The sequence below is a fragment of the Phocoena sinus genome, chromosome 16, assembly GCF_008692025.1.
Source record: "Phocoena sinus isolate mPhoSin1 chromosome 16, mPhoSin1.pri, whole genome shotgun sequence".
Lineage (NCBI taxonomy): Eukaryota > Metazoa > Chordata > Mammalia > Artiodactyla > Phocoenidae > Phocoena > Phocoena sinus.
The window spans coordinates 1,129,650-1,201,738 of NC_045778.1; the positions used below are offsets into that span (position 1 = coordinate 1,129,650).

Sequence of the window (72,089 nt, forward strand, 5' to 3'; positions counted from 1 at the left end):
CCCAAACAAATACCAGGACACTATTCACAACTCGGGAATGGACACTGTCCCTAACTAAAGCCGTGACACTAATCACTAACTCAGGCACTCACACTCAGCCTCCCTAATGCCTTGACAATACTCTTAACTGAGGTACTGACACTGCCCCTAACTAAGGCCTTCACACTACTCCTAACTCAGACCATAAAACTACTCCTAACTCAGGAACTGACTTTCTCCCTAAAAAGGCCTTGATACTACTCCTAACTCAGGCACAGACATTCTACCTAATTAAGGCTCTGACATACTCTTAACTGAGGTTCTGACACTACTCCTAACTCAGGCCATAACACTACTACCAACTCAGGTAATGACAATGTCCCTAGCTAAGGCCCTGACACTACTATTAACTAAGGCACAGAGATTGTCCCTAAGACCAGAACGCTATTCACAACTCGGGAAAGAACATTGTCCCTAACGAAACCCGTGGAAATAATCCTAACACAGGCACTCAGCCTCTGCGTAATTAAGGCCTTGAAAATACTCTTAATGAAGGCACTGACACTGTTCCTAACTAAGAACTTTACATGACTCCTAACACAGGCCATAACACTACTCCTAACTCAGGCACTGACACTGTCCCTAACTAAGACAAGGACGCTACTCACAACTCGAGAACAGACACTGTCCCTAAATAAACCAGTTACACTAATCCTAACACAGGCACTTACACTCTGCCTCACTAAGGCCTTGAAAATACTTTTAACTGAGGCACTGACACTGTCCCTAACTAAGGACTTCACACTACTCCTAACTCAGGCTATAACACTATTCCTAAATAAGGAACACACTTTCTCCCTAACCAAGGCCCTGATACTACTCCTAACTCAGACACTGACACTGTCCCTAACTAAGGCCCTGAGACTACTAACAACTGAGGCACAGACACTGTCCCTTACTAAGACCAGGATGCTACTCACAATTCGGGAACAGACACTGTCCCTAACTAAACCCGTTACACTAATCCAAACATAGGCAATCACACTCTGCCTCACTAAGGTGTTGAAAATACTCTTAACTGAAGCAATGACACTGTCCCTAACTAAGCCCTTCACACTATTCTTAACTCAGGACATAACAATACTCCTAAGTAGGGAAAACACTTTCCCCCTAACAAAGGTCCTGATACTACTCCTCACTCAGGCACAGACATTCTACCTAACTAAGGCCTTGACATAATCTTAACTGAGGCACTGCCAATGTCCCTAAGGCCCTCACATTACTCTTAACTTAGGCTATAACACTACACTTATCGCAAGCACTGATATATTCCCTAACTATGGCCCTGGCACTACTACTAACTGAGGCACAGACAGTGTCCCTAACTAAGATCGCAATGCTACTCACAACTCAGGAAAGGAGAGTGTCCCTAACTAAAGCCGTGACACTAATGCTAACTGAGGCACACACACTCTGCCGCACTAAGGCCCTGACAATACTCTGAACTGTGACACTGACACTGTTCCTAACTAAGGCCTTCACACTACTCCTAACCCAGGCCACAACACTACTCCTAACTCAGAACTGACTTTCTCCCTACAAAGGCCCTGATACTACTCCTCACTCAGGCACTGACACTGTCCCTAACTAAGGCCCTGACACTACTACTAACTGAGGCACAGACAGTGTCCCTAACTAAGACCAGGACGTTACTTACAACTCGGGCATGGACACTGTCCCTAACTAAAGCTGTGACACTAATCCTAACTCAGGCAGTCACACTCAGCCACCCTAATGCCTTGAAAATACTCTTAAAGGAGGCACTGACACTGTTCGTAACTAAGACCTTTACACTCCTCCTAAATCAGGCCATAACACTACTCCTAACTCAGGCACTGACACCGTCCCTAACTAAGACAAGGACACTACTCACAACACGAGAACAGACACTGTCCCTAACTAAACCCGTTACACAAATCCTAACACAGGCACTCACACTGTGCCTCACGAAGGTCTTGAAAATACTCTTAACTCAGGCACTGACACTGTCCCTAACTAAGGCCTTCACACTACTCTTAACTCAGGCCATAACACTACTCCTAAATAAGGAACACACTTTCTCCCTAACAAAGGCCCTGATACTACTCCTAACTCAGGCACTGACACTCTAACTAATTGAGGCCTTGACATACTCTTAGCTGAGACACTGACACTCTCCCTAACTAAGGCCTTCACACTACGCCTAATTCAGGCCATAACACTACTCCTAACTCAGGCACCGACATTGTCCCTAACTAAGGCCCTGAGACTACTAACAACTGAGGCACTGACACTATCCCTAACTATGGCCTTCACACTACTCCTAACTCAGTCCGTAACACTATTTGTAAATAAGGAAAACACTTTCTCCCTAATAAAGGTCCGGATAATACTCCTAACTCAAAGACAGAAATTCTACCTAATTAAGGCCCTGATATACTCCTAACTGAGGCACTGACAATGTTCATAAGGTACTCAAACTACTACTAACTCAGGCACTGAAAATGTCCCTAGCTATGGCCCTGAAGTTACTATTAACTATGGCACAGAGACTGTCCCTAACTAAGACCAGGACGCTATTCACTAGCTAGGCTGGTTTGGCAGTAGATGTCCATGGGATCACGGGCTGCCTCTTGAGCCGCAGCTTAGCAGGTGCTTGGGCCTTACCGCCAGCCCAGCGGCCCGCCCGACTCGGCAGGGCCCCGCCACATGCCTAGACAGGGGAACGGAGGTCTCAGGTACCCGGGGGTGGCAGAGGAGATGGCGACCCCCCAGCCCAGGACGAGCGGGACCCAGCAAACTTCTCGGCGCTTGGCGCACCACCCCAGATGCTGCAGGCCGCTCACAGGGCCGTGGCCCCAGAGGCTTCAGGGCCCAGGGCCCGCGGTTCCATGGGCATCACACCTGCCCGCCCACGCTGAGCTAGGCGCAGACCAGACGCAGACCGGCTCGGCCTTCCTGCCCGACAGAAGCTGGCCCGAAGCCACTGAGGGCCACCATTGAGTGGGCACGGCCCCTAAGAACCAGCAACGCCACCCTTGCCCCCACACCAGAGTTCCGAGCTCAGTACCCCATCCCAAGTGGCCGGCATGTGCAGGGAGGCCACCTACTCCCGCAATCCCGCTCCCGCCCCCGGCCAGGGAGAAAGGATGGAAGGGCGGTATTTTCCCTTTGGAACTGTGGAGAGACACTACGGCAGACAGGTGGCGGCGACGGGGCTGTGCTCCAGTGGGTGAGGCCAGGTGCAGTTCGCGGGACTCGCGGGCCGCACAGAAGGCACCCGGGTCTGCGGTCATGTCTGGGTCGCGTCAGGCCAACCCCGGAGCATCTGGTGTGCCACTGCCCTCCAGTGACGCCTTCTGGCCGCCTAGCCAGTCAGGCAGGTGGCGAGCGCCCCATGAGACGCTTGCTGTGGTGGGAGGGGCCAGAAGAGGTGGGGCCTGCACCGGTACCCGGCAGGGGTGGATGTAGCCGACCCCGCCGCGGGCGACAAAAAAAAAATGCAGAACAGGAGGCAAAAAGCCTATAGCAGCTAGTATCCCCAGAGGATCTCCCATTCAAGTACTAACCAGGGCCGAACTTGCTTAGCTTTCGCAATCAAGATGAGATCAGGCCCGTCCTGGCTGGTTTGCAGTAGATGTCAGTGGGCTCGTGGGCTGCCTCTTGAGTCGCAGCTAAGCAGGCACTTGGGGCTTACCGCCAGCCCAGCGGCCTGGCCGACTCGGCAGCGCTCCGCCGCCCACCTAGACAGGGGAACAGAGGTCTAGTGTACCGGGGGGTGGCGGAGCAGTTGGTGACCACCCAGCCCAGGGCGGGCGGGACCAAGCAAATTTTTCGGCGCTTGGAGCCCCACCCCAGATGCCGCAGACCGCTCACAGGGACGTGCCCCAGAGGCTTCAGGGCCCGGGGCCCGCGGTCCATTGGGCATCCCACCTGCCCGCTCAGGCAGGGCTAGGCGCAGCCCTGACGGAGAACAGCCCGGCCCACCTGCCCGACAGAAGCTGGCCCGAAGCCACTGGGAGCCACCATTGCGTTGGCATGGCCCTAAGAACCAGCAACGCCACCCTTGCCCCAGGCCACAGTTACAAGCTCAGTATCCCGCCCCAACTGAACGGCAGTCCCTGGGAAGCAGCCTGCGCCCTCGAACCCGCTCCCGCCCCCGGCAAGTTTGAAATGGGAGAAGGGCGGTATTTTCCATATGGAGCAGTGCAGTGACACCCCTGCAGACAGGTGGCGGCGACAGGGCTGTGCTCCAGTGGGTGAGGCCAGGTGCACTTCGCGGTGCACGCGGGCTGCACGGATGGCACCTGGGTCCGCGGCCATGTCTGGGTCGCGTAAGGCCAACCCCGGAGCATCTGGTTTGCCGCTGCCTTCCAGGGACGACTTCTCGCCACCTGGCCGGTCAGGCAGGCAGGAAGCGGCCCATCAGACGCTTGCTGTGGTGGGAGGGGCCTGAGGCGATGGGGCCTGCAGCGGTACCTGGCGGGGACGGAGATAGCTGCCACTGCCGCTGGCGACAAAAGGAGAATGCAAAGCGGGAGGCAAAAAGCCTATATATAGCACCCGGTATTCCCTGTGGGTCTCCCATCCAAGTACTAACCAGGGCCGACAGTGCTTAGCTTCCGCTTTCAAGACGTGATCAGGCCCTTCTAGGCTGGTTTGGCAGTAAATGAGAGCGTGCTCGCGGGCTGCCCCTTGAGGTGCAGCTAAGCAGGCGCTTGCGGCTTACAGCAAGCCCAGCAGCTCGCCCAAAACGGAAGGGCCCCGCCGCCCGCCTAGACAGGGGAACAGAGGTCTAGTGTACCTGGGGATGGCGGAGCTGTTGGCGACCACCCAGCCCAGGGCGGGCGGGACCCAGCAAACTTTTTGGGGCATGGCGCCCCACCCCAGATGCCGCAGACCGCTCACAGGGACGTGGCCCGGGAGGCTTCAGGGCCCGGGGCCCGCGGTCCATTGGGCATCCCACCTGCCTGCCCAGGCAGGGCTAGGCGCAGCCCTGACCGAGACCAGCCCGGCCCTCCTGCCTGACAGAAGCTGGCCCGAAGCCACTGGGAGCCACCATTGCGTTCGCATGGCCCCTAAGAACCAGCAGCGCCACCCTTGCCCCATGCCACAGTTCAGAGCTCAGTACCCCGCCCCAAGTGAACGGCAGGCCCGGGGAAGCGGCCTGCGCCCTCGAACCCGCTCCCGCCCCTGGCAAGTTTGAAACGGGGGAAGGGAGGTATTTTCCATATGGAGCTGTGGAGTGACACCCTTGCAGACAGGTGGCGGCGACGGGGCTGTGCTCCAGTGGTTGAGGCCAGGTGCACTTCGCGGGGCTCGCGGGCTGCACGGACGGCACCCGGGTCCGCGGCCATGTCTGGGTCGTGTCAGGCCACCCCCGGAGAGTCTGGTGTGCCGCTGCCTTGCAGGGACGACTTCTCGCCGCCTGGCCGGTAAGGCAGGCGAGGAGCGCCCCATCAGACGCTTGCTGTTGTGGGAGGGGCCTGAGGAGGTGGGGCCTGCAGCGGTACCCGGCGGGGGCGGAGATAGCAGCCACCGCCAAGGGCGATAAAAGGAGAATGTAGAGAGCGAGGCAAAAAGACTATAGCACCCTGTGTTCCCCGGGGTCTCCCATCTAAGTACTAACCAGGGCCGACCCTGCTTAGCTTACATGATCCGAACAAAATCCGGCCCTTTTAGGCTGGTTTGGCAGTAGACATCAGCCGGCTCGCAGGATGCCTCTTGAGGCGCAGCTAAGCAGGCTTTGGGGCCTACAGCCAGCCCAGCGGTCCGCCCGACTCGGCAGGACCCCGCCGCCCACCTAGACAAGGGAACGGAGGTCTAGTGTACCGGGGGGTGGCGGTGCTGCCTGCGACCACCCAGCCCAGGGCGGGCGGGACCCAGCAAACATTTCGGCGCTTGGCGCCCCACCCCAGATGCCGCAAGCCGCTCACAGGGACGTGGCCCCGGAGGCTTCACGGCCCGGGGCTCGCGGTCCTTGGGCATCCCACCTGCCCCCACATGCTGGGCTAGGAGCAGCCCAGACGCAGACCATCCCGGCTGTCCTGTCCGACAGAAGCTGGTCTGAAGCCACAGGGAGCCACCAATCTGTTGCCATGGCCCCTAAGAACCAGCAACGCCGCCCTTTCCCCACGCCACACTTCCGAGCTCAGTACCCCGTCCCAAGTGGCTGGCAGGCCCGGGGATGCGGCCTACTCCCTCAATCACGCTCCGCCCCCGGCCAGGGTGAAATGGCTGAAGGGTGGCATTTTCCGTATGGAGCTGTGGAGAGACACCCCGGCAGACCGGTGGCGGCGACGGGGCTGTGCACCAGTGGGTGAGGCCTGGTGCAGTTTGTGGGGCTCGCGGGCCGCCTGGACGGCACCCGGGTCCGTGGCCATGTCTGGGTCGCGTCAGGCCACCCCCGAAGAGTCTGGTGTGCCGCTGCCTTCCAGGGACGACTTCTCGCCACCTGGCCGGTCAGGCAGGCTTGGAGTGCCCCATCAGTCGCTTGCTGTGGTGGGAGGGGCCTGAGGAGGTGGGGCCTGCAGTGGTACCCGGCGGGGGCGGAGATAGCAGCCACAGCCGTGGGCGATGAAAGGAGAATGCAGAGAGCTAAGCAAAAAGCCTGTAGCACCCTGTATTCCCAGGGAGTCTCCCATTCAAGTATTAACCAGGGCCCACGCTGCTTAGCTTTCGTGATTGAGACGAGATCAGGCCCTTCTAGGCTGGTTTGGCAGTGGATGTCAGTGGGCTCGCGGGCTGCCTCTTGAGGTGCAGCTAAGCAGGCGCTTGGGCCTTACAGCCAGCCCAGCCGCCCGCCCGACTCCGCAGGGCCCCGCCGCCCGCCTAGACAGGTGAAAGGAGGTCTAGTGTACCGGAGGGTGGCAGAGCTGTTAGCGACCACCCAGCCCAGGGCGGGCGGGACCCAGCAAACTTTTCGGCGCTTGACGCCCCACCCCAGATGCCGCAGGCCGCTCACAGGGAGGTGGCGCGGGGGCTTCAGGGCCCGGGGCCCGCGGTCCCTTGGGCATCCCACCCGCCCCCCCACGCTGGGCTAGGAGCAGCCCGGACACAGACCAGCCGGGCCGTCCTGCCCGACAGAAGCTGGCCCGAAGCCACTGGGAGCCACCATTGCATTGGTCTGGCCCCTAAGAACCAGCAACGCCACACTTGCCCCACGTCACAGTTCCAAGCTCAGTAGCCCACACCAAGTGAACGGCAGTCCCAGGGAAGCGGCCTGAGCCCTCGGACCCGCTCCCGCTCCCGGCAAGTTTGAAACGGGGGAAGGGCGGTATTTTCCATATGCAGCTGTGGAGAGACACCCCTGCAGACAGGTGGCGGCGACGGGGCTGTGCTCCAGTGGTTGAAGCCAGGTGCATTTCGCGGGGCTCGCGGGCTGCACGGACGGCACCCGGGTCCGGGGCCATTTCTGGGACGCGTCAGGCCACACCCAGAGCGTCTGGTGTGCCACTTCCTTCCAGGGACGCCTTCTGGCCGCCTGGCCGTTCAAGAAGGCGGGGAGTGCCCCATCAGACGCTTGCTGTGGTGGGAGGGGCCTAAGGAGGTGGTGCCTGCAGTGGTACCCGGCAGGGCCGGAGATAGCTGCCACTGCAGCTGGCGACAAAAGGAGAATGCAGAGTGGGAGGCAAACAGCCTAGAGCATGCTGTATTCCCAGGGGCTCTCCCATCCAAGTACTAACCAAGACCCACCCTGCTTAGCTTCCGTGATCGAGATGAGATCAGGCCTTTTTAGGCTGGTTTGGCAGTGGATGTCAGTGGGCTCGCGGGCTGCCTCTTGAGGTGCAGCTAAGCAGGCGCTTGGGGCTTACAGCCAGCCCAGCGGCTCGCCCGAAACGGAAGGGCCCCGCCGCCCGTCTAGACAGGGGAACGGAGGTCTAGTGTACCTGGGGATGGCGGAGCTGTTGGCGACCACCCAGCCCAGGGCGGGTGGGACCCGGCAAACTTTTCGGCGCATGGCGCCCCACCCCAGATGCCGCAGACCGCTCACAGGGACGTGGCCCCAGAGGCTTCAGGACCCGGGGCCCGCGGTCCATTGGGCATCCCACCTGCCTGCCCAGGCAGGGCTAGGCGCAACCCTGACCGAGACCAGCCTGGCCCACCTGCCCGACAGAAGCTGGCCCGAAACCATTGGGAGCCACCATTGTGTTGGCATGGCCCCTAAGAACCAGCAACGCCACCCTTGCCCCACGCCACAGTTCAGAGCTCAGTACCCCACCCCAAGTGAACGGCAGGCCCGGGGAAGCGGCCTGCGCCCTCGAACCTGCTCCCGCCCCCGGCACGTTTGAAACGGGGCAAGGGCGGTATTTTCCATATGGAGCTGTGGAGTGACACCCCTGCAGACAGGCGGCGGCGACGGGGCTGTGCTCCAGTGGGTGAGGCCAGGTGCACTTCGCGGGGTTCGGGGGCTGCACTGACGGCACCCGGGTCCGCGGCCATGTCTGGGTCGCGTCAGGCCACCCCCGGAGAGTCTGGTGTGCCGCTGCCGTCCAGGGACGACTTCTCGCCGCCTGGCCGGTCAGGCAGGCGGGGAGCGCCCCATCAGACGCTTGCTGTGGTGGGAGGGGCTTGAGGAGGTGGGGCCTGCAGTGGTACCCGGCGGGGTCGGAGATAGCCGCCACCACCGCGGGCGACAAAAGGAGAATGCAGAGCAGGAGGCAAAAAGCCTAGAGCACCCGGTATCCCCAGGGGGTCTCCCATCCAAGTACTAAGCAGGGCCCACCCTGTTTAGCTTCCGCCATCTAGACGAAATCAGGCCCTTCTAGGCTGGTTTGGCAGTTGACGTCAGCACGCTCGCGGGCTGCCTCTTGAGGTGCAGCTAAGCAGGCGCTTGGGCCTTACAGCCAGCCCAGCCGCCCGCCCGACTCGGCAGGCCCCCGCCGCCCGCCTAGACAGGGGAACGGAGGTCTAGTGTACCGGGGGGTGGCAGAGCTGTTAGCGATCACCCAGCCCAGGGCGGGCGGGACCCAGCAAACATTTCGGCGCTTGGAGCCCCACCCCAGATTCTGCAGGCCGCTCACAGGGAGGTGGCGCGGGGGCTTCAGGGCCCGGGGCCCGCGGTCCCTTGGGCATCCCACCCGCCCCCCCCCACGCTGGGCTAGGTGCAGCCCGGACGCAGACCAGCCCGGCCGTCCTGCCCGACGGAAGCTGGCCCGAAGCCACTGGGAGCCACCATTGCGTTGGCCTGGCCCCTAAGAACCAGCAACGCCACACTTGCCCCACGCCACAGTTCCGAGCTCAGTAGCCCACACCAAGTGAACGGCAGTCCCAGGGAAGCGGCCTGAGCCCTCTGACCCCCTCCCGCTACCGGCAAGTTTGAAACAGGGGAAGGGAGGTATTTTCCATATGGAGCTGTGGAGAGACACCCCTGCAGACAGGTGGCGGCGACGGGGCTGTGCTCCAGTGGTTGAGGCCAGGTGCATTTCGCGGGGCTCGCCGGCTGCACGGACGGCACCTGGGTCCGGGGCCATTTCTGGGTCGCGTCAGGCCACTCCCAGAGCGTCTGGTGTGCCACTTCCTTCCAGGGACGCCTTCTGGCCGCCTGGCCGTTCAAGAAGGCGGGGAGTGCCCCATCAGACGCTTGCTGTGGTGGGAAGGGCTGAGGAGGTGGGGCCTGCAGCGGTACCCGGCGGGGGCGGAGATAGCAGCCACCGCCAAGGGCGATAAAAGGAGAATGCAGAGAGCAAGGCAAAAAGCCTAGAGCACCCTGTATTCCCAGGGGGTCTCCCATCCAAGTACTAACCAAGGCCCACGCTGCTTAGCTTCCGTGATCGAGACGAGATCAGGCCCCTCTAGGCTGGTTTGGCAGTAGATGTCAGAGGGCTCGCGGGCTGCCTCTTGAGGCGCAGTTAAGCAGGCGCTTGGGGCCTACAGCCAGCCCAGCGGACCGCCCGACTCGACAGGGCTCCGCCGCCCGCCTAGACAAGGGAACGGAACTCTAGTGTATCGGGGGGTGGCAGAGCTGTTGGCGACCACACAGCCCAGGGCGGGCGGGACCCAGCAAACATTTCGGCGCTTGTCGCCCCACCCCAGATGCCGCAGGGCGCTCACAGGGACGTGGCCCCGGAGGCTTCACGGCGCGGGGCCGGCGGTCCTTGGGCATCCCACCTGCCCCCACACGCTGGGCTAGGAGCAGCCCAGACGCAGATCAACCCGGCCGTCCTGTCAGACAGAAGCTGGTCCGAAGCCACAGGGAGCCACCAATCTGTTGCCATGGCCCCTAAGAACCAGCCACGCCGCCCTTGTCCCCACGCCACACTTCCGAGCTCAGTACCCCGAAGTGGCCAGCAGGCCCGGGGATGCGGCCTACACCCTCAATCACGCTCCACCCCCAGCCAGGGTGAAACCACTGTAGGGTGGCATTTTCCGTATGGAGCTGTGGAGAGACACCCCGGCAGACAGGTGGCGGCGACGAGGCTGTGCTCCAGTGGGTGAGGCCTGGTGCAGTTTGCGAGGCTCGCGGGCCGCCCGGACGGCACCAGAGTCCGTGGCCATGTCTGGGTCGCGTCAGGCCACCCCCGGAGAGTCTGGTGTGCCGCTGCCTTCCAGGGACGACTTCTCACCACCTGGTCGGTCAGGCAGGCGTGGAGCGCCCCATCAGACGCTTGCTGTGCTGGGTGGGGCCTGAGGAGGTGGGGCCTGCAGCGGTACCCGGTGGGGCCGTAGATAGCAGCCACCGCCGTGGGCGATAAAAGGAGAATGCAGAGAGCGAGGCAAAAAGCCTATAGCACCCTGTATTCCTAGGGGGTCTCCCGTCCAAGTAACTAACCAGTGCCCACCCTGCTTAGCATCCATGATCAAGACGAGATCAGGCCCTTCTAGGCTGGTTTGATAGTAGATGTCAGTGGGTCTGTGCGTTCCCAGTGATGGGCAACACACTGTAGGTTCCTTGAGGAGACCTACAATTCCAGAGTCCTCGAACAGCCTCAGGACAGCATTGCTGGTGAGTCTCAATTGCCCAGGAAGACTTTCTCGTGGCCCTTGTGTGAGCTGCCATGAGAAAGCACTGTGCTTTGAATACTTCGAAGACCTCGTACCTGAAGGCACTCGGCCCGAGGAGAAAGTCAGCATCTTACCGTGCTGTTTCGCTACCGGCACACCCAGCATGAACACATGCCTGGAAGTAAGGCCCTGATTTGCCGTGCAGAAGCGGAGGCGTGCTGCAGTTTCCATGAGGCCGTGGCCTCCGCTCTGCGTATCTTTAACTACGGCACACTTTGCCGGATCCATAGGAGGCTCGCGTGGGCACCCTGTTCCCGGCAGGATTTGTGAGTACCCACAGGACCCCGTGGGTCTGCTAATCAACATCCATGCCAGGAGCCCTTTGGAACCACTCTGTGGATGCCGAGTGTAAGGAAACGCACTGCACTCTCTCTTGGCGCAGCTTGATTTCCCCAGCACTCTCACACGTTCAGGAACACCGTTCAAGCACATCCCACCTGGCGTGGAAGTCTTGCGCATTGCCCTAGTCCGAGCTGCACTCAGAGAAACCCCCGGCTTCGCATTCCATCCCGAACGCCCTGCCTGAAGTCACCGTGCCTCCAAGAGAAAGTCGGCTTGCGTTCTCACTGGAACTGGAGTCCTGCTCTTCCTGTGGCACTGCAGGCTTTTGAATAGCCACAGGCCCAGAGGCGTAGCTATGGCGTTCCTAGGTTGAGGCAGTTTCCTTGATGCAGAACACCCTACTCGTGAAGTTTCTTCAGAGAAGGAAACACAGCGTAACCTGTGTCTCATTGGACTTGTTAGAACCCACAGGGGGGTATGCTGAGGGTGCCCCTGGAAATGGGGCCTGTTGGAAGTAGGCTTGCTTTCCCATTTTGAAGGCCGCATTCACGCTGCCTTGCAGCTACCTGACATTCCCTGCTCCTGACAGGCCTGGAAACCCTGTAAGAATGATGTGGGGGAAATTATGAGTTTGCTCTGTCTAAACCAGGTGCTGCCATGGCCGCGGGGGTGGTCTGGCTCACAAGCTCTAGAGCTAAAAGGAAACTCAACATAGGAACTTGCCTCCATTTTAGGTCCCGAGTAGCCGGGCAGAAAGGGAGGCATGCAGCTGTTTCCATGAGTTCTCAGTCGCTTATATGCTTTATTTTAAAGGAAGTAGACTGTTGAGGACTCCTAAGCCTCTCAGGTATGCATCATTTTCCCTCCAAGTTCACTGAGTACCTCCAGACCCCTGTGGGCCGGCTAGGCAACTTCGAGTCCCATTGGTTATTCCCTCGGAGGCACTCTGTGCGTTCCCAGTGATGGGCAACACACTGTAGGTTCCTTGAGGATAATTACAATTCCAGAGTCCTCGACCGGCCTCAGGACAGCATTGCTGGTGAGTCTCAATTGCCCAGGAAGACTTCCTCATGGCCCTTGTGTGAGCTGCCTTGAGAAAGCACTGTGTTTGAATACTTCAAGGACTTCGTAACTGAAGGCACTCTGCCCGAGGAGAAAGTCAGCGTGTTACCGTCCTGTGTCGCTACCGGCACACCCAGCATGAACACATGCCTGGAAGTAAGGCCCTGATTTGCCGTGCAGAAGCGGAGGCGTGCTGCAGTTTCCATGAGGCCGTCGCCTTCGCTCTGCGTATCTTTAACTGTGGCACAGTTTGCCTGACACCTAGGAGCCTCGCGTGGGCACCCTGTTCCCGGCAGGATCTGTGAGTACCCACAGGACCCCGTGGGTCTGCTAATCAACATCCATGCCAGGAGCCCTTTGGAACCACTCTGTGGATGCCGAGTGTAAGGAAACGCACTGCACTCTCTCTTGGCGCAGCTTGATTTCCCCAGCACTCTCACACGTTCAGGAACACCGTTCAAGCACATCCCACCTGGCGTGGAAGTCTTGCGCATTGCCCTAGTCCGAGCTGCACTCAGAGAAACCCCCGGCTTCGCATTCCATCCCGAACGCCCTGCCTGAAGTCACCGTGCCTCCAAGAGAAAGTCGGCTTGCGTTCTCACTGCAACTGAAGTCCTGCTCTCCTGTGGCACTGCAGGCTTTTGAATAGCCACAGGGCCAGAGGCGTAGCTATGGCGTTCCTAGGTTGAGGCCGTTTCCTTGATGCAGGACAACCCACTTGAGAAGTTGATTCAGGGAAGGAAACACAGGGTAACCTGTGTCTCTTTGGACTTGTTAGAAACTCCAGGGGTGTATGCTGAGTGGGCCCATGGAAACGGGGCCTGTGGAAAGTAGGCTTGCTTTCCCATTTTGAAGGCGGAATTCACGCTGCCTTGCAGCTACCTGACATTCTCTGCTCCTGACAGGCCTGGAAACCCTGTAAGAATGATGCGGGGGAAATTATGAGTTTGCTCTTTCTAAACCAGGTGCTGCCATGGCCGCGGTGGTGGTCTGCCAGACAAGCTCTAGAGCTAAAAGGAAACTCAACATAGGAACTTGCCTCCATTTTAATGCCCGAGTAGCCGGGCAGAAAGGGAGGCATGCAGCTGTTTCCATGAATTCTTAGTCGCTTATATGCTTTATTTTAAGGAAGTAGACTGTTGAGGACTCCTAGGCCTCTTGGGTATGCATCATTTTCCCTCCAAGTTCACTGAGAACCTCCAGAACCCTGTGGGCTGGCTGAGCAACTTCAAGGCCCATTGGGTGATCCCGTGGAGGCTCTCTGTGTGTTCCCAGTGATTGGCAACACAGTGTAGGTTCATTGAGGATACCTACAATTCCAGAGTTCTCGAACCGCCTCAGGAGAGCATTGCTGGTGAGTCTCAATTGCGCAGGAAGACTTTCTCGTGGCCCTTGTGTGAGCTGCTATGAGAAAGCACTGTGCTTTGAATACTTCGAAGACCTCGTACCTGAAGGCACTCTGTTCGAGGAGAAAGTCAGAATTATACCATACTACCACCCAGCCTAGGGCTGGTGGGACCAAGCAAACTTATCGGCGCTTGGCGCCACACCGCAGATGCCACGGGTCGCTCACGGGGACGTGGCCCCGGAGCCTTCAGTGCCCGGGGCCCGGTCCCTTGGGCATCCCAACTGCCCGTTCACACTGTGCTAGGCGCAGCCCGGTCGCAGACCGGGCCGGCCCTCCTGCCCGAAAGCAGCTGGCCCGAATCCATTTGGAGCAACTGTTCGGTTGGCAAAGCCCCGTTGACCCAGCAACGCCACCCTTGCCCCCACACCACCGTCCGAGCTCAGGAACCACACCCAGGTGGCCGGCAGTCCCACGGAAGCAGCCTGGGCCCTCTCTCCCGCTCCGGCACCCGGCCGTAGCGAAACACTGGGGGGGGGGGTTTCCGGATGGAGCTGTGGAGAGACACCCCGGCAGACAGGTGGCAGAACCGGGGCTGGGCCACAGTGGGGGCCGCCAGGTGCAGGTTGAGGGGCTCGCGGGCAGCACGGACGGCAGCCTTGTCCGCCGCCATGTCTGTATCGCGTCAGGTGACCCCGGAGCGTCTGGCGTGCCTCTGCCTTCCAGGGACGCCCTCAGGCCGCCTGTCTGGTCAGGCAGGCGGGGAGCGCCCAATCAGACGCATGCTGTGGAGGCAGGGGCCTGCGGAGGTGGGGCCTGCAGCCGTACCCGGCGGTGGCAGAGACGGACGGGGCCGCCGCCGCGGGCGACAAAATGAGAAGGCAGAGCAGGAGGCAAAAGGCCTACAGCACCCGGTGTTCCCAGGAGCTCTCCGGTCCAGGAGGTCTCCCATACAAGTACTAACCAGGCCCGACCCTGATTATCTTCCGAGATCCAGACGAGATCGGGCCCATCTAGGGTGGTATGGCCGTAGACTCTGGGCGGTCGCGGGCTGCCTCTTGAGGCGCAGCTTAGCAGGCGCTTGGGCCTTACCGCCAGCCCAGCGGCCCGCCCGCCCCGGCAGGGCCCCGCCGCCCGGCTAGGCAGGGAACGGTGGTCTCGGGTACCGGGTGGTGGCGGAGGAGTTGGCGACCACCCAGCCCAGGGCGAGTGGGACACAGCAAACTTTTCGGCGCTTGGCGCCTCGCCCCAGATCCCACAGGCCGCTCACAGGGACTTGGCCCCGAGGTTTCAGGGCCAGGGGCCCGCGGTTCCTTGGGCATCCCACATGCCCGCCCGCGCGGCGCTAGGCGCAGCCCGGACGCAGACCGGCCCGGCCCTCCTGCCCGACAGCAGCTGGCTCGAAGCCACTGGGAGCCACCATTGAGTTGGCACGGCCCCTTACACCCAGCAACCAAACCCTTGCCCCGACGCCACCGTCCGAGCTCAGGACCCCGACCCAGGTGGCCGGCAGGCCCGGGGATGCGGCCTGGACCCGCGATCCCGCTCCCGCCCCCGGCCGCGGCCAAACCACGGAGGGGGGGCTTTCTCCAGATGGAGCCTTGGAGAGACACCCCGGCAGACAGGTGGCGGAGCCGGGGCTGGGCTCCCGTAGCTGTGGCCAGGTGCAGGTCGCGGAGATCGCGGGCCGCACGGATGTCACCCGGATCCGAGGCCGCGTCTGGATGGCGTCAGGCCGCCCCCGGAGCGTCTGCTGTGCCTCTGCCTTCGAGGGACGACGTCTGACCGCCTGGCCGGTCAGGCAGGCGAGGAGCGTCCCATCAATCGCTTGCTGGGGAGGCAGGGGCTTGCGGAGGTGGGGCCTGCAGCGGTATCCCTCGGGGGAGCGGTACCCCTCGGTACCCCTCGGGGGAGGTGACGGCCCCTGCCACCGCCACGGGGGAGAAACGGAGAAGGCCTCTGCCTTTCAGGGACGCCGTCTGGCCGCCTGGCCCAGCTGTCTTTGTGGGAGGCAAAAAGCCCACAGCACCCGGTATTCCCAGGAGCTCCCCCATCCGAGGAGGTCTCCCATCCAAGTACTAACCAGGCCGGACCCTGCTTAGCTTCGGAGACCCAGACGAGATCGGATCCTTCTAGGCTGGTTTGGCAGTAGGTGTCAGTGGGTCGCAGGCTGCCTCTTGAGGCGCAGCTTAGCAGGCCCTTGGGCCTTACCGCCTGCCCAGGGGCACGCCCGGCCCAGCAGGGCCCCGCCACCCGCCTAGGCAGAGGAACGGAGGTCTCGGGTACCGGGAGGTGGCGGAGGTGTTGGCGACCACACAGCCTAGGGCGGGCGGGATCCAGGAAACTTTTCGGCGCTTGGCGTCCCACCGCAGATGCCACGGGTCGCTCACGGGGACGTGGCCCCGGAGGCTTCAGGGCTCGGGGCCCGCGGTCCCTTAGGCATCTCAGCTGACCGCCCACGCTGCGCTAGGCGCAACCCGGCCGCGGACCGGGCCGGCCCTCCTGCCCGACAGCAGCTGGCCCGAACCAAGTGGGAGCCACCATTGGGTTGGCAAAGCCCCATAGACCCAGCAACGCCACCCTTGCCCCCAAACCACCGTCCGAGCTCAGGAATCCCCCCCAGGTGGCCGGCAGTCCCGCGGAAGCGGCCTGGGCCCTCTATCTCTCTCCGGCACCCAGCCGTGGCGAAAAGCTGGAGAGGGGCTTATCCCGAATGGAGCTGTGGAGAGACACCCCGACAGACAGGTGGCGGAGCCGGGGCTGGGCTCCAGTGGGGGCCGGCAGGTGCAGGTCGAGGAGCTCGCGAGCCGCACGGACGGCACCCGTGTCCGTCCCCATGTCTGTATCAAGTCAGGGGACCCCCGGAGCGTCTGGCGTGCCGCTGCCTTCCAGGGACGCCGTCTTGCCGCCTGGCCGGTCAGCCAGGCGGGTAGCGCCCCATCTGACGCTTGCTGTGGAGGCAGAGGCCCGTGGAGGTGGGGCCTGCAGCGGTACCCGGCGGGGGCAGAGACGGACGCGGCCGCCGCCGCTGGCGACCAAACGAGAAGGAGGAGCGGGAGGCAAAAAGCCTACAGCACCCGGTGTTCCCGGGAGCTGTCCGGTCCAGGAGGTCTCCCATCCAAATACTAACCAGGCCCGACCCTGCTTAGCTTCCGAGGTCGAGAAGACATCGGGCCCGTCTAGGGTGGTTTGGCCGTAGACACTGGGGGTTTGCGGGCTGCCTCTTGAGGCGCAGCTTAGCAGGCGCTTGGGCCTTACTGCCAGCCCAGCGGCCCGCCTGCCCCGGCAGGGCCCCGCCGCCCAGCTAGGCAGGGTAACGCAGGTCTCGGGTACCGGGGTGTGGTGGAGGAGTTGGGGACCACACAGCCCAGGGCGGGCGGGACACAGCAAACTTTTCGGCGCTTGGCGCCTTGCCCCAGATCCCACAGGCCGCTCACAGGGACGTGGCCCCGGAGGCTTCAGGGCCCGGGGCCCGCGGTCCCTTGGACATCCCACATGCCCGCCCGCGCGGCGCTAGGCGCAGCCCGGATGCAGACCAGCCCGGCCCTCCTGCCCGACAGCACCTGGCTCGAAGCCACTGGGAGCCACCATTGAGTTGGCACGGCCCCTTAGACCCAGCAACCACACCCTTGCCCCGACGCCACCGTCCGAGCTCAGGACCCCGACCCAGGTGGCCGGCAGGCCCGGGGATGCGGCCTGGACCCGCGATCCTGCTCCTGCCCCCGGCCAAACCACGGAGGGGGGGCTTTCTCCAGATGCAGCCTTGGAGAGACACCCCGGCAGACAGGTGGCAGCGCCGGGGCTGGGCTCCCGTGGCTGTGGCCAGGTGCATGTCGCGGGGCTCGCGGGCCGCACGGACGTCACCCGGGTCCGCAGACGTGTCTGGATGGCGTCAGGCCGCCCCCGGAGCGTCTGCTGTGCCGCTGCCTTCCAGGGACGACGTCTGGACGCCTGGCCGGTCAGGCAGGAGGGGAGCGCCCCATCAGACGCTTGCTGTGGTGGGAGGGACCTGAGGAGGTGGGGCCCGCAGCGGTACCCCTCGGGGGCGGAGACAGCCCCCGCCACCACCACAGGTGAGAAAAGGAGAAGGCGTAGCGGGAGGCAAAATGCCCACGGCACCCGGTATTCCCAGGAGCTCCCCCATACAAGAATGTCTCCCATCCAAGTACTAACCAGGCCCAACCTTGCTTAGCTTCGGAGACCAAGACGAGATCGGACCCTTCTAGGCTGGTTTGGCAGTAGGGGTCGGTGGGTCGCAGGCTGCCTCTTGAGGCGCAGCTTAGCAGGCCCTTGGGCCTTACCGCCGGCCCAGTGGCACGCCCGGCCCGGCAGGGTCCCGCCACCCGCTTGGCAGAGGAACGGAGGTCTTGGGTACCGGGTGGTGGCGGAGGTGTTGGCGACCACCCAGCCTAGGGCGGGCGGGACCCAGCAAACTTTTCGGCGCTTGGCATCCCACCGCAGATGCCACGGGTCGCTCACGGGGACGTGGCCCCGGAGGCCGCAGGGCCCGGGGCCCGCGGTCCCTTGGGCATCTCAGCTGCCCGCCCATGCTGCGCTAGGCGCAGCCCGGCCGCAGACCTGGCCGGCCCTCCTGCCCGACAGCAGCTGGCCCGAACCAAGTGGGAGCCACCATTGGGTTGGCAAAGCCCCGTAGACCCAGCAACGCCACCCTTGCCCCCAAACCACCGTCCGAGCTCAGGAATCCCCCCCAGGTGGCCGGCAGTCCCGCGGAAGTGGCCTGGGCCCTCTATTCCTCTCCGGCACCCGGACATGGCGAAACGCTTGTGGGTGGGCTTTTTCCGGATGGAGCTGGGGTGGAGAGACACCCCAGCAGACAGGTGGCGGTGCCAGGGCTGGGCTCCAGTGGGGGCCGCCATGTGCAAGTCGGGGCGCTCGCGGGCCGCATGGATGGCACCCGGGTCCGCCGCCATGTCTGTATCGCGTCAGGGAACCCCCGGAGCGTCTGGCGTGCCGCTGCCTTCCAGGGACGCCGTCTGGCCGCCTGGTCGGTCAGGCAGGCGGGGAGCTCCCCATCACACGCTTGCTGTGGAGGCAGGGGCCCGCGGATGTGGGGCCTGCAGCGGTACCCGGCGGGGGCAGAGACGGACGCGGCCGCCGCCGCTGGTGACCAAACGAGAAGGAGGAGCGGGAGGCAAAAAGCCTACAGCACCCGGTGTTCCCAGGAGCTCTCAGGTCCAGGAGGTCTCCCATCCAAGTACAGATCCAACCCGACCCTGCTTAGCTTCACGAGATGGAGAAGAGATCGGGCCCGTCAAGGGTGGCTTGGCTGTAGACGCTGGAGGGGTCGCGGGCTGCCTCTTGAGGCGCAGCTTAGCATGCGTTTGGGCCTTACGGCCAGCCCAGCGGCCCGCCCGCCCCGGCAGGGCCCCGCCGCCCAGCTAGGCAGGGTAACGCAGGTCTCGGGTACCGGGAGGTGGCGGAGGAGTTGGCGACCACCCAGCCCAGGGCGGGCGGGACACAGCAAAGTTTTCGGCGCTTGGCGACCCGCCCCAGATCCCACAGGCCGCTCACAGGGACGTGGCCCCGGAGGCTTCGGGGCCCGGGGCCCGCGGTCCCTGGGGCATCGCCCCTGCCCGCCCACGCGGCGCTAGGCGCAGCCCGGCCGCAGCCCGGGCCGGCCCCGCTGCCCGACAGCAGCCGGCCCGAAGCCACTGGGAGCCACCATTGAGTTGGCACGGTCCCTTAGACCCAGCAACCACACCCTTGCCCCGACGCCACCGTCCGAGCTCAGGACCCCGACCCAGGTGGCCGGCAGGCCCGGGGATGCGGCCTGGACCCGCGATCCCGCTCCCGCCCCCGGCCGCGGCCAAACCACGGAGGGGGGGCTTTCTCCTGATGGAGCCTTGGAGAGACACCCCGGCAGACAGGTGGCGGCGCCAGGTCTGGGCTCCCGTAGCTGTGGCCAGGTGCAGGTCGCGGGGCTCGCGGGCCGCAGGGACGTCACCCGGGTCCGCGGCCGTGTCTGGATGGCGTCAGGCCGCCCCCGGAGCGTCTTCTGTGCCGCTGCCTTCCAGGGACGACGTCTGGACGCCTGGCCGGTCAGGCAGGAGGGGAGCGCCCCATCAGACGCTTGCTGTGGAGGGAGGGACCTGAGGAGCTCGGGCCCGCAACGGTACCCCTCGGGGGCGGAGACAGCCCCCGCCACCACCACAGGTGAGAAAAGGAGAAGGCATAGCGGGAGGCAAAATGCCCACGGCACCCGGTATTCCCAGGAGCTCCCCCATACAAGAATGTCTCCCATCCAAGTACTAACCAGGCCCGACCTTGCTTAGCTTCAGAGACCAAGACGAGATCGGACCCTTCTAGGCTGGTTTGGCAGTAGGGGTCGGTGGGTCGCAGGCTGCCTCTTGAGGCGCAGCTTAGCAGGCCCTTCGGCCTTAACGCCGGGCCAGGGGCACGCCCAGCCCGGCAGGGCCCCGCCACCAGCCTAGGCAGAGGAACGGAGGTCTCGGGTCCCGTGTGGTGGCGAAGGAGTTGGCGACCACCCAGCCTGGGCCGGGCGGGACCCAGCAAACTTTTCGGCGCTTGGCGTCCCACCGCAGATGCCACGGGTCGCTCACGGGGACGTGGCCCCGGAGGCTTCAGGGCTCGGGGCCCGCGGTCCCTTAGGCATCTCAGCTGACCGCCCACGCTGTGCTAGGCGCAGCCCGGCCGCGGACCGGGCCGGCTCTCCTGCCCGACAGCAGCTGGCCCGAACCAAGTGGGAGCCACCATTGGGTTGGCAAAGCCCCGTAGACCCAGCAACGCCACCCTTGCCCCCACACCACCGTCTGAGCTCAGGAATCCCCCCCAGGTGGCCGGCAGTCCCGCGGAAGCGGCCTGGGCCCTCTATCCCTCTCCGGCACCCGGCCGTGGCGAAACGCTGGAGGAGGGGCTTTTTCCGGATGCAGCTGTGGAGAGACACCCCGGCAGACAGGTGGCGGAGCCGGGGCTGGGCTCCAGTGGGGGCCGGCCGGTGCAGGTCGGGGCGCTCGCGGGCCGCACGGACGGCACCCGGGTCCGCCGCCATGTCTGTATCGCGTCAGGGGACCCCCGGAGCGTCTGGCGTGCTGCTGCCTTCCAGGGACGCCGTCTGGCCGCCTGGCCGGTCAGCCAGGCGGGGAGCGCCCCATCAGACGCTTGCTGTGGAGGCACGGGCCCGCGGATGTGGGGCCTGCAGCGGTACCCGGCGGGGGCAGAGATGGACGCGGCCGCCGCCGCGGGCGACAAAAGGAGAAGGAGGAGCGGGAGGCAAAAAGCCTACAACACCCGGTGTTCCCAGGAGCTCTCCGGTCCAGGAGGTCTCCCATCCAAGTACTAACCTGCCCCGAACCTGCTTAGCTTCCGAGATCGAGACGAGACCGGGCCCGTCTAGGGTGGTTTGGCCGTAGACGCTGGGTGGGTCGCGGGCTGCCTCTTGAGGCGCAGCTTAGCAGGCGCTTGGGCCTTACCGCCAGCCCGGCGGCCCACCCGCCCCGGCAGGGCCCCGCCGCCCGGCTAAGCAGGGGAATGGAGGTCTCGGGTACCGGGGGGTGGCGGAGGAGTTGGCGACCACCCAGCCCAGGGCGGGCGGGACACAGCAAACTTTTTGGCGCTTGGCGCCTCGCCCCAGATCCCACAGGCTGCTCACAGGGACGTGGCCCCGGAGGCTTCAGGGCCCGGGACCCGCGGTCCCTTGGGCATCCCACATGCCCGCCCGTGCGGCGCTAGGCGCAGCCCAGACGCAGACCGGCCCGGCCCTCCTGCCCGACAGCACCTGGCTCGAAGCCACTGGGAGCCACCATTGAGTTGGTACAGCCCCTTAGACCCAGCAACCAGACCCTTGCCCCGACGCCACCGTCCGAGCTCAGGACCCCGACCCAGGTGGCCGGCAGGCCCGGATATGCGGCCTGGACCCGCGATCCCGCTCCCGCCCCCGGCTGCGGCCAAACGACGGAGGGGGGGCTTTTTCCAGATGGAGCCTTGGAGAGACACCCCGGCAGACAGGTGGCGGCGCCGGGGCTGGGCTCCCGTGGCTGTGGCCAGGTGCAGGTCGAGGGGCTCGCGGGCCGCATGTACGGCACCCGGGTCCGCAGCCATGTCTGGGTCACGTTAGGCCACCCCCAGAGCATCTGGTGTGCCACTGCCTTCCAGGGCCGCCTTCTGGCCGCCTGGCCGGCCAGGCCAGCTGGGAGCGCCCACTCCAGCACACTGTGGTGTGAGGGGACTGAGGAGGTGGCGTCTGCAGCGGTGCCCTGTCGTGGCGGAGCCTGCAGCCACCGACGCAAGCAACTAATATGAAGGTGGAGCAGGAGGTAAAAATCCTACAGCACCCGGGTGCATCACCCTGGTCTTCCAGGAGGGACCTCCATGACTGGGCTGTGGCAAGAGCAAGGAAAGGAAGCAGATAGGAATGTTAGAACATTGTAGGGGCAGGTTCCTGTTGTCTGCTTCAGAAGTCAGCATAGGATCTGCCCACTAGGCTTGGATTACCCCACACCAGAGTCTCCCACCCGGGCTGCAGACGTCCCCAAAGCCTCACTGCTAACCCCACGCCTCTGCTGACTCTGATACCAGCTTGTGTGTGCACCCCTAGTGCCTCCGTAGAGACGCATCCAGGAGTCTGGGAGCTTGCTCAGAAAACAGGCTGCAATTAGTGAGCAAGGGAGAAACCACAAACTTGACTTGCAGTGCCACCTTCTGGAATACAAAATAAATGTTTCTAATAGCCCACTTAGTCCATTGTAAGAACCAAAGTAAACATAAATCCTTACCTAAGAAGGGCGTCTGCTACTTCAAATGGGAATGCACAGTTGCATATATTTAAGCACTACGAAAACCCAGGGAAATATGTTATCGCAAAGAGAAAATTCCCCAGCAACTGAACACAAAGGCATGGAATATTATGATCTAAATGATAAAGAATTCAAAATACCTATTAAGAAGAAATTCAACAAGCTACAAGAAAACTCAAAAAGGCAATTCAGTAAACCCGACAATAAACATAAATGTAAGGAAAAAAAGGATTTCCTTACCAAAGATTTTGCAATTATAAAAATATTGTGGGGCTTCCCTGGTGGCGCAGTGGTTGAGAGTCCGCCTGCCGATGCAGGGGACGTGGGTTTCGCGCCCCGGTCCGGGAAGATCCCACATGCCGCGGAGCGGCCGGGCCCGTGAGCCATGGCCGCTGAGCCTGCGCGTCCGGAGCCTGTGCTCCGCAACGGGAGAGGCCACAACAGTGAGAGGCCGCAAAAAAAAAAAAAAAAAAAAAAAAAAAAAAAAAAAAAAATATATTGTGGACTGAAAGACTCAATGCATGAATGAGATGAAGAATGCAATGGACAGCATGTGCGGCAAGGCAGACCAGATGGAAGAATGGGTGACCTGGAGGATACAACCGTAGGAAGAATACAGTTAGAAGAGGAATAGAACTAAGATTTCCTAAGAGTGAAGAAAGCCTGAAAGAGCCATTGGTTTCCTTCAGAAAGGCAAATATCCAACTAACTGGGATTCCAGAAGAAGAGAGGAAGAAGGCGGCAGATAGTTTCTTCAAAGAAATAGTATCTGAGGGAATTCCCTGGCAGTCCAGTGGTTAGGACTCGGTGCTTTCACTGCCGTGGTCCCGGGTTTCATCCTTAGTCAAGGAACTAAGATTCCACAAGCCACATGGCATGGCCAAAAAAAGTAGCTGACAACATTACAAACCTACAAATAGATACTCTTTTTCAGATTCTTTTCCATTATAAGCTATTCTATGTTGAGCATATTTTCGTGTGCCTATTGGCCATATGTATGTCTCCTTTGGAGAATTGTCTATTTATGTCTTCTGCCCATGTTTCAGTTGGGTTGTTTTCTGTTATTGAATTGTAGGAGCTATTTGTATATTTTGGAAATTAATCCCTTGTCGGTTGTATCATTTGCAAACGTTTGCTCCCAGTCCTTATATTGTCTTTTCTTTTTGTTAATGGTCTCCTTTGCTGTGAAAAACCTTTTAAGTTTGATTGCCCATTTGTTTATTTTTGCTTTTATTTCTAGTGCCTTGGTAGACTGGCCTAAGAAAACATTGCTACAATTTATGTCAGAATGTCTTGCCTATGTTCCCTTCTAAGAGTTTTATGGTATCATGACTTATACTTAAGTCTTTAAGCCATTTTGAGTTTATCTATGTGTATGGTGTGAGGGAGTGTTCTAACTTCATTGATTTGCATGTGGCTGTCCAGCTTTCCCAACTCCACTTGCTGAAGAGATTGTCTTTTCTCCATTTTACATTCTTGTCTCCTTTGTCAAAGATTAATTGACTGTAGGAGTGTGGGTTTATTCCTGGGCTCTCTATTCTGTTCCACTGATCTATATGTCTGTTTTTGTGCCAATGCCATGCCATTTTGATTAATGTAGCTTTGTAATATAGTCTGAAGCCTGGGCAGTTTATGCCTCCAGCTTCGTTCCTTTTCCTTAGGATTGCTTTGGCAACTCTGGGTTAAAATGGACTATTTTATCTATTAGATGTTTTATATAATTCACAAAATAACCACAAAGCAAAAAACTAGAGTAGATCCACAAAAGGCAAAGAAAGGAGAAACAGGGCGTACCACCAGGGAAATTAAGCAATTTATGAAGTAGGCTTCGAAAGACAGGGAAAGAAACTATGCAAATACAAAACTACAAGAAAGCAACTCATAAATTGGCATTAGTAAATCCCTACATATCAATAATTACTCTAAATGTAACTGGATTGATTTCACCATTAAAAGTCCCAGAGTGGCTGAATGAATTTAAAATAATGACACCCAACTGTAAGAAAGACCCATTTCAGATTTAAGGACAAACATAGAACCAAAGTGAAAGGACAGAAAATTATATTCCATGCACCTGGAAACCAATACAAAGTGGGAAAAACTACACTTATATCTGACAAAATAGACTTTAAGCCAAAAATACTAACAAGCGACAAAGAAGGTGATTATAAAATGATAAAGTGGGCTTCCCTGGTGGCCCAGTGGTTAAGAACCCACCTGCCAATGCACGGGACGTGGCTTCGAGCCCTGGTCTGGGAGGATTCCCACATGCGGTGGGTCAACTAAGCCCGTGTGCCACAACTACTGAGCCTTCGCTCTAGAGCCCACGAGGCACAACTACTGAGCCAATGTGCCACAACTACCGAAGCCCGCACATCTAGAGCCTGTGATGCGCAACAAGAGAAGCCACCTTAGTGAGAGGGCTGCGCACCGCAACGAAGAGTAGCCCCTGCTCACTGCAACTGAAAAGAAAGCCTGAGCACAGCAACTAAGACCTAATGAAGCCAAAAATAAATAAATTTATTTTTAAAAATAAAATGATAAAGTACTCAATCCATCAAAAAGATATAATAATAAACACATACACACCCAACGCTGGAACACCTAAATACATTAAGTAAATACTATCAGATATGAAGGGAGACACAGAAAGATTAATAGTAGGGTATTTCAGCATCCCACTTTCAACAATTGATAGATCATCCAGACCAAAAATCAGCAAGAAATGATGAACTTAAACCATACATTAGACCAAATGGATCTACCAGGGACCTATAGGACATTCCATCCAACAGCAGCAGAATATACATTCTTCTTAAGTGCACACTGCACATTTCTAAGGATTGATTATACGATAGGACATAAAACAACTCTTAGCAAGTTTAGGAAGATTGAAATCATACCAGGTATCCTTTCGAACCACAATAATTCAAACTAGAATCAACAACAAGGAGGAAAGCTGGAAAATCCACAAATAAAGGAAACTAAACAAAACATTCATGAAAAAATCAATGGGTCAAAGAAGAAATCAAAGAAAGTCTCAAAACAAATGAAAATAGGAACACAACTTACCAACACCCCTAGCAGTCCACAGAGGGAGGTTTATAGAGAAATATTCATAGATTAACATTAGAAAAGCCTAAAATACACAACCTGGGGCTTCCCTGGTGGCACAGTGGTTAAGAATCTGCCTGCCAATGCAGGGAACACTGGTTCGATCCCTGGTCTGGGAAGATTCCCACATGCTGCGGAGAAACTAAGCCCGTGTGTCACAACTACTGAGCCTGCGCTCCACTCTAGAGCCCGCAAGCCACAGCTACTGAGCCTATGTGCCACAACTACTGAAGTCCACATGCCTAGAGCCTGTGCTCTGCAACAAGAGAAGCCACCGCAATGAGAAGCCCGCACATCGCAACGAACAGTAGCCCCCACTCACCGCCACTACAGAAAGCCTGAACGCAGCAATGAATACCCAATGCAGCCAAAAATAAACAAATAAAATAAATAAACTTATTAAAAATAAATAAATAAAAGAAAATACACAACCTAACTTTACACCTCAAGGAACTAGAAAAAGTAGAACAAAGTAAACCCAAATTTAGCAGAAGAAAGGAAATAAAGCCCAGAGTGGAAATAATGAAAATAGAGAGCAGAAAACAATAGGAGGGATCTTTTATAAAAAATAAACAAAATTGAGAAAGCTTTAGCTACATTAACTAAGAAGAAAGAGAAAAGACAAAGTTAGAAATGAAAGAGGAGACATTAAACTGTTAATACAGAAATACATAAGATCATGAGAAACTACTATGCAAAACTTTATGCCAACAAAAAATGACCTACAAGAAATGGGTAATTACCTAGAATCATACAACCTACCAAGACTGACTGAACCAGGAAAAAAAAATAGCAAGTCTGACAGACAAATAATGAGGAAGGTGATTGAATCAGTAATCTAAAACCTCTCAACACAGAAAACCTCAGGACCAGATGGCTTCACTGGTGAATTCTATCAAATGTCTAAGGAAAAATTAACACCAATCCTTCTTAAAGTCTTCCAAAATTTGAAGAGGAGGGAACGTGTCCAAACTTTTTCTATGATGCAAACATTGCTCTGATACCAAAGCCAGATAAGGACAGCACGAGAAAAGAAAACTATAGGGACTTCCCTTGTGGCACAGTGGTTAAGACTCCACACTCCCAATGTAGGGGGCCCAGGTTCGAGATCCCTGGTCAGGGAACTAGATCCCACATGCATGCCGCAAGTGAAGAGTTCACATGCCACAAAGAAGTAGCCAGCAAGCCACAGCTGAGACCTGGCACAACCAAATTAATTAATTAATTTAAAAGAAAACAACTATAGACCAATATCCCTGATAAACGTAGATACAAAAACTCTCAACAAAATATTCGCAAACCAAATCCAAGAACACATGAAAAGGATCATACACCATAACCAAGTGGGGTTTATCCCTGGGATGCAAGGAGCGTTTGATGTATGCAAATCAAAATGTGATACCCCACATTAATAAAATTAAAGACATGAGCTTACCTGGTGGTGCAGTGGTTGAGAGTCCGCCTGCTGATCCAGGGGACATGGGTTCGTGCCCCGGTCTGGGAAGATCCCACTTGCCGTGGAGCGGCTAGGCCCGTGAGCCATGGCCGCTGAGACTGCGCGTCGGGAGTCTGTGCTCCGCAACGGGAGAAGCCACAAGAGTGAGAGGCCCGCGTACTGTGAAAAAAAAAAGTGAAAGATAAAGATTATATGATCATTTCAATAGACGCAGTAAAAGCTTTTAATAAAATACAACATCACTTCATGATAAAAACCCTCAACAGACTGGGGATAGAAAGAACACATCTCAACATATTATGGACATATACAACAAACACAGAGCTAACATCATACTCGATGGAGAAACATTGAAAGCTTTTCCTCTAAGATCAGGAACAAGATAAGTGTGCTGACTCTCTACTCTTATTCAACATAATTCTGGAAGTCCTAACTACAGAAATCAGCCAAGACAAAGAAAGAAAAGACATATAAATTGGAAAAGAACAAGTAAATTTTTGCTATTTGGCTGATGCCATGATCTTATATATTAAAAATTCCAACTCAACTAAAAATCTGTTGGATGTAATCAATGAATTCCGTAAATTTGCAGGATATGAAATCAATGCACAGAAATCACTTGCTTTTCTATAAACTAACAATGAAACATCTGAAAAAGAATTAAAGAAAACTCACAGAAAGATTCACAATAGCATCAAACACAACAGAATACCTAGGAATAAATTTAACCATGAAAGTGAAAGATCTGTACAACCAAAACTACAAGACTTTAGGGAAAGAAATCAAAGAAGACACAAATAAATGGAAAGACATCCTGTGTTCATTATTTGAAAGAGTTAATTTTGTGGAAACGTCAAATCAAACCTTATCAAAATTCCAGTGGCAATTTGTTTTGGAGGGGTTTGAGAGTTTAGTTTACCTTTGGGTTCACACAGTGTAACAGGGTTGGAGACAGGGTGCACAGGCCTCCCAGGCCACTGCCCAGCAGAAGAGGGACGTGTCGCTGGCTGCCGCACCTGCCACGTGCTCCCGGTATGGGTGATCCAGGGGCATTTTTATAGAAATAGAAAAAACAATCTTAAAATTTGGATCAAATGACAAAAAAAAATCCCACATGGCCAAAGTAATAGAGAAAGTAAAACAAAATCGTAAGCATGATGCTTTCTGATTTCAAACGATACTACAAAGCTATAGTAATTAATTCAGTAATAATACTGGCATAAAAACAGATCTATAGACTAATGGAACAGAATGGAAAGCCCAGAATTAAAAACCTGCATATACATACAGCTAAAATCTAATAATGAAGGCAGAAACTTCCAGTGGGGACAGGACAGTCTCTTCAACAATGGTTTTGGGAAAACTGGAGAACCACATGCAGAAAAATGAAATTGGAATACTATCTTACACAACTCAGAAAATTAACTCAAAATGGATCAAACAATTAAACCTAAGATCTGAAACCATAAAACTCCTAGAAGAAAACGTAGGGAAGACTGTCCTCAGTATTGGCCTTGTCAATGATATTTTGGATGTGACATCAAAAGCACAAACAACAACAACCTAATCAACAGATGGGACTACATCAAACTTAAAAGCTTCTGCACAGTAAAAGAAACGATCAACAAAGTGAAAAGGCAACCTACAGGATGGGAGAAAAATTTTGCAAACTATATATCAGAATAGGGGTTAATATATAAAAATATAAAGAACTCATAAAACAATCTCATTAAAAAATGAGCAGAGGAACTAAACAGACAGTTTTTCAAAGAAGACATACAAATTACCAACAGGGACATGAAAGGTGCTCAACATCACTAATCATCAGGGAAATGCAAATCGAAACCATGATGTCGTCTCACCTCACATCTATTAGAATGTTGATCATCAAGAAGACAAAAATAACAAACGTTAATGAGAATATGGAGAAAAGGGAAACTTTGTGAACCGTCTGTGGGATTGTCAACTGGTGCAGCACTGTGGAGAACAGTATGGAAGTTCCTCAAACATGAAAAGTAGAACCACCACGTGATGCAGCAGTCCCGCTCCTGGGTATAAACCCACAGGAAATGGAAACTGGTTACTGAAGAGACACTTGCACTCCCATGTTGATGGCAGCATTACTCACAACAGTCATGATATGGAAATAAATTAAATGACTATCAACAAATAAATTAACAAAGAAATTGTGGTATATTTATACAATAGAATACTATCCAACCATGAGAGAAAAGGAGGACTGTAAGAAGAAGAGCTTGTGAAGTGATTGGGGGCGCGCCAGTGGCAGCCTTGCCAGCTCTGAGGGCTGGGATGGACAAGGCTGCACAAGGGGAGGGAGCATGCGGGATGGGAGAGGGGAGACTAGGGTAGGTGGTGCGGGTGGAGGAGGGATCATCTCCTGCTGAGTTCTCCTCTGCAGGGTGGACTTGAGCCCAGGCATTGAAAGAAAAATCTCAGACACTTCATTTTGAGATTGGATTTCAATAACAGGAGTTCTTTTATGCTCCTGATGACACTCAGGGGGAAAATGTTGATTATTCTCTTCTGTGAAAATTAAAATTTTTTATTTTTATTTATGTTGATGTTTTACTTATATTTATGTTTGCATTGAAAGTTTCCATTGGTAACTTGTGTCTTTTCCTGGGCAATCACGTGAATGTCTTCAACTAACTCGGGCATATGTCCGCCTCTCAGGGATGGACCACGCATTTATTTGTTCATCCAAGAAACACTTGCCAAGGGCTGGGTCAAGCCTGGGAGTGTAAAGATTCACAAGCTATATGATCCATGCAGTGGAATGTATTACTCCTTAAACAGGAAGGAAATTCTGACACAGGCTACAATAAGGAAGAACCTTGAAAACATTATGCTACATGAAATAGGCCAGAGACAACAGGACAAATAATGTATGATCCCACTTAGAACAGGCCAGTTCCTAGATAGAGAATGCAGAAGAGAGGTTATGGGCGCTGGGAGAAGGGAGATCGTGTGTTACCGTGTAATGGGTACAGGATGTCAATTTGGATTGATGAATAAGTCTTAGAAATGGACAGTGGAGACGGTTGTACCATATTATCAGTGTACTTAACACCGCTGAACTATGCACTTAAAAAGGTCAAAATGGTAACTTTTGGTATGTGTATTTTAACCACAATGTAAAAAGAATGTTCACAAACTATAGACCCTGCCTGCTAGAGAGTCGTTCTCCAGAGCAGGACAGGGTCATTGTATGCAGTGGGAAAGCCGCTACAGGGAGGAGAGCCTCGGGTGTGTGGAGGCACCTGACCCAGCAGGGGCGATGGGAGGGTTGAGCCAGCTCCGCATGAGTCAGCCAGGCTGAGTGTATGCTGGGCGCCAAGCCTGAAGGCAAGCAGGGAAGAGGTTCTCATCGGGGAGAACGTAAGTGCCTGGTGTTTGAAGAACGTTAAGAGACTTTTGGCCTGGAGACAGTGATGTGACAGACCCGGCTGGCCAGGCAGGATGGGAGCGCCTCCTCCGATGCTTATTGTGGTGGGAGGGGCCTGAGGAGGTGGGGCCTGCAGCGGGGCCCGGCGGGGGCGGAGCCGGCGGCCACCGCCCGCGGGCGAGTAAAGGAGAAGGCGGAGCGGGAGGCAAAAAGCCTACAGCACCCGGTATTCCCAGGCGGTCTCCCATCCAAGTACTAACCAGGCCCGACCCTGCTTAGCTTCCGAGATCAGACGAGATCGGGCGCGTTCAGGGTGGTATGGCCGTAGACGGGGGCGGGGACCGCGGGCTGCCTCTTGAGGCCCAGTTGCGCTGGCGCTGGCGCCTTAGGGCCAGCCAGCCCGGCGGTCGGCCCGCCCCGGCGGGACCCCGCCGCCCGCCCAGGCAGGGGGAACGGACGTCTCGGGTATCGGGCGGTGGCGGAGGGTTTGGCCACCACCTCCCAGCCGAGGGCGGGCGTGACCCAGCAAACCCTTCGGCGCTTGGCGCCCCGCCCAAGATCCCGCACGTCGCTCACAGGGACGTGGCCCCGGAGGCTTCGGGGCCCGGGGCCCGCGGTCCCTGGGGCATCGCCCCTGCCCGCCCACGCGGCGCTAGGCGCAGCCCGGCCGCAGCCCGGGCCGGCCCCGCTGCCCGACAGCAGCCGGCCCGAAGCCACTGGGAGCCACCATTGCGTCGCCACGGCCCCTCAGCCCCGGCAAGGCCACCCTTGCCCGCACACCACCCGCCGAGCTCAGGAGCCCGCCCCTGGTGGCCGGCAGGCCCGGGGAAGCGGCCCCGGCCCTCGATCCCGCTCCCGCACCCGGCCGCGGCGACACGACGGAGGCGGGGCTTCTGCCGGAGGGAGCTGTGGCGGGACACACCGGCCCACAGGTGGCGGCAGCGGGGCTGGGCGCCAGTGGGGGCGGCCAGGTGCAGGTCGAGGGGCTCGCCGGCCGAAAGGACGGCAACCGGGCCCGCGGCGGATTCTGGGTCCGGGCCAGCCACCCCGGGAGCGTCCGGGGTGCGGCTGCCTTCCGGGGCCGCCTTCTGGCCGCCCGGCCGGCCGGGCCGGCGGGGAGCGGCCCCTCCGGCGCACACGCGCCGTGGTGGGAGGGGCCTGAGGAGGTGGGGCCTGCAGCGAGGCCCGGCGGGGGCGGAGCCGGCGGCCACCGCCCGCGGGCGAGTAAAGGAGAAGGCGGAGCGGGAGGCAAAAAGCCTACAGCACCCGGTATTCCCAGGCGGTCTCCCATCCAGTCACGTAGCTGGCCCAAACAAGGTATCGTTTAGAGGGCTGAGGCCCTCTTTTTTCCGACTTTTCGTCGCTTTTGCATCCTAGGACTTGAGGGATTTTCCAGGTGGTTCCGTGCTTGACACACTTCACCATACATACTGATTGCTTCTCAGATCGTAGTGGTTCTTTGCCGTTGGGTGTGGATAAATATTTGTTGCTCCTTTCGTGATGTCTGTAAAGTGATGGATGAATGAAGTGTCGGAAGCCTTTGAAACTAGCAGCTCTTGTTTGAATGAGATTCACCCACACTCCCGTGATCTGTCACCCACCCAGCACACCATCCATCTTGAGATTCCGTTTCTCATGACCAGAGGTCCACTCTTGTGTCTTTAGTAACTTGAGATTTTTCTTTGTTCATTTTGTGGTTCTGAAATGCTCTCCGGCAGTAGGAAATGTTTGAACTGTCCGTGTTGCAAGTGGTTTCTTTGCAGTCACAGTGAAGTAAACTTTTGACAGGAGGTTGTAATCGATTCATATGTGTAATTGCTTCAAATGTTACTGTTCATTTGACACAGTGTTTTAGATGCCAGTATTGAAGCTCTGACCACATTCTGGGAACAGGTGTTCATTGAAGTGTGATGTAAGAGTAAATAATTGCAAAAAGTGTCATACATCATTAAAGAATCCTGGAAGCCCAGAGCAAGGGATTAGTAACTACCTGGTGTGTCAGGAAGTTTGCAAGGATTTAACATTGATGAAAGAGTTTGAAAAGTGAATAAATAGGCTGGAGGAAGAAAAGGGCTTCTTTCCAAAGTGGCATTGAGTCTTGGAAACATTTACATCCAGGCAGAAGCATTTAGGGGCTGTGGTCGCTAGCCTCCACACAAGGCCTTTGTCCTGGCCTTGTGAGCCCCTCTTGTGTCTTCTGGCTTTTGACTTACGTGCAGTGCTTGCTCCAGGCCTCTGCTCTGGTCTGGGCCTTGCCTCTTCCCTCCAAGTTTGACTTATTTCTCTGAAGTTGACCTGTGTTTTCACTGATCACATATTATAGTCCCCTTATCAGTACTATTTTTAGTAAAACAAGTGTCATGGAATCATTTACTCACGTGACTTTGTTTTGTCACTTAAAAGTAGTTCCGATTAAATGATAACAGAGTACTCAAAGATCATTATTATGAGACACATCCCAATTTCAGAGATACTAAATTATAAAAACAGATTTGTCTTAGAATCCATGAAATGCATCACATCTCAGTGGCTGCACCTCCATATTTGCCCAGCATCTGGGTTGCTTATTTCTTTTCTTTCTTTCTTAAATTTAGGTATAGTTGGTTTACAATATTATATGTTTCAAGTGTACAATAATGATTCAAAATTTTAATAGATTATACTCCATTTGAAGTTATTATACACCTCAGTGTTCATTGCAGCTCTATTTACAATAGCCTGGACATGGAAGCAACCTAAATGACCATCAACATAGGAATGGATAAAGAAGATGTGCTATATGTATACAACGGGATATTACTCAGAAATAAAAAAAAGAATGAAATAATGCCATGTGCAGCAACATGCATGGACCTAGAGATTGCCATACTGAGTGAAGTAAGTCAGACAGAGAAAGACAACTGTCATATGATATCACTTATATGTGGTATCTAAAAAAAAGGGAGGTACAAATGAACTTCTTTACAAAACAGAAGCAGAGGCACGCATGTAGAAGACTAACTTACGGTTACCAGGGGATCAGGGTTGGGGGAGGGATAAATTGGGAAATTGGGACTGACATATACACACACTGCTATATATAGAATAGATGACTAATAAGAACCTGCTGTATAGCACAGGGAACTCCACTCAGTACTCTCTAATGACCTATATGGGAAAAGAATCTGGAAAAAAAAAAAGGTGGATATATGTATATGTACAACTGATTCACTTTGCTGTAGACCTGAAATTAACACAAATTGTAAATCAACTATACTCCAATAAATTTTTTTAAAAGTTAGTATAAAACACTGGCTATATTACCTGTGTTGTATAACGGATCCTTGTAGCTTATCTATTTTATACATACATAGTGGTTTGTACCTATGAATCTTCTACCCTTATCTTGCCCCTCCCCCTACCCTCTCCCCACTGGTTAACACTAGTTTGTTCTCTGGATCTGTGGGTTGCTCATTCCTGCTCTGACTAAGCTTGACCTCCCTGATTTCTCTCCCAGCCTCTCTCTAAGCCTGGAAGCCACCAGCACAGGGTCACCTGTTTCCTCTTCTGCCTTTCTGTCCTATTCTCAAACATGACAAGGTCAGGGAACCTCAGGAAACTATGTTTCTCCTATGTTTCTCCTACAATGGACTTGAACCTCAGAGATCATAACTGCAGGCACCCTGGCCCCCACCCCTGGCTGTTCCCACACAGCAGGACCCACGGCTGCTTCAACACTTGCAGGTGTAGCTCTTACGGATGCTACATGGGTGGTTCAGGACCAGAGTAGGACCAGTGGCTTCCTCCCTCTTCTTGTCCTGGCCTCTTAGGTGCTGTCCTCAGTGACACAGGGAAGGGCCAGCGTGAGCATCTCAGCCCAGAAAGTCTTTGTGGTCTGTGTTTCTTTCATTAAAAGCCTCTGTGCTTTTTAAAGACAGAATGTTTAACTTGGAAAACAAAAGCTCTCACCTAATTTTCTTTCTGAGAGCCAGCACAACTGAACCTCTGAGCATTCTTCCTGCAGTCTGTGTGGAGAGACAGAGGCTGTCCACCAGATTTCGTTGGGCCATGTCTCTGGTTCAGAACTTTGGAACTTGTGAAAAGTTATGGCTACAGTAGAACTAAAAGGCCTTACCTTGTTTGAGTAAGATTTTAACTTAGATTGACTCTTTCAGTTGTTAGACTTATATTTTGTCATGTCTACCTTACAGATATTTTTCCTGAAGCTGATAATATGGCATGACTGTGCAGTGGGGGGAAGGGTATAAGGTCCTAAACCTTAAAGACATTTCAGCCACTTAATTATGAAATGCATTTCTACCCAGAATTCTCTCAGAGTTGTGCTGATGCCTAAAAGATGTGATCCACTCTTGTGTCCTTAAAACTGAGAATCAAAAGGGTACTGAGGTGTTTGATTAAATAATGTCTCCAGAGTGTTAGCATGAGGTTCATGAACCTATGTGCTTTCAAAAACCTCCCGTCAGTGCACAGCAGGCATCTGGTCAAATATAAGCCCCTCCTGGGGCCCAGCACCCTCTTGGCAACGGGGGTAAACAAAGTCTCTGCTTCTGAGGATGTCAGCAGGTCAGTAAGTAGACAATGTCGCAAGACTGGGGCGACAGAGTTGGAATTGAGGAATGTGGGAGAAGGACGTGGCACCCTCTCTGAAGACCTGGTGCTTAAGTTAAAACCTGAATAAAGATCCTTATCAAAAATTTGACCCAACTGGCAACAAGTAACACCACCCTGTATCCTCAGCAAAGCTGGATGAAGAGGGGGGTCTCTTCCCTAGCTGGGGAGTTGTCCAGACCACTGGTGAATAAGAGGAATGAAACATCACTGGAGGAATTCAGCAAAGTATAAATGGGTCCTTCTGACAAAGTTGAGAGAACTTCCCAGTGGAAATAGAAACTGCTGGTCAGGGCAGAGCCATCTCTGCGCAGGACTTAACACAGTCAATATCATCTCTCCCAGCAGCTTGAAAGTGGGCGCACAAGGCTGTTTACAGGAAAGGAGAGATCTATTTTGCCTAAACATTAACCCCTTTAATAAGACTCTCAAGAAAGTCATTGTTTCAGAGGAATTAGAAAGGAGAACCCAAGAGAGAACATGAACTCTTACCTCCTAGGGTGTCTCCTTTAGGATGGGTTCCATTTTAGGAAAAAGCTGATGCAAAAACTGGCTCACAGGACAAGAGGGTCTGCTCCTCATGGGCCAGCTCCCCATCCTTCTGGAACAGCCTACGATGACTTAATCGCACGGGATCCTTCTTCATCCCCAGCATAGACGTCTTTCTCTTAAGAAACAAAGAGGTGGTAAGTTTTACTGTTATTTTTCAACGTGGAACGTGAATTTAAAAATATGACAACCAAGAGAGAAGGATAGACAGAAAAAGGCACTTGAAACTCCCTATTTTCAACTTTAGCACAGTGATTACTAACCAGTGGACACTAGGAAACTGTTCATCTCCGAGTGACTTTACATATCTGTGTTTCAACTTTCCCAAAGAATATAGGTTTTGTGATTAAATATGAATTTGTTTAATTATATAACTGAGCTCTTTCCTCGTCAGTTCTTTGCAGTGGATGTACGCCAAAGGCTAAACCACCACCATGAGGGAGTCAGTCAACATACGTAAACACCTGTGTGTGCGCACACATCGAAGGAGGTCCTTAAACTCAAGCCAGCGGCAAGGACGAAGCTTGCTCACATATTCGCACTCAATGCTCTTCTAGAAAACAGATGCAGAACTCTAGGGCCTTCTTTGGCCGTGCTGCGTGGCTTGTAGGATCTTATTTCCCCGACCAGGGATCCGAACCCTCCCTCGGCAGTGAAAGCGCGGTGTCCTAACCACTGGACCGCGAGGGAATTCCCGTAGTCGCTTTTCATTTAAAGAATAATTTTTATTAGCACAAATTCAACCTTATAACAAACGTTAAGACTAGATTGAGATTGTGTCAGACTGACCTCTGTAGGTAAATCAAAAGCTACCAATAAAAACATGAGAACAAGATGTGTTCCCCGCAGGAAGATGGTGCGTGTACCCAGGGTTTACAGTGCACGGTGGGAAGAAAAGAAATTAATATAAACCACCCGGATACACTGCTTTCATAAATCACCTCTGCCAACACCTCAGGAAGGTGGAATTTTTACCCGGTAATATGACCCAGATTTTTCATTCTCACACTATCCAAGCCTTTCTCAGTGGTCCGTCTTTACAGGGTTGCTACCGTTTCCCTCCGGCCAGCACTGTGCGTACTAAGGACCCCAGCAAATGGACTGTCCTTCACTCCCGGGGGAGCAGCAGCCTGATTTCCACCTGGTCACCAGGATCAGTCACCACGGCTTAGTCTCTGCTTGTTTTAGTGACACAGAGAATTCCAAACGGCCAGGGCAGTCTCAGCTTCCAATTTTTTTTTTTTTTTTTTATGCGGTACGCAGGCCTCTCACTGTTGTAGCCTCTCCCGTTGCAGAGCACAGGTTCCGGGCGCGCAGCCTCAGCGGCCATGGCTCATGGGCACAGCCGCTCCGCGGCATGTGAGATCTTCCCAGACCGGGGCACGAACCCGTGTCCCCTGCATCGGCAAGCGGACTCTCAACCACTGTGCCACCACGTACGCCCTCAGCTTCCAATTTTATTTTCACCTGATAAAAAAAATTTGTATCGAAATACACAAAAATTCTAAGTGTAGAGCATGTCAAATTGGCACGATGCCATGCCCTGTACCCACCACCCAGATGGACAAACAGAACGCCCCCTCCTGAGTACCTGCCCACGGGAAACCACGAATCTGTCTTCTGAAACCTTAGATTCGTTTTGTCTTGTCTTGAACGTTGTGTAAATGGAATCACACAGCACGGGCCCCTTTGCGACTGCTTTCTTTAGCTCAACATTATATTGGTGAGGTTCATTCATGTTTTGTAGTGGTAAGTGTTGACCTTAGGAAAAAATAACAGCCAGTTATTTTGCCAACAAAATGAGTGTATTCAGGAATAGAAGAGGAATTGCAATTTGGGACATGCAACCCGTGGCAAACCATAGGCAAGTCCGAGGAGACAAAGAGAATGTCAGCGTTTATTAGGTTTAAGGAGGAAATTGGGCTGGGTCAGAAGGAAATCTTTCTTCCTCTGTCTGTAAACTGCGGTGAGTGATACGTGGGTGAGAGCGCCCCCTTCAGGGCTTCCAACTCCGTTTTAGAATGGGTTTCCTTTATTTTCACAAGTCAGTTCACTTTCATTTCTATAGGACTACATCTCAGTTAATGTATCCATCCCACTGTTGATGGACATAGGGGTGTTTCCAGCGTTGTGCTGTTTCACACGCTACTGCCCAGACATCCTGCAGGTCTCGGGGCACATGCACAAACATCTCTTTTGTGCGTGTCTGAGGCTCCGATACTGCATCTGAGGGAATCTGAATGTTCTACCTTCATTCATCCTTCCAAATCATTTGTCCAAAGTGGTTGTACCAGTTCACACCCCTGCCAGAAGCATATGAGAATTTTAATTTTTCCACATGCTTGCCAACACTCGCTTGCTTTTGGAAGTATGATGCCTTTAACTTGCATTTTTCAATAACAATTGAGAATGAACACCTTTTCAGACACTTGGCCATTTGAATATCTTTTGTGAAGTGATGTATTTTGCCCATTTTTCTATTACTTTGTCTTTTCTCATTGAGTCTTCCTTTGTTAAATATGCAATTTTTATAATTCTTTCTTGTCTCAATTCTTTTAATGCTGTGTTTTTATGTTCAGATATTCCTAATTTTAATTTAGTCCAACTTATAAACCTTTCCCTTAGTGGTTAGTGCCTTTTGTATCCTTTAAGAGATGATTTCCTGTCCCAAAGTCATGAAGATAGTTTCCTATATTATATTCTAAAAACCCTTACTGTTTTACTTTTCACATTTAATTCTGTAATTCACCAGGAATGAGGCTTCCATATGATTTAAGTAGGGATCATGTTCCATTTGTCCGTGGATTACTACATAATCGAACCAGTGCTGCTTAATACAAAAAAAAAAATTGTCCTTTCTTGATGTTCTGCAGTGCCTCCAATCATAGATCAAATGTCTAAGAGACCATGGGTCTGGCTCTGGAATCTCTAGTCTTTTCCAACAGTTTGTCTACCCTTGCTTATACTGATACCACAGTGTCATACTTGCTGTGTCTTTATAATAAATCTCTATTTTGTTCGTGCTAGTTCTCCAACTATGTTTTCATAGCTGTTGTTGTTTTTTACATTTCCATAAGTTTTAGAATTGGCTTTTAAATTTACACACACACACAAACTATTGGGATTTTAATTGAGATTGCTTTGAATCTATAAATCAATTTGGTCTGTACCATATTGACTCTTTCAAATCTTGGACACAGTTCATTACCTCTCATCCCATTTATTAAGTTTTCTTTAATTCCTCTTGATACTGTTTTAAATTTTTTTGGTTGGAGGTCTTTTACATTTTTCTTAAATTTATTTTTAGGCATTTGAAGGTTTTTTTTTTTAAAGGTTTTTTATTTTATTTTTTATACTGCACCAAGAAGTCTGCAACAACCAACCACACCTCTCCTGCTTGAGTGTAAAAGAAGCCTGAATTCTAACTCAGGTAAGATGGTTCTTTGGGGTATTAGTCAACCAACTTCTCGATTTGCTGACTTTCCAAATTAAGTCACTATTACTTGCTCCAGCACGCTGTCTCCTGATTTATCATCCTGTCGTGCAGCAAGCAGTACGAGCTTGGATTGGTAACATTTCTGTTTTGTATATAGACAGAATAATCCAGCATGTGTTTTTTGCAGTCTGGCTTCTTTCATTCAGTGTTGTGTTTGTAGGAGCCTTTAAGACCCAGTGCACAATTCTTCACGTTCTCTTTGCCATGATGCAGTGCTTGTGGGAGCATGTGTTGAGATGGAGACTCTGTCCCCCCAGGTCTCTGACTGACTAAATTGAGCAGATCCCCCAGGTAGGACATGTAACATGATGAAGAAACATGTTTTCACTGTATTAAGCCAATGAGATTCTAGGATTGTTAGTTACCACAGTAGAGCCTAAGCTGTCCTGAGAGAACCTGGTACCAGAAGTTTGGTGCTGCTGTAACAAAATCTAAATTATGTGTCTTTATCTTAGGGGTCAGATAGTGAGCAATGAGAACACTGCTATTAGAGCCTAGAAAAGTAGTCATCCATGCTATTTAGTGATAAAATATTTTATAATATTGCCAAGTATTACTGTGAGGAGGGACTATGTACCTGAAGAAATGGTAGTTCTAGAGGAAGAGGCTGAAATACAGAACATTTGTAATATATGTTGATTTTGGTTTTAAATAGCTCATAAATGATGACTTACTTACAAGTGCAAGAAAAGGGAATAGAGGGCCCCTGAATCCAGGCTCTTGCAGGGTTAGAAGAAACAATCACTTTTAATCCCATTCTCTTCCTAACTGCGCCTCCACCCCACCAAAACAGAGCAGGCTTTTGAGCAAGAGAAGATATTAAAACCTGCCTTTCTGCAGGGCCAAATCAAGGGTATGGCCATCATACCTACTGTTCAACCTCGGAATGCATTAAGATATTTCAGATTAGGGTCCAACTAAGAACCTAAACCCTAGAAAATCATTTCATTAGAAGACAACGGGTCTTCCCCGGTGGTGCAGTGTGTTAAGAATCTGCCTGCCAATGCAAGGGACTCAAGTTTGAGCCCTGGCCCAGGAAGATCCCACATGCTGCGGAGCAACTAAGGCTGTGTGCCACAACTACTGAGCCTGAGGTCTAGAGCCCACAAGACACAACTACTGAGCCCACATGCCGCAACTACTGAAGCCTGCACGCCTAGAGCCTGTGCTCCACAACAAGCAAAGCCACGACAATAAGAAGCCCACGCACAGCAACAAAGAGCCAATACAACCAAAAATAAAAAAAGAAAGAAAGAAAAGAAAACAATGTGCCACTAACACGACATTGTAAGTCAACTATAGTCCAATAAAAATTAATTTAAGGAAGAAAGACAGAAAACAACGACCCAGTGAAGGGAGACTAAAGTTATGGCACCTGAAAGAAAGCTCATAGGCCGAAGTTACCTATAATTAAGTTGAGAAAGAGGGGAGGAGGGAGACACATGGATGAGAAAGCAAGACAATTTTGCAAATCTGAGAGGTATGTGCAGAAAAACTGTGGGTGTGTGTATCAGCTACCTGTTGTGGTGGAATGCGTTACCACAAAGCTTAGTGGTTCTTTGTTATTTCACAGAATCTGGCCACTGCTTAGCTGGGTTTTCCTCCTTAGGGTCTCCATCAAGGCTGCAATCAACATGTCAGCTGGCTGGCTGACTGGGGAAGTCTCCACTCCCAGGCTCACTCAGTGCTTGTTGATAGGACTTACTTCCTTATGAGCTGTGGGACTGAGGACCTCAGTTACTCACTGGCAGTTGGCTTGAGGCTGCCTTGTCACATGGACCTCTCCAAATGACAGCTTCATTAATTAATGTGTCCGAGCTAAGAAGGCAATGGACTCTGCTAGCAACACAAATGTCTGCAAACTAATCTTGGAGGTAATATCCCATCACCTTTGCCATATACCATTGGTCAGAAATCAATCACTTGGCCCAGCCCACACTCAATGGGAGGGAATCATGCAAAGTCATTACACAAAGTTGTTATGGGCTGAATTCTTTCCCCCTAGAATTCATACGTTACAGCTCTAACCACAAACACCCCCAGAAGATGACTTTAGTTGGAGATAAAGCCTTTAAAGAGACAATTATATTAAAATTAGGCTGTTAGGATGGGCGCTAATCCAATCTGACTGGTGTCCTTATAAGAAGAGAAAATTGGACACACAAAGAGATACGAGATGCACACGTGCACAGATGGAAGCCCATCAACAAGGTAAGGAGAGGAGCCTCAGAAGAAACCAACCCTGCTGACACCTCGATCTCAGACTTCCACCTGCCAGCACTGTGAGAAAACAAACTCCAGTTGTTTAAGCCAGTCTATGGCATTTTGCAGTGGCAGCCCAAGCAAACAAATGCAAGTGTGGATTCCAGGAGATGGGGAGCCCTGGGGCCATTGTAGAAGGCTGGCTATCAGAGTGTGATTGTAGCCACAAATCACTGGCTGAACTCAAACTGATAAAAGCTAAGTTTTTGAGAGAGCTGCACACCCAAAGGGATGAATAAAGATACTCAAAATGAATCCTTAGGCCTCCATATCTCTCTATGGATGGGCAGAGAGATCCCATGTGTCTGAAAGGTGAGCAACATCAATGATTAACCCTCTGGATCACTGTGTAGTACTGACACTTCCACATAGAATGGGGAAATTTCAGAACACCCCAAGCAAGGGGAACACTTAAAAATCTTGTGGAGAGAAAAAGCATACTAACTATAAAGGCATAAAAATAAGATGGAAATTAGACTTCTCACCAGCAACACTAGGTACCAGAAAACAGGATCAAAAATGTCAAAATTCCGGTTGGAAGTAATTTAGACTTAGAATTCTAGAATTTTCTAAATATATAACCAAACTATCGTTAAAGTGAGAGAGTTAAAAAAAAAAAAGACATTTCCAAGCTTGCAAGGACACAGAAAGTATAATACCCACAACCCTCCCCCCCACCATCAAATTATTTCTAGATGACATACTCTAGGAAGAAAAATGGACTCAAGGGACCTCCCTGGCGGTTCATTGGTTAAGACTCTGGACTTCCAATGCAGGGGGCGAGGGTTAGATCCCTGGTTGGGGAAGTAAGATCCCACATGCTGCACAGCATGGCCGAAAAATTAAAAAAAAAAGTGGACCCAAGAGAAAAAGATGGGATAAAAGAAGCAGTGGTGAATCACAAGAAAAAAAAACCCATAATATATAAACAGAAAACCAAACTTATCACTATTACCATATAAGTAAAACTTATTTATAATGCTAAAAGGAGTGTGGGGAAGGGGTTGGATATCATAAAAATCTGAAACCAAAATCCCAGCTGATACACACAGAGGTTGAATCAAAGCCATGGCGATGTGGGAGATGGTAGACAAAAGTCACCGCATGGTGCTATTTCTTCTCTCAAGGACAGAAGGCAGCTCCAGAAGCCCTGTATTGTACATCTTCTGGAAGTTTATGTTCAGTCGGAGAGGGTGTGACTGTCTCTTGACCCATAAGTCCAGCAAAAGAATCACTGCATCTTCTTGGGCCTTGTTGGGTTAGTTGCCCAAGAGGAGATGGTTTGAGTCCCATTCTGGTCCTTGGAGTCTAGGATGGAGTCAACTCCACCAGAAGCACATTGTATCAGTTAAAATTTGAACTTGGATCTGAGTCAAGGGGAGGCACTCCCCAGTATCAGCAGAGGCTTCCTTCCTCTTATCTTTCCTCATGACCTTTATCTTCTGGACAAGGCAGGGGCTTCGCCTCTATCATCCTGTTTGTGCTCTGGAGAGGGAGAAAGAGATAAAGGTATAGTGGGTGGCCTCATTGTAGGAATATCCAAATAGATCAAGGAACTGAATCAGGAGGCAGGGTCAAGTAGATATTTTGCATAAGATACAGGTGGAATAAATGATCCAATCAATGATGTTGGAATGACTAATTTTCCATTTTTAAAAATATTTGAACACTTTATTATATACATTATGTCACAATTAATTTATAAAAATCAAGAACTTGGGTGCAGCCCATTGTCTTCAGCTGCCAAAGAATGAGCAGGATGCAGTACCCATTTTCTTTTCATCCAAGGTCACCACTGAAACAAGGTTGCTATAGTTCTCCAGCATCACATCCCTTTACAGGTTCCTTTGAGCAGAGTCCAGCTGCTGCCACTTCTCCTGAGTGAAGTCCACAGTCACATCTTTGAATGACACAAACCCCTGAGACTTGATCATTTTCTGTTGCTTTCAGAAGCAGCAGATATCGCTATAAACACTCAGTCGTTGATCAAACATGACACCCTAACTCCCAACACGGCAGCCAGTGACTGAAACCTTTTCTGAGAACCAGACTCCTCAACTTCCTGCCTCTTCTCCCTGGCCCTCAGCTGAAAATTACAACCCACCCCTTCCAGTGCTGGGGCTGATGGACTCTCAGTGCTCCTAATTTTTCATTTTGGAAGATTAAAGTTAGAACCAAATATACTGGTATGATAACAGGAAAATGTTTTTGAATTCTTCGTTTAATGAATGCCTACTTAAATAAGAAGGAAAAAAATCAGAACCCATAAAGGAAAGGGTTGATAAATTTGACAACAGCAAGGTTTAAAAACTTTCCTATAGCAAAACACTCTTAACAAACTATAATCTAGTAATAGATAGGTGAAAATATTTTCAGCATATGTAACAAAGAGTGATATTTAGAATATATAAGACTTTCCTAGAAATCAACAAGAAAAAGACAAGTAACCTAGTTTTAAAAAAGGGTAGAGGATAAGAACAAGAAATTTACAAAAGAAGAAATACATATAGCTAATAAACATGAAAAGCTATCTGACCTGACTTAAGTTAAAAAACAAAATTCAAATGAGTACATTTGTAGATCTAATTGGGTCTATCAAACAATTCATGAATTGGGCAGCATATCATCTCGAAGCAGAGAGATACTCCAAGGGGTTATAGAAACTGGAAGGCTGTTATACAAAGGAGGGTGGGACAAGGAAGTCACCAGCAAGAGAAAACTGAATGATCATTGGAGGAAAGTGAGAGTTCAGGTTTCTCATTGGCTGAGTTGTGGCATTTTCATTAGCTGAGCTAGTTGCTGGGCAGGAAGAAAATCTTCCTTCCTCTTGAATGCACGAAAGCTCCCTCTACAGGCCTTCTCGACTCCAATTTTAGTTGAGGTTTCCTTTGATTACTTTTCATACTTAATATAATCAGGGAAATACAAATTAAAAAATGGTATATCAGGGACTTCCTGGTGGTCCAGTGGTTAAGAATCCGCCTGCCAATGCAGGGGACATGGGTTCGATTCCTGGTCTGGGAAGATCCCACATGCCAGCGACCAACTGAGCCTGTGCGCCACAACTACTGAGCCTGTGAGCCACAACTACTGAAGCCCCCATGCTCTGGGGCCCACGTGCGGTAGCTACTGAGCCAGCGTGCTGCAACTACTGAAGCCTGCTGGCTTAGGGCCCTGATCCTCAACAAGGGAGAAGCCACCACAACGAGAAGACCAGGCACCACAACGAAGAGTAGCCCCTGCTCGCTGCAACTAGAGAAAGCCCATGTGCAGCAATGAAGACCCAGCGCAGCCAAAAAAAAAAAAAAAAAAGTATACCACTTTGAATCCTTTAAAACTAGAGAATTCTCACCACTGCTGCATTCAGTTAGGCAAAGACAGACTGAGCCAGCTCAGATCGTGGGGCAGGAGAGCAAGCTATCACTCTTGATGGGGGGCAGGGGAAGGAAGGGTCTGCTCCCACAAGCAGGGGAGAAGTTAGGGCTTTTGTTGGAGATGGGCTACCACAACTCGATTTCAAGGGTGGCTTTTGAAGGATGTGACGATTCAGCTGAACTCTGAAGGTCAAGTAACCCTTACTTAGGGGAAGAGGAAAGCTTATGTGAAGCTCCTTTGGTAGGACAGGAAGTCTTGAGGCATGTGGTTGGGGAGGCATAGAGGGGCCAGCCCTTCTGAGCATCTTGGCTGCCTTAAGGATGTTGGATTTTATATTAGAGCTGTGGAGATCCATAGACGAACTGTAAGTAGGAGGTGGGGTGGGAGAGATGGGTCTCACCAGACTGACATTTTAAAAGATGAGCGTTTCTGGCTGCCTGTGCAGTGTGGAGTGGAGGGTAAGTGTTGGCATCCATCCACAAGGACCAGCAACTTAGGAGGCATGGGAATGACTGAGGCGAGAGCTGATGGAGACTTGACGTTGGTGGTAGCCGTGGGCACAAAAACAAGTACTTATGCAGTAGGAAATCATACAATCCCCATGCAAGCCTGTGGTGCTGGCATAATTATTAATATTACCCTTTATACTCTTAAAAAGTGTTCTCATTTGGAGGCTAGACTGTGTTCCTGCCCTGTATGTGGCAGGAATGACAAGCCAGGTGTGGTGAGAGGGTAGCTGTGGGGTCAGGGAGATGATGTGCCGGGATGACTGTTTCTGGCTTGCAGACCAGGATGGAAGGTGGTCCCATTGCTGAGCCACTGTGAACCCTGGGTGAGGGACAGCTGGGGAGATGTCACAGGATCAGCTAGAACATATACAGATCTGGAGCTCAGACTAGCAATCTGGCTGGGGAGAGAAATTTGTGAATGAGTTATTGATGAATAGTTGGCAACTGAAACTGTTTCTGAACCCAAGTTCATATGCCCAATGCACTGTGAGGCCAAGCAAACTGAATCATCAGAGTCTGCAGTAGAGAAAGATTTACTGAAGGGCTAAGCAAGGAGAATGTGCAGCTTGTGCTCCAAATACCTGAACTTTCTGATGGCTTTGGGGCAAGAATTTCTATAGGCAAAATTTGGGGGGAGGGCTGGCAGGTGTGTGACCCTCCTCTGATTGTTTGGTGGGGAGATAACCAGGTGGGGCTCCAGGAATCTCCATCATCAGCCTTGTGGTTCCAACCAGTCTGAAGTCCCTGTGCTTGTACTCAGCCTGAAGTCACCATCCCCCACTGGGTGGGGGTCCCAGTTCCTGTAGAACAGCTCAGAGATCTGTGTCAGATTGCTATGTATCCTTTGTTTCTGCATTCCTTCACTCTTCTAATTAGTAACTGTTTGAATCTGCCCTTTGGAACTCAGGGAAGGTCTAGGAGGCTGAAACTTTTTTTCTCACAAAAAAGAAACAGGGACACAAAGGATTTTGTACCGGGATGGGCCCTACAGGTTCCTGATCGGTTTCAATCACTCCTTTTCTTTGATTCTCTTCAATCTTGAGGGGACAGGTGTTGAACAAGAAAAGGAATAATGTTTTGGACAGAGAGGTTAATCATATACTTGGCAGATTAACTCAGTTTTAGGCAGACTCGGTTTCAGCACTATTGAAAGCATGGGTTAAATCCACTTCATCTGCTTTCAGCAATGAAGGTCAATTTAAGACCTGCAGGTCCTTCAAGCAGCATGGAGCCTAAACAATAAGATGTTTGCCTGAGTTGTTTTCCAGGAACTTGGAGTCAGCTGCATCTAGTTTGAGCTAAGCTGGTTAAGACTGGATGGGACCATTGACCCTTCACTTGGGCCTGTGTGAGTGTCTGCTGAGCGACCTTTTCAAAGTGCAGAGGCCTGGAGCTGAGTGACACTCGCCCAGAATCAGGGTGACCACACCTTTCCCCACACTCCGCACACCTCACACCTTCCTGCTTCTTTATTCTTTTTTTTTTTTTTTTTTGTACTATGCAGGCCTCTCACTGCTGTGGCCTCTCCCATTGCAGAGCACAGGCTCCGGACGCGCAGGCTCAGCGGCCATGGCTCACGGGCCCAGCCGCTCCGCGGCATGTGGGATCTTCCCGGACCGGGGCACGAACCCGTGTCTCCTGCATCGGCAGGCGGACTCTCAACCACTGTGCCACCAGGGAAGCCCGCTGCTTCTTTATTCTTTATCCCATAAAGACTCCTGCCCTGTGGGGAGGAAGATTTGAGACTTGCTCTCCAGTCTCCTCGCTTGGCTGCCTCGTGAATAAACCCTCTCTTTGCCGCAAACCTGGGCATCTCAGCGTTTTGATGTGCTGTGCTTCAAGCAAAGCGAACCACGTTCTATAAAGGAAAGCAAGCAAGCAAACAAAAGATTTTTAAAAAGGACCTGGTTCTGTTACACTCTGAGTAAGACATTGTCTAGGAGGAGCAAATGCTGCAAAGAGAAAAGACAAAAGAAGAGATGAGGGCAAAGCAGGCTGGAAATGCAAAGGTGGAAGCAAACTGAATGTCATTCTAAGGAGGATCCCCTTATTTCTGTCAACCATTAAAATGGAAATCCATTGAAGGTTTCCAGTTGAGGAGCAATGGGATACTGTTCTGAGAGTCTACAGAGGAATTTAAGAGTTTTAGAAGATAACTATTCAGAGACTCATGACACGAGTGTGGGAATTCCAGGTAAAATTAAACAATGTTTTAAATCAAATATAATCTTCTTGACATATATTCTAATTCAAAAAGCCACTTTGTTCTTCTTTTGTGAAACTCTTAATTACTAGCATTTGACACGTAGGGGCTGTCTCCGTATCTACTTCTTTCTCTTTGAGAATTAATCTAGTATAAGCCTCAATTACTCCCCAGAGCTATTATTAAAAGAATCTTTAAGTGGAAACATTTGAAAAGCCAAGAAGTTTAACCATTTCATGCTGATCAGAGTTTTTAAGATCAGAACTTTTACATTTTGGTGTCTTATTGTATAAAGATAAAATTTAATTATTATGAGAACACACAATATAAATTAATGATCAAACTTCTATATGAGTCCATTGACCTCAAAAGCTCTCATTTACAGTGTTGCGTAGATGTACCGAAGTTTTAATTATGATTCTATGACTTATCAGATTTAGAGGAATTAGTTAAATCTCCCTTATCCTTGAGTTTTTAATCAATAAAATAAAAATACCTACCTCATGGGGTTCCTGTGAAGTTTAAATGAGACAACATCTATATACTCTTAGCAGTTTGTAGTTACTTGAATGAATTTTACTAGTTAATATTACAATACAAAGTTTCTGTTTGGGATAATGAAAAAATTTGGAAATAGTGTTGATAGTTGCACACCATTATGAATGTACTTAATGCCTTAAAATGACTAAAATGGTAAATTTTATGTTTATATATATGTTTATGTTTTTATATATATGTGTGTGTGTATATATATATATATATATATATACACACATACACACACATTTACCAAAATAAAAACAAAAAAGAAAAGACAACAATTATATATTTGCGGTTTATAATATATTTAGCAATATGTTTCTGAAGTTCCATTTCAGAGCTGCAGTGGAAGCTTTACTCCTACATTATGTGACAGCTGTAATGTTTAGTAACCCAAGCCACGCTGAGCATGTGTTCATTTTCAGCCAGCGGTGCTGTGAAGTCTGTAGCCCGGGACCTGTGAGAATGGTGTCCTCTAATGGCGAGCATGTGGCATTGCAACCACGTCTGCATTATCAAAGCGGGCATTTGGCAGCAGGATCTTCTTTTTAAAATCCCAAGTTCCCAATTTTTTATGCTTGATCATTAGAATTTTTAAAAAGATGAATTTAAGAAATTATAGTGAACTGACTAGTAAAAGAGAGTGCACATAACTCCATTTCTATTATTTAAGTGAGCCATTGTTTGCTCATCAGGAAGTAGGGAAGCCCAGGAGGGGAGAAATCCGAGGGGGATCTTCACGTTCTCTGGCACCGTGGACCCGAGAGGTGAAAGAGGATATGACTTACGTCAGTCACTTGTAAAAGTCTGGTTGTGAAGGAAGCTAAACTTACTGTGAGGATTCAGGCTATAATTTAAAAAAAAAAAAAGACGATTTTTAAGAGCAGTTTCAGGTTCTCAGCAAAACTGAGCAGAAAGTAACAGGCTCACCTCACTAACCAGTAAATGCAGAGAATGGCAAGTGTAAGAGCTGTGCCCAACCCCTACCAGCCAGCCCCTCCTCCAGGTTACTCAACGCACAGCCACAAGTTGCCATGCAGCAGCCTGCTCTTCATGGACAAGGTCAGGAGCTTTTGACTGCTTCCATGTTGGCATCTGCCCCTCCTCAAGAGCAGAAGCAAATGTTGGGTGAACGGCTCTTTCACCTAATTCAACCCAGGCACCCTACTCTTGCTGGTAAAATCACTGGCATGTTGTTGGAGATTGAAAATTCAGAATTTCTTCATATGCTTGAGTCTCCAGAGTCTCTCCGTTCTAAAGTTGATGAAGTTGTAGCTGTACTACAAGCCCACCAAGCAAAAGAGGCTGCCCAGAAAGCAGTTGACAGTGCCACTGGGGTTCCAACTGTTTAAAATGATCAGGGACCATGAAAAGAAACTCGTGCTTCACCGAAGAAAAATACCTAAACCTTGAAAAACTTAAATATTATGGAAAAAAATTGCAAAATATAAAATAAATTTTAAAAGGAAAGGAAACTTTGAACCTTAGGTACCAAGAAAACGCCAGGTCTAGCAAATGTAACACTAGTCCTAGATTACTTACTGATTTAAAAACAACAACAACAACAGCAAAGAACAGAAAAATATAGTAAAATATAAAAACAAATTAATGTTTTATGCCCCCCGTCCCCACACATGCACGGCCTCCCTCACTATCAATATCCCCCACCAGGTGGGACATCTGTTACCGTGGATGAACCGACATTGACACAGCATCACCACCCAGAGTCCAGAGTTTACATTACATTCATTCTTGGTGTTGGGCATTCTATGGGTTTGCTGAGTGGATGACATATATCCACCGTGATCGTATCACACACACTATATCATTGCCCTAACATCCTGTGCTCTGCCTTTTCACCCCCTCCTCCCCTTAACCCCTGGCAATGACTGCTCTTTTTACTGTCTCCATAGTTTTGACTTTTCCAGAATGAGATATAGTTGGAATCATAGAGTGTGTAGCCTTTTCAGATTGACTTTTTTAATCTGATCACATACATTTAGGTTCCTTGATGTCTTCTTATGGCTCAATGGTTCATTTCTTTTTAGCGTTGAATAATAGCCCATTGTCTGGATTGACCACTTTATCCATTCACCTACTGAAAGACATCTTGGCTGCTTCCAAATGTTGGCAATTATGAATAAAGCTGCTGTAAACATCCACGTGCAGGTTTTTGTGTGGAAGTACATTTTCTAGGCTATAATCTTTTATCTTTAGTCCTCCATATCTGAGAACAGAGGCTGTAAAATTGGACCCAAGCAGTGCAGCTATCAGTCTAGTTCCTGCTATGCCTCCTTACCAAGGCAACCATCCCAGATGCTAGCAAAGTCAATACAAATGTTGAAAGAACCATGGCGGAAGTATTTAATCATATTACCCAGAGCTTATTGTACTTGGGATGATTAGACCACGAGTATGCAGTCACTACAGATTAAAAGCAATTACAAACTTCCTCCTGATTTCATGAGACCTTCAAACATGCCATGGTTGCTTTTGACCATAAAAAGTGTAGACTGCAATTATGGAGGAGCAATGTGTAAATGGCTCACACAGCACTTTATAAAGATTATGACAGCTGGGCCGTGTGGTGCCCAATATGTACTTAATTCAGATCCTGGAGACAAGTGAGCCCTGAAGGCTTGACATTAGTAGGTGAATAGAACTGAAGCCCACAGATTGCCAGAGAAGAAAATCCAACATGTGTTTCAATGAAATATATAAATTCTTTACAAAAACACCCTACAATGGTTATTATTTTGTTACTTTTAGAGAATTATGAAGTGTTTAAAATTTTTTTATTTTTCTTCCAGGTTTTGGGATTCTTTTTTTATTGAGGTAATATTGGTTTATAACATCATATGTTTCACATGTACAACATTGTATTTCAACTTCTGTACTGTATACCCTACCCTACAGCATGCTCACCACCTAAAGTTTAGTTTCCATCTGGCACCATACAGTTGACCCCCTTTACCCATTTTTCCCTCAACCCCACCCATTCTCCTCTCGTAACCACCAATCTGTTCTCTAGATCTATGTGTTTGTTTTTGTTTTGTTTTGTCTGTTCATTTATTATTATTTTTTTAAAAAACATTCCACATATGAGTGAAATTGTGCAGTATTTGTCTTTCTCCATCTGACTTATTTCACTTAGCATAATACTCTCAAGGTCCATCCATGCTGTTGCAAATGGCAGTATTTCATTTTTTATGGTTGAGTAATATTCCATTCTATCTATCTATATCACATCTTCTTTATCCATTCATCCATTGATGGACACAGGTTGCTTCCACATCTTGCTATTGTGAACAACACTATGATGAACATAGGGGTGTGTATATCCTTTCAAATTAGTGTTTTCGTATTTTGGGGTAAATACCCAGAACTGGAATAGCTAGGTCATAGGCAGTTCTATTCTTAATTTTTTGAGGAATCGCCATAGTGTTTTCCACAGTGACTGCATCAATTTACACCCACTAACAGCACATGAGGGTTCCCTTTTCTTCACATCCTCACCAACACTTATTTGTTGTCTTTTTGATGATGGTCATTCTAACGGATGTGAGGTGGTATCTCATTGTGGTTCAGTTTGCATTTCCCTGATGATCAGTGATGTTGAGCATCTTTTCATGTATCTGTTGGCCATCTGAATGTCTTCTTTGGAAAACTGTCTGTTCAGATCCTCTGCCCTTATAAATATCAGGTTGTTTGGGTTTTTTGTTGTTGTTGAGTTGTATGAGCTGTTTATATATTTTAGGTATTAGCCCCTTGTCAGATATAAAATTGGCAAATATCTTCCCCCATTTGGTTGGTTGTCTTTTCATTTTCTTGATGGTTTCCTTTGCCATGCGGAAGCTTTTTAGTTTGATGTAGTCCCATTTGTTTATTTTGGCCTTTGTTTCCCTTGCCTGAGGAGACATATCTAGAAAGATATTGCTAAGCCAGTGTCAAAGAATGTACTGCTTATGTTTTCTTGTAGAAGTTTTGTGGTTTCAGGTCTTACATCCAAGTCTTTAACCCATTTTGAATTAATTTTGTGGTTTTCTATGATGTTTTCCTCAGTTTCTTTTCTGTTTTTTAAGAAGAAATCTATTTTTTAATAAATTTATTTATTTTTGGCTGCATTGGGTCTTCGTTGCTGTGTGGGCTTTCTGTAGTTGCGGCGAGCGGGGGCTACACTTCATTGCGGTGCGCGGGCTTCTCACGCAGTGGCTTTGCTTATTGCCACCCCTCAGCTTTTGATTTCTCTCAGCTTTTGTTTGTCTGGGAGATCCGTTATTTCTCCTTCATATCTGAAGGATAACTTTGCTGGATAGAGTATTCTTGGCTGACAGTTTTTATTTTTTAATATTTGAGTATGTCATTCCACTCTCTTGTAGAGTTTCTGCTCAGAAATCTGCTGACAGCCTAATAGTGGTTCGTTTCTAGGTTACTTTCTTTTTTCCTGGCTGCCTTTAAGATTCTTTTTTAAATTGTGAATTTAAAAAAATATTTATTTATTTATGGCTGCGGTGGGTCTTTGTTGCTGTGTGTGGGCTTTCTCCAGTTGCAGTGAGCGGGGGCTACTCTTTGTTGCAGTGTGCGGGCTTCTCATTGTGGTGGTTTCTCTTGTCATGGAGCACAAGTGGCTTCTCTTGTCCCCTGCATTGGCAGGCAGATTCTTAACCACTTCACCACCAGGGAAGTCCCCAAGTCCCCTAAATTGTGACTTTTGACAGTTTTAATATAACATGTCTTGGAAAAGCATTGAGGTAACTAGGAGTTCTCTTAGCTTCGTGGACTTGTGTATCCAGTTCCTTCCCCAGTTTGGGAAGTTCTCAGCTATTAATTCTTTAAATAATCTCTCTGCTTCTCCCTCTCTCCTCATTCTGGGATACCCATTATCCTTATGTTGCCTTTTCTGATGGAGTCAAATAGTTCTTGTAGAATTTCTTCATTAAAAAAAAATATATATCTTCAGGACTTCCCTTGTGGTGCAGTGCTTAAGAATCCGCCTGCCAATGTAGGGGACACGGGTTCGATCCCTGGTCTGGGAAGATCCCACGGGCTGCGGAGCAACTAAGCCCGTGCACCACAACTACTGAGCCTGTGCTCTAGAGCCCATGAGCCACAACTACTGAAGTCCACGCGCCTAGAGCCTGTGCTCCGCAACAAGAGAAGCCACCGCAATGAGAAGCCTGTGTACTGCAATGAAGAGTAGCCCCTGCTTGCCACAACTATAGAAAGCCCACGTGCAGCAATGAAGACAGAATACAGCCAAAAATAAATAAATAAGTTAAAAAAAAAGAGAAATCTTCATTCTCTCTCCTCTTCTACCTGAATCATTTCTAGATTTCTATCTTCGAGCTCATGAATTCTCTCTTCCACGTGGTCTGCTCTATTTCCAGTACTTTCTTATGCATTCCTCATCTCCTTTATTGAGTTCTTTAGCTCCAGAATTTATATTTGGTTCTTTTTAGAGTTTCAATCTCTTCGGTAAAGTATTCCTTCTGTTCATTAATTTTACTCCTGAGCTCAATGAACTGCCTGTCTCAGTTTTCTTGTAGCTTGTTTAGTTTCTTCATGACAGCTATTTTGCATTCTCTATCAGTGAGATCACAAACTCCTGTGACTCTGTTTGGTTTCGGGATAATTGTCATTTTCTTTTTGTGATATCGTGTTACCATGGTTTTTCATGGTGCTGGATGAGTTGTTCCTTCGCGAGTGCATTTGAAGTAGCCAACACCTTTCCTATTTAAGTAAATCTTTTTTAATGTTCATTCTCACAATTTAACAGGTTCTTAATTCGAGGTCTTTTTTGGTTTCCCAGTAGGTGGCGCTGGAGCACAAGATTTTGGTTTCACTCCCTGCTCTGCCTCTGGTAATATTTGAGAATTGGCACTTTCCAGCCTCCCTGGGCTCTGCCAGAGGGGTTGCAGGTGCCCTTGTTGCTGCTGATGCCTCCAGGGTCTCTGGTGCCCTGCTGCTGCGGGTGTCACTGCTGTCACTGGTGTCGCTGCTGGGGGCACTGCGGTGGCGGGTGCCTCTGCCACGTGTGGGGTCGCTGGGGGCAGGCACAACCACCACCGCATGGGGAGTGAAAGGGGGAACTGGGGTTGCAGGTGACTTCTCCTTGGGTGGGGGACTGGGTTGGCGGGTGCTGCTGAAGCTGGAGGGACTGGGGTTGTGGGCTCTGCCACCACCACTGCCCAGTTCCCTGTGGCCATGGGTGCCGCTGTGGCTGGCGGCAGGCGTGGTGGGCACTACCTCCGTTGTTCCCGCGGTTCTGCCCTCTCTGTGTGTCCCGTCCACCCGCCTTCAGGTGCACAGATGTGTGGAGCTCTCCAGAGTCCCAGTGTGCCGGGCAGAGGCGCGTTTGCTGAGTTGTGGATGTTTTACTAGTTGTAGGGTGAAGGAGAGAGACAAAGGGAGCTTCTCATGCAGCCGTGATGCTGACCCCTCTGTCACAGTGATCCATTATTAAAGGTTAAAAAATTTTAAACTACTCAAGGGCTTTATGAAATCTTTTATTTTCTAATTATCCACATGTTATTCTTATATGCTACCATGCCCTGTCTCCACCTCTACCCCAGCTCAAAAATCACAGAAGACCCTGCCTTTCACCTGCCACCTACACCCTCCCCTCCCCTCCCCTCCCCTCCCCAGTATCTAAGGAAGACTCTGCCTAGGCACAGAGAATAGAGATTTTTTTTCTTTTTTTAAACAGGAGTCCTATTTTATTTCATTTATTTTTAAAATTAATTTATTTTTGGCTGCGTTGGGTCTTCCTTGCTGTGCGTGGGCTTTACGGCGAGCGAGGGCTACTCTTCGCTGTGATGTGTGGACTCATTGTGGTGGCTTCTCTTGTTGTGGAGCATGGGCTCTTAGGTGTGTGGGCTTCAGTAGTTGTGGCATGAGGGCTCAGTAGTTGTGGCTCGCGGGCTCTAGAGCACAGGCTCAGCAGTTGTGGCATACGGGGTTAGTTGCTCTGCGGCATGTGGTATCTTCCTGAACCAGGGCTCAAACCCTTGTCTCCCGCATTGGCAGGCACATTCTTAACCACTGCACCACCAGGGAAGTCCAGATCTTTGTTTCTTGATTAGAGTCTTTTGTTTCTTGTTCTTTTGTCCTCTGTTGTTTTATTTTGGTTTTTTTCCCCTAGTGATTCTGAAATCAGTTTTTGCAACATTTGTGGATGTAAGAAAATCAGATATCTGTAAAAATCAGACCTTCAAAAGAAAAATAATTAGGGGAAGAGTATAACAGAAGAGTGTTGTTAAAGTTTTCACTGAACAGCTCCTTTAAGTTATCAAGCTCTCCGAAAAAATTATAACTGAATTTGCAAAACTTGGATTTGTGTATAACTTTTCAGGAGCACCCATAGCCCACGTCTAGCAGTGCCCCTGACTACTCATGTAAGTTTCACTCAGTGTCCAGTAAGGAGAGTCCAGGCTTTTTTAAATAGAGAAAGTTGAATAAGATAAACCATCATTCCCTTCAGTCATAATTAACCCTATGAGTTATTAGTCCATGTGTTAATAAAAACAATAAAACAATAAATCAAAGCTTTTCAATAACAACAATCATTATGAAAATAGGTTTAAGTGAAGGTGTTTTTGTTTACAATTTGTATTCATACCTGACCTGGGTTACGTGGCTTGGTGGTGCTCACTCATCGTGAACTGGTCTTAGCCCATCCATCTGCCATCAACAGTAGGTTTCCAGGCTGGTAAACTTCAAGCACTTAAGAATTTAAATTTGATCTGATCCCCAGATAAGATTTAATTGGCTTGAAGTGTGTTAAAGGAAAATATTAAAAGATAGTCAAGAAAAAGGACATTTATATCCAGCTCAGCTGTACAAGTCACATCATCAAGTTAATAATTAATTTGAGGCTAATTGACAACTGTGTAGCTAAACAAAGCTGATTTTTTAAATATTTATTTTTTATTAAGATGTAATTGACATATAACACTGTATTAGTTTCAGATGTACAGCATAAGGATTTGATATTTGTATACATTGAGAAATGACCACCACAGTAAGTGTAGTTAATATCCTTCACCATACATAGTTACAAAATTTTTTGCTCCTGATGAGAACTTTAAAGAGCTATTCTCTCAGCAACTTTCAAATATGCAAAACAGTATAATTAACTGTAGTCATCATGCTGTACATCACACCCCCAGGACCTATTTACTTTATAGCTAGCAGTTAGGAATTCCCTGGCAGTTAGGACGGGTGCTTTCACTGCCCAAGGACCGGGGTTTGATCCCTGGAAGGGGAATTAAGATCCTGCAAGTCTGGTTGCGGCCAAAAAAAAAAAAAATGTATTTAGTATCTTTGGACAACATTCCTACATTTTATTCACCCCCACCATCTCCACTTCTAGCAGCCACCAATCTGTTCTGTGCATCTACGAGCTCACTTTTTTGTTTTAGTTTTTAAAATATTCCACACATAAGTGAGATCATAAAATAAGACTTTTTAATTTATTTTCTTTTATTTTTTAAAATTGAAGTATAGTTAATTTACAATGTGTTAATTTTGAGTGTACAGCAAAGTTATTCAGTTTTGTGTGTGTGTGTGTGTGTGTGTGTGTGTATTCTTTTTCAGGTTCTTTTCCATTATAGTTTATTACAAGGTATTGAGTATAGTTCCCTGTGCTATACAGTAGGTTCTTGTTGTTTACCAAAGATGATTTTTAAAGTTAACATTACCTATTACCAAGGTAATATTCTTTTTTCCTCCAAGGATTGGTGACAAATGCAATGAAAACATTAGAATAATAGGATTTTAGAGCTGAAGGAAACAATTTTTCTACATGAAAGTTCAAAGGTTTCTCCCATATATTGTCTGTGTTTCACAAATCAGTTTAGGCTAGACCATAAATCTACTCAGTGCCAGACCGTATCTCAGAATTTGCAGTTTCGTGTTTTTTCCATCGCTCCACACCCATTTCAGATTGCCCAGGATGGATGTTTCCTTCCAGAAACTGTTTGCTCAGCTCTGGTGTCAGCTGGGAGGACGCCCTCTCCTCAGCCGTGCTGGATCTCTTCCCACAAGCTGATTTCAGCAACTGAGTAGATATTGTTACCACCAGCTTCAGTAACCAGGCCAAGGTTTCTGGACCTACATGTGGATACAAGAGACCATTTTATTACTGATCTGTTTTATGACTAGGAGAGTGGCCTGTTTTTTGTCTTACTTGCTTAGTGCAGCCTTATAAAAATTATTCTGCACCTCAGTTTCTCAAGATATGAATAGAAGCAGAAGGAGTAATAGAAGTTGTAATAAATTAAAGCAAGGGAATGTGGCAAGAGCAGACATTTGGAATTTAGGAAAATAGAGAGTAATCAAAAAGCCTGTTTTGAAAAAGCTTACAGTGGTTTTGTTAGAAGTTGCAATGTAGGTTAATTTTTTCCCTGCTTTTCTTTATTTTTCAAAATTTCTGCATTATTTCATGTATTTTATATGAAAACTATAAAACATGTTTTTAAAAACACTGTCCCTTAGGAACATTTACTCTGAGGCTGCTTCTCACCTAAGGAAATTAACTTGTGCTCTGCAGAGAGTTCCAATTATTAGATCCTGTGTCTTTTTTTCTATTTCTTATTCATTAGCAGAAGAATTAAACTGAAAAGAAAATTTCTATTACGTGTTTTTTCTCTCCTCTTGGAAGAAAGGTGCTTTGTGATTCATTATTTTTTTATATCTGAAAATTCACTTTAACTTGGCTTGTCTTTTTTTCTATTTCTTTCCCTTCTTTTCTTTACTTCCTGTCTTTCTTTTCTTAATAGTTTACTGTCTGACACACATACAGGGTTTTAGATTTTATCTTTTACCATTCCCATGCTAAAAGTAATGACTGACATTATTGATGAGGTTAATAAATAGGGGAAGTTGGCAAAAAAGAAATAATAACACTTTTTTATAAAGTTTATTTATTTTAGTTGAAGCGTAGTTGATTTACAATGTTGTGTTAGCTTTAGGTGTACAGCAAAGTGATTCAGTTATACATATATATATTCTTTTCCATATTCTTTTCCATTATGATTTATCACAGAATATTGAATATTGTTCTGTATATAGTTGGACCTTGTTGTTTTCCCATCCTATATACAATGGTTTGCATCTGCTAACCCAAACCTCCCAATCCACCCCTCCCCCACCTCCCTCCTCTTTGGCAACCACAAGTCTGTCCTCTATGTCTGTGAGTCTGTTTATGTTTCTTAAATAAGTTCATTTGTGTCATATTTTAGATTCCACATGTAAATGATATCATATGATATTTGTCTTTCTCTTTATGACTTACTTCACTTAGTATGATAATCTCTAGGTCCATCCATGTAGCTGCAAATGACATTATTTCATTCTTTTTCATGGCTGAGTAATGTTCCATTATATCTCTATCTATCTATCTATCTATCTATCTATCTATCTATCTATCTCTATATATATCTCACATCTTCTTTATCCATTCATCTGCCAGTGGACACTTAGGTTGTTTCCATGACCTGGCTATTGTAAATAGTGCTGCTATGAACATTGTGGTGCATGTATCTTTTCAAATTGTGGTTTTCTTGGGATATATGCCCAGGAGTGGGATTGCAGGATCATATGGTGACTCTATTTTTAGTTTTTAAGGAACCTCCATACTGTTCTCCATAGTGGCTGCACCAATTTACCTTCCCACCAAGAAATAATAACTCTTAGGAAATAAGGAGGGGTCATAAATGCCCTTGAAGTTTTAATTATGTGTTCTACATATTCTTGCCAAATCTGACTGATAGTGTAGTGACCCGAGCTGCCTCAGGACCACACTGCCAGGCCTAAACCCATGGGCATCACTGAAAACACAACCCAGACAGATGCAGTAAAAATAAAAGTGGTTAGCACTTGGTGCTCTCACTGCCAGGGGCCTGGGTTCGATCCCTGGTCGGGGAACTAAGGTCCCACAAGATGCAGAGCCAAAAAAAAAAAAAAGTGTTAAAAAAAGATAAGCATTTCGCCTGTCTCCTGCCTACTGAGCACTCTATGTCCTTGTCTTTCAAAAAGCGGAGCAGCTGTGATCAAGCCTGTTGAAAACACAGAGATGTGTCAGCACCTTCATATTTATTGTAGGACTCAATCCTCCCCCAGGTAAAGAAAGCTGCACATCCTATTATGAAATTTTATCTTGTGTAAGGCACAAACCCCCTCAGTGTCCTTTCCCTTTGAGTCTTTTTCTGCAGAGAGACAGGCATGGAGACTCAGGCGAAGGCTTGGCCTGCCGGTCAGCCAGGCCTCTGGAGCCAGCCCAGGGAGGAGGGGACATGTAGTTTGGATTATCAGGGGGAGGTTTAGCAGCTGTTTGCTTGGGTGACCAACAGTCAGCAAGGCTAAGATGCCATGACTTCCCAGGAAGGAACCAGAAGGCCAGGGAGATAGATGTGCTGAAATAGGTTTATCATGGTGATCTCCGCCCTCCTTACCACACCTCCTTGGAGAGCCAGAGGGCAGACCTTCACTGACACATTGGGAAATTTGTCAACAGTTTGTTGGGAGGCAGAGAAGAGCTCTGTGGTTGCTGTCCTCTGGGGCCAGGGTTGGTGGGAAATGATGCCATTGAGCTGTGCTCCCTGATTTCAGAGAGGAGGCAGGATCCCAGGGAGGAGGACAGGATCCCAGGGAGGAGGACAGGATCCCAGGGAGGAGGACAGGTCCCAGGGAGGAGGCAGGATCCCAGGGAGGAGGCAGGATCCCAGGGAGGAGAAAAGGATCCCAGTGAGGACAGGATCCCAGGGAGGAGGAGGCAGGATCCCAGGGAGGAGGCAGGATCCCAGGGAGGAGAACAGGATCCCAGGGAGGAGGATAGGATCCCAGGGAGGAGGCAGGATCCCAGGGAGGAGGCAGGATCCCAGGGAGGAGGATAGGATCCCAGGGAGGAGAACAGGATCCCAGGGAGGAGGACAGGTCCCAGGGAGGAGACAGGATCCCAGGGAGGAGGACAGGTCCTAGGGAGGAGGACAGGATCCCAGGGAGGAGGACAAGATCCCAGGGAGAAGGACAGGATCCCAGGGAGGAGGAGGCAGGATCCCAGGGAGGAGGCAGGATCCCAGGGAGGAGAACAGGATCCCAGGGAGAAGGCAGGATCCCAGGGAGGAGAACAGGATCCCAGGGAGGAGAACAGGATCCCAGGGAGGAGAACAGGATTCCAGGGAGGAGGACAGGATCCCAGGGAGTAGGACAGGATTCCAGGGAAGAGGCAGGATCCCAAGGAGGAGGAGGCAGGATGCAGGGAAGAGGACAGGATTCCAGGGAGGAGACAGGATCCCAGGGAGGAGGAGGCAGGATCCAGGGAGGAGGACAGGATCCCAGGGAGTAGGACATGATTCCAGGGAGGAGGCAGGATCCCAAGGAGGAGGAGGCAGGATCCAGGGAGGAGAACAGGATTCCAGGGAGGAGGCAGGATCCCAGAAGCACTATGAAACCAGCAAAAGACCGGTTGGACCAGTGACTTTTATGGGTGGTTGGGACTAAGTAGTCATCAGTATCTTGCACTGTAAGATATTTGAGGGACGCTAATGGGTCACAGTATCCTTAGGAATGAAATAGGTGGGCAATCTATACTTGATCTATATAACAGCAACAATTCTAGTTTTGTTTGTTTGGTTTTTTGTGTGTGTAATATCCCCTTTTTATGAAACGTGGAGAATAGACAAATCCTTAGAGACAAAAAGTAGATTAGTTGTAGCCTGGGCTGAGGGTGGAGTGGGGATTATGGCTAAGCGGGGACTGGGTGAATCAGGGGGCTGGACCATTGTATGGACCAGCAGGCTTATCTCTGTAGATGTGTGTATGTTTTGCATAGGGCTGAAGAAACCAGAACAAAGGCCTGCAGAAAAGCACCTGACAGCTTCGAGCTCCAGGACACCAAGCCTGGGATCTGCCTCCACCCGGAAGCCTGCCCTCCAGGAACAGGCAAACCCCGTCCGGATTCAAACCCGGTCTTGCAGGCCTGGGCCTGTTGGAGATGGAGAGATGGCTTGGAATACAGGTCCAACCTTATCTGTCCCCTGGCACCTGGAAGAAGCGGCCGCCCCATCTGCCCGTCTCCGTGCAGCTCATCTCGATCCTGAGCTCCTGATGCTCTGCCCCTGATGCGCAATTCTTCTTTTCTTTTTCTTTAAAACAAATTTTTTTTGGCTGTGTTGGGTTTTGGTTGCAGTATGTGGGCTTTCGGCAAGCAGGGGCTACTCTTCGTTGTGGTGTGTGGACTTCTCATTGCGGTGGCTTCTCTTGTTGCGGAACACGGGCTCTAGGCACATGGGCTTCAGTAGTTAGCTGCTCCACGGCATGTGGGATCTTCCCGGACCAGGGCTCGAACCTATGTCCCCTGCATTGGCAGGTGGATTCTTAACCACTGAGCCACCAGGGAAGTCCCCTGAAGTGCAATTCTAGGTCTTCTTACAAATCATCTCAAATCATAGCACTTTAAAGCAATCATTCATCATTATCTTTCATAATTCTGCACACGATTCTTTTTTAGTGTGGTAAAATATATATAACATGCAATTTACCATTTTAACCATTTTTAATTGTACAGTTCAGAGGCATTAAGTACAATCGCATTGTTGTGTAACCGTCGCCACCATCCACAGAACACTTTACCTTCCCAAATAGAAACTCTGTCCCCATTAAGCACTGACTCCCCACCCACCTCCCTCAGCCCCTGACGACCACTGTCTACTTTGTGTCTCTCTGCACTCGACAACTCTGGGTACCTCATATAAGTGGAATCCTACAGCATTTATTCTTTTGTGACTGGATTATTTCTGCTAGTATAATGCCTTCAAGATTCATCCACGCTGTAGCCAGTGTCAGAATTTCCTTCCCCTTTGGGCTAAATAATATTCCATTTATAGATGGGCCACATTTTGTGCATCGATTTGTCTACTGATAGGCATTTGGGTTGTTTCCATCTTTTGACTATTGTGAATAATTGTGCAGTACGCGCTGGTGTACAAATATCTATTGGAGTCCTTGCTACTTCCAATTCCTTTGGGTAATAAATACCCAGGAGTGGATTTACTGGAGCATATGGTAGTTCTGTGTTCAATGTTTTGAGAACTCACCATACTGTTTTCCACAGTAGCTGCACCATTCTACATTCCCATCAGCAATGCACAAGGGTTCCAATTCCTCCACATTCTACCGAAACTACTGTTTACTGTTTTTGTTTTCTTTGATGGTAGCCGTCCTGATGGGTGTGAATGTGGTGGTTCTTGCTTGGGGTCTCTCAGGGAGCTGCAGTCAGATGGGGACCAGGGCCAGGGGTCATCGGCGGCTCCCTCACGTGTCTGCTACAAGGTTGAGGTAGGGGCCACAGCTGGGGCAGTGAGCAGAGTTCCCTGCAAGCAGCTCCTCCGCATGGCTGGTTTGGGCTCTCTCATAGCATGATGGCCTCTGGCTTCCCCAGAAAGTGTCCCAGAAACAGGAAGTGGAAGCTGCCAGTGTCTGAATTCTGGGCCTGGATTCTGACATGTGGTCCCCTCCTCCGTGTTCTTTAGTCAAGCACTTAGCAGTCGGGCCAGTTTCAAAGGGAGGTAACATGGATTACCATGTAACATGGAGCCTCCCTCCAAGGTGGAGGAATGTCAAAAGGTGTGAGGCCATTGTCAGCCTGCCAGACCTGGCTGACCACAGGGGAGCAGTGGCCTCTCAGTCAGTCAAAGGCAGTCAAAGCCCTGAGGTGTCCCTGAAAGAGGGGCCCAGAGTCCCCAGAGGAGGTCCCTGTAATGCCTCACGTGTAAACTGCCATCTCCTTCCAAGTGTCCCCTAAAGCAACAGGGACCGTCTGCTAAGGAGGCTGTGCTCTGGAGAAAGGAAGCTATTCTCCTTTCAGCGCTGACTAAATGCTGGATTCTGAGTTAACACACACCTGGGTCTTCAAAGTGGCCTTGTATCTGCAGCTTAAAGTGTGGGTTTGGGGGTCACAGGGCTAAAGGGGTTGTGACCGTTGTGACCTGAGTTCTCACAGGGGGCCCAGCGGGTCTGCAGACACACCGTGGTCCTGCCCTGTTCCTAAATGTGTGACTGAAAAGACACCCCCAGCAAACTGCTCCACTATGGCTGGGTAAACCCAAAGCCCCTTCCCACCCTGAAGGGAAGAAGGACTTGGAAGATGAGAGGGGATCCTGATCACATCCCCCCACGTCCCCTAAACAACTTCGCCTGTTTAACCTGTGAAAGTGACTGGGCCTCAGAGGAATCACTGTGGATTCATGATAACCAGGCTGTGGTTCCAGTTGCAGTGGCCGTTGTATTAATTGTGGCATCTTTACTGGAGCAACTGAATGCAGCTCCCGGCACCTGGGATTCAACTACTATCTAGAAAGTGCTTTTTGTCCATGGCAATTTGCAAAGAGCCGGCCCACGTCATCTCTTCAGCTCTGTGCACAGCCTTGCAGAGAAACTGGTCTTTTTTTTTCTTTCAAATTGAAGTATAATTGATTTACAATGTTGTGTTAACTTCTGCTGTACGGCAAAATGAGTCAGTTATATATTATATATGTATATATTCTTTTTCATATTCTTTTCCATAATGGTTTGTCACAGGATATTGAATATAGTTCCCTGTGCTCTACAGTAGGACCTTGTTGTTTATCCATTCTGTATGTACTAGAGAAACGGGTCGCCTTGACCTCCCACAGAATGTCACCTGGTCCTTTGCAGAGGTGGCATGGTGCTCAGGGGGCCCGATGAGGGGGAAGGGGAAAGTACTGTAGCTACAGTTGAGTATTCGGGGGACTGTGATGAGACTTTTAAGCTAAAGCGTGAGACTTGAGGGACTTCTGCCCCCCACGGGGCAGTCCTCTTGTCTTCACAGCAGCAGCTCCTGCCAGGGATGCACCCTCCCCCGGGGGGCCCTCCTTATTTTCCTCTACACATCAGTCCTCCCTGCAGCAGCTATATATTGGGGTTTCCTAAGGCTTAGTCCTAAACCTTCTAGTCAGAGGACTGGTCTTTGTCACATGCAGTTCCAGCAGCGGCAGGAGCCGTGACCCCAGCAGCACCACCGGGCTCGGGAGGGCAGGGGAGAAAGGCCGCCTCCAGGCCCTGGGGAGCTTGTGGGGGTGGTGGTGTCCTCCTGGCCATCTCTGCTGTTTCAGGGTGTGTGGCTCCTTCCTGAGCCCTCTTGAGCTCCTGATGATACCCCAAATCCTTGAAAAGAATTCCTTTCTGCTTAAATTAGCTAGATTTTCTTTCTGTTACTTGGCTGTAAGAACTTGACTAATATGATTCCCAGATGTATATCCACTCCTGGCTTCTTTGAGATTCAGGCCTGCAGATGCAACCTATTTAGCACTTGAACTTAGAAGTCTGAATGGTACCCTGGATACCCAAGTCTGTGGCTGACGTCATGCTCTCCCTCAACTCTTCTCCCTTTGAGGTTACCTTGTGTCATCAAAGGCCATCTGTGTTATCACCCTGGACCCCCAGAGCCCCAAAGGGTTCCTGCCACCCAGCCGGAGCTCATCACACCCTGATGGCTGAGCAGATAGAAGTTTGTAAGCATCCTCACTTCTTCACACCCTCATCTCTTGCTGTTTGAATTTTAAAGCTTGCCAACCTGCTGAGTGCCAAAGTGATCTCATTTAAGTCCTTTCCCTGATCATGGGTGAGGCCAATAACATGTTCATTGTTATAGGCCACTGTGATTTTTACTCCTCAATAATTCATTCCTTTGCCAGTTTTTCTAACTTGTTGTTGATCTTTTTCTTATCAATTCAAGCAAGTTCTTAATATATTCTGGACACTATTTTTTTTAAATAAACTTTGCAAATATTTTCTTGCTGTCTGTGATTTGGCTTTTTACATTGTTTGTGGTGTCACTTTTTTTAAATGCAAAGATTTAAAATTTGATGCTGTCGAAACTCTCAGTTCTGTCCGTTCTGATTTATGCTTTCTGTATCTTAAGAAATATGTCCACACTCGTGAGCTCATAAACCTTCTTTTCTTCTAAAGTTGTCTTTTCAATTTATATATATATATATATATATATATATATATATTTTTTTTTTTTTTTTTTTTTTTTTTTTTTCAGTACTAGGGCCTCTCCCGTTGTGGAGCACAGGCTCCGGACATGCAGGTTCAGCGGCCATGGCTCGCGGGCCCAGCCACTCCGCGGTATGTGGGATCTTCCCGGACCGGGGAATGAACCCGTGTCCCCTGCATCGGCAGGCAGACTCTCAACCACTGCGCCACCAGGGAATCCCTGTATCTTGAATTTTTAAAGATGTTTTATGGAATGAGATAATAGAGAGAATGGGATGGGAACTTGACAAATTCTATTTCTGGAAGTTTTCTGTGACTGGTCCAGGAGGCTGTTGGTGAGCACGAACCCCAGCACGATGTATGGCAAGTTCTTGCTCTAAGGTTTCTCTCCTTTCTTTGACACTCCCTGGCTCACCTTGTCCCTACAGACACTCCCCACAAAGGGAACAAGCATGCAGGTGTAGGATGGCCACAAGGAAGTCACGGAAACAGGATTGTGGTCATGAGGAATAAACAGACCGGGTGAAGTTGGTAGGCAAGGTCGTGCTGCTAACAGCTCCCATAGACAAGCAGACAGAGATATTTCCTCCAGTTCAGCCCTGGCTTTTCGAGAACTTGAAACTCTAGCACAGCAGTCCTATCTCTGACCCCACTACCTTTGCAGCCTGGGTGATACCCAGTGTAGTCTGGCCTCCCTCCCAGGCTGGGGCTGAGCAAGGGGAGACGGTATTAAGGTCACGAGAGCCATATGCACCAAGGTTATGTCCCCATGGTTCAGGTAAAGAGCAAATCTCACCCGACGCAAATTTGCTACAGACCTGGAGTCTGGGCGTAACCCATTAAGAAGAGAGAGAGCTGTTTTCTGCATTTGTTCTTTCCTTCTGGCTCCCGCACTGCAAGGTACAGGCCGGATGTGTAAACTACTTGGGGCCCCAAAGCCAGATGGTAGACCACGTATATGTGGAAGAATCATTTCCTCCTTATTTTGTTTAAATAATAGGAAAAAAATAGTCTGATTAGAAATATTATCTTACAAGTAAGAACTGTGAAGTTCAGCTAGTTCTTGGGGGTAGGTTTCATGGTCACATGAAAATTTGTTTCTGAGATGAGTAAACATGGGGGCAGAGAGAGTCTGTTTAATACATTTCATGTTTTTCAAATTTTAAATGAGAAAATGTCATATGTACACAAGGATCTATAAAGGTAAATGAGTAGTTTAAAGAGCATAATAAACTGAGCATCCGTATCTAAGGATTCAGATTAAGATCACAAGCATCTCAGAAGTTCCTTACATGCTCCTGTTAAGGGTCTCCCCTTACCCGCCCCCCACCACAAGGGGTAACTATATCCTGATCCTGTACTAATAATTTGCTTGTTTTTTCATAATGCTTTACCATTCATGTATGAGCCCTCAGTAATAAATGGTTTAGTTTTGAAAAACCAAATTGTGAGCCCAATCCTACCTATGCCAGGAGAGGGTGGCATTACCCCTATTATATGAAGGATCCTAGGAGAGGAAAAGCTGAACAAGGTCTCCGAGTCATAATCAGGCTCTTCATTTTCTAGTTTCTTAAGGTGGAAGCTTAGATATGTTAGTTTTCTACCATAGGTGTTTAAATTTCTCTATAAAAATGCTATAGGGAATTCCCTGGCGGTCCAATGGTTAGGACTTGGTGCTTTCACTGCAGGGGCCTGATTTCGATCCCTGGTCGGAAAACTAAGGTTCTGCAAGCTGTGTGGCCAAAAAAAAAAAAAAAAAAGCTATAAATTTTTCTCAAAGTGTTGCTTTTTATGCATCCTACAGATTTTGATATGGTGTTTTCATTTTTGTTTAGTTCAAAATATTTTCTAATTTTTCATGAGACTTGGACTCATGGATTACTAAGAAGGGAGATGTTTAATTTTCAAATAATTGGGGTATTTTCTAGATCTTTCTATTATTGACTTCTAATTTAATTCATTATGGTCAGAGAACGAACACACTGAATTGTGATTTCAATTCTTTTAAATTTGGTAGAGTTTATTTTATGGTCCAGAATATGGCCTATCTTGTTGAATATTTTATGTTCACTTGAAAAGAATGTATTCTGCTGGTGTTGAGTGGAATATTCCATAAATGTCAATTAGATCCAGTTGGTTGATGGGTATCATTCATTTTTTTCTACATCTTTGCTGATTTTCTGTCTACTTGTTCTATCGATTACTGAGAGAAAAGAATTGAAATATCAATTATAATTGATATCAAGTGTATAATCAAGTATAATATCAAGAATAATTGTGGAACTGTCCATGTTTTCCTTTCAGTTTTATTAGTTTTTCCTCTTTTTCTTTCTATTAGTATTTTGGAATGCTTTAATTAGGTGCATTAATGTATCTTCTTGGTGAGAAAATACTTTTATCATTATGTACTGTTCCTTTTTATCCATGGTAATTTTCCTTGTTCTGAAGTCGACTTTGATGTTAATTTAGCAGCTCTGGCTTTCTTTTGATTAGTGGTTTGATGAGTGTTTACATGATATACCTTTTTCCACCCTTTTATGTGTCTCTCAGTATAGTTTTCAGTTTGCATTTCTCTTACGATTGGTGAGGTTAAACATCTTTTTGTATATTTAAGGACTATATTTACATCTTCGTGTGAATTGCTGAACTCATGTTGTTTGTCTATTTTTTTCAGGTTGTTCATCTTTTGTTCTTTCCATTTTTAAACAGTGTTTTGCATATGAGGAAGATTTGCCCTTTAGCTGTGATATATATTACAAATATTTTCTCCCAGTTTGCTAGTTGTATTTTAACTTTGTTTATGCTTTGGGGGTTTCATTTCCACGTTAAGATTTTTATTTATTTATTTTATGTAGTTACATTTGTCATTCTTGTTTTGTTATTGCATCTGGGTTTTGAATCATAGTTAGAAAGCCTTTTTACATTAGCTTAAGGACATATATTCCAAATATTGTGTTCAAAAGTTACTTGGGTTAATACTCTCCTCCTTTATATATATATATATATATATATATATATATATATATATATATATATATATCTCCAGATTAAAAAGGACCATGTTTTCTTCAAGTATTTGTATGGTTTCCTAAATCTATGATTCAGTAGGAATTTATTCTTTTTTTTTTTACATCTTTATTGGAGTATAATTGCTTTACAATGGTGTGTTAGTTTCTGCTTTATAACAAAGTGAATCAGTTATACATATACATATGTTCCCATATCTCTTCCCTTTTGCGTCTCCCTCCCTCCCACCGTCCCTATCCCACCCCTCCGGGTGGTCACAAAGCACCAAGTTTATCTCCCTGTGCTATGTGGCTGCTTCCCACTAGCTATCTATTTTACGTTTGGTAGTGTATATATGTCCATGCCACTCTCTCACTTTGCCCCAACTTACCCTCCCCCCTCCCCATATCCTCAAGTCCATTCTCTAGTAGGTCTGTGTCTTTATTCCTGTCTTACCCCTAGGTTCTTCATGACATGTTTTTTTTTCTTAGATTCCATATATATGTGTTAGCATACGGTATTTGTCTTTCTCTTTCTGACTTACTTCACTCTGTGTGACAGACTCTAGGTCCATCCACCTCACTACAAATAACTCAATTTCATTGCTTTTTATGGCTGAGTAATATTCCATTGTATATATGTGCCACATCTTCTTTATCCATTCATCCGATGATGGACACTTAGGTTGTTTCCATCTTCTGGCTATTGTAAATAGAGCTGCAATGAACATTTTGGTACATGACTCTTTTTGAATTATGGTTTTCTGAGGGTATATGCTCAGTAGTGGGATTGCTGGGTCATATGGTAGTTCTATTTGTAGTTTTTTAAGGAACCTCCATACTGTTCTCCATAGTGGCTGTACCAATTCACATTCCCACCAGCAGCGCAAGAGTGTTCCGTTTTCTCCACACCCTCTCCAGCATTTATTGTTTCTAGAGTTTTTGATGATGGCCATTCTGACCGTTGTGAGATGATATCTCATTGTCGTTATGATTTGCATTTCTCTAATGATTAATGATATTGAGAATTCTTTCATGTGTTTGTTGGCACTCTGTATATCTTCTTTGGAGAAATGTCTATTTAGGTCTTCTGCCCATTTTTGGATTGGGTTGTTTGTTTTTTTGTTATTGAGCTGCATGAGTTGCTTGTAAATTTTGGAGATGAATCCTTTGTCAGTTGCTTCATTGGCAAATATTTTCTCCCATTCTGAGGGTGGTCTTTTGGTCTTGTTTATGGATTCCTTTGCTGTGCAAAAGCTTTGAAGTTTCATTAGGTCCCATTTGCTTATTTTTGTTTTTATTTCCATTTCTCTAGGAGGTGGGTTAAAAAGGATCTTGCTGTGATTTATGTCATAGAGTGTTCTGCCTATGTTTTCCTCTAAGAGTTTGACAGTTTCTGGCCTTACATTTAGGTCTTTAATCCATTTTGAGCTTATTTTTGTGTATGGTGCTAGGGAGTGTTCTAATCTCATACTTTTACATGTACCTGTCCAGTTTTCCCAGCACCACTTATTGAAGAGGCTGTCCTTTCTCCACTGTACATTCCTGCCTCCTTTATCAAAGGTAAGGTGACCATATGTGCATGGGTTTATCTCTGGGCTTTCTATCCTGTTCCATTGATGTATATTTCTGTTTTTGTGCCAGTACCATACTGTCTTGATTACTGTAGTTTTGTAGTATGGTCTGAAGTCAGGGAGCCTGATTCCTCCAGCTCTGTTTTTCGTTCTCAAGATTGCTTTGGCTATTCGGGGTCTTTTGTGTTTCCATACAAATTGTGAATTTTTTTGTTCTAGTTCTGTGAAAAATGCCAGTGGTGGTTTGATAGGGATTGCACTGAATCTGTAGATTGCTTTGGGTAGTAGGGTCATTTTCACAATGTTGATTCTTCCTATCCAGGAACATGGTATATCTCTCCATCTATTTGTATCATCTTTAATTTCTTTCATCAGTGTCTTATAATTTTCTGCATACAGGTCTTTTGTCTCCTTAGGTAAGTTTATTCCTATATATTTTATTATTTTTGTTGCAATGGTAAATGGGAGTGTTTTCTTGATTTCACTTTCAGATATTTCATCATTAATGTATAGGAATGCCAGAGATTTCTGTGCATTAATTTTGTATCCTGCTACTTTACCAAATTCATTGATTAGCTCTAGTAGTTTTCTGGTAGCATCTTTAGGATTCTCTATGTATAGTATCATGTCATCTGCAAACAGTGACAGCTTTACTTCTTCTTTTCCGATTTGGATTCATTTTACTTCCTTTTCTTCTCTGATTGCTGTGGCTAAAACTTCCAAAACTATGTAGAATAAGAGTGGTGAGGGTGGACAACCTTGTCTTTTTCCTGATCTTAGTGGAAATGCTTTCAGTTTTTCACCATTGAGGACGATGTTGGCTGTGGGTTTGTCATATATGGCCTTTATTATGTTGAGGAAAGTTCCCTCTATGCCTACTTTCTGGAGTGTTTTTATCATAAATGGGTGTTGAATTTTACTGAAAACTTTCTCTGCATTTATTGAGATGACCATATGGTTTTTCTCCTTCAGTTTGTTAATATGGTGTATCACATTGATTGATTTGCGTATATTGAAGAATCCTTGCATTCCTGGAATAAACCCCACCTGATCATGGTGTATGATCCTCTTAATGTGCTGTTGGATTCTGTTTGCTAGTATTTTGTTGAGGATTTTTGCATCTATGTTCATCAGTGATATTGGCCTGTAGTTTTCTTTCTTTGTGACATCCTTGTCTGGTTTTGGTATCAGGGTGATGGTGGCCTTGTAGAATGAGTTTGGGAGTGTACCTCCCTCTGCTATATTTTGGAAGAGTTTGAGAAGGATAGGTGATAGCTCTTCTCTAAATGTTTGATAGAATTCGCCTGTGAAGCCATCTGGTCCTGAGCTTTTGTTTGTTGGAAGATTTTTAATCACAGTTTCAATTTCAGTGCTTGTGATTGGTCTGTTCATATTTTCTATTTCTTCCTGATTCAGTCTTGGCAGGTTGTGCATTTCTAAGAATTTGTCCATTTCTTCCAGGTTGTCCATTTTATTGGCATAGAGTTGCTTGTAGTAATCTCTCACTATCTTTTGTATTTCTGCAGTATCAGTTGTTACTTCTCCTTTTTCATTTCTAATTCTATTGATTTGAGTCTTCTCCCTTTTTTTCTTGATGAGTCTGGCTAGTGGTTTATCTATTTTGTTTATCTTCTCAAAGAACCAGCTTTTAGTTTTATTGATCTTTGCTATCATTTCCTTCATTTCTTTTTCACTTATTTCTGATCTGATCTTTATGATTTCTTTCCTTCTGCTAACTTTGGGGTTTTTTGTTCTTCTTTCTCTAATTGTTTTAGGTGCAAGGTTAGGTTGTTTATTCGAGATGTTTCCTGTTTCTTAAGGTAGGACTGTATTGCTATAAACTTCCCTCTTAGAAATGCTTTTGCTGCATCACATAGGTTTTGGGTTGTCGTGTCTCCATTGTCACTTATTTCTAGGTATTTTTTTTATTTCCTCTTTGATTTCTTCAGTGATCACTTCGTTATTAAGTAGTGTATTGTTTAGCCTCCATGTGTTTGTATTTTTTACAGATCTTTTCCTGTAATTGATATCTAGTCTCATGGCGTTGTGGTCGGAAAAGATACTTGATACAATTTCAGTTTTCTTAAATTTACCAAGGCTTGATTTGTGACCCAAGATATGATCTATCCTGGAGAACGTTCCATGAGCACTTGAGAAAAATGTGTATTCTGTTGTTTTTGGATGGAATGTCCTATAAATATCAATTAAGTCCATCTTGTTTAATGTATCATTTAAAGTTTGTGTTTCCTTATTTATTTTCATTTTGGATGATCTGTCCATTGGTGAAAGTGTGGTTTTAAAGTCCCCTACTATGAATGTGTTACTGTCGATTTCCCCTTTTATGGCTGTTAGTATTTGCCTTATGTATTGAGGTGCTCCTATGTTGGGTGCATAAACATTTACAATTGTTATATCTTCTTCTTGGATTGACCCCTTGATCATTATGTAGTGTCATTCTTTTTCTCTTCTAATAGTCTTTATTTTAAAG

General features: G+C 49.0%; 1 non-coding gene and 1 pseudogene across 1 annotated transcript; both read right to left on the reverse strand.

Moving 5' to 3' along the window:
• Positions 1 to 14,610: 14,610 nt before the first annotated feature.
• LOC116742072 lies at positions 14,611 to 14,746 on the reverse strand (annotated as a pseudogene).
• Positions 14,747 to 30,672: 15,926 nt separating this feature from the next.
• On the reverse strand, positions 30,673 to 30,791 carry LOC116742052. The gene has a single exon (XR_004346329.1). It is a non-coding gene; the product is annotated as a 5S ribosomal RNA (ribosomal RNA).
• Positions 30,792 to 72,089: the final 41,298 nt, after the last annotated feature.